This window comes from Rhinopithecus bieti, unplaced genomic scaffold (assembly GCF_001698545.2).
Source record: "Rhinopithecus bieti isolate Rb0 unplaced genomic scaffold, ASM169854v2 scaffold_56174, whole genome shotgun sequence".
In the NCBI taxonomy this organism is placed as follows: Eukaryota; Metazoa; Chordata; class Mammalia; order Primates; family Cercopithecidae; genus Rhinopithecus; species Rhinopithecus bieti.
The window spans coordinates 3,509,641-3,565,651 of NW_016824749.1; the positions used below are offsets into that span (position 1 = coordinate 3,509,641).

The 56,011-nt window shown below is 42.2% G+C and overlaps 1 protein-coding gene and 1 pseudogene across 3 annotated transcripts in view; one reads left to right on the plus strand and one right to left on the minus strand.

The window, feature by feature from the left end:
* Nucleotides 1-6,752: 6,752 nt before the first annotated feature.
* LOC108522394 (ADP/ATP translocase 2 pseudogene) lies at nt 6,753-22,741 on the plus strand (annotated as a pseudogene).
* A 27,372-nt stretch (nt 22,742-50,113) lies between these two features.
* F11 (coagulation factor XI) overlaps nt 50,114-56,011 on the minus strand; it is a 26,509-nt gene continuing 20,611 nt past the window's right edge. For 2 of the 3 annotated variants that reach the window (XM_017862651.1, XM_017862649.1), the window contains exons 11-15: nt 54,790-54,958; nt 53,066-53,241; nt 52,368-52,463; nt 51,053-51,192; nt 50,114-50,475 (exon numbers count right to left, since the gene is read on the minus strand). In XM_017862651.1, coding sequence (XP_017718140.1) covers nt 50,314-50,475; nt 51,053-51,192; nt 52,368-52,463; nt 53,066-53,241; nt 54,790-54,958 — 743 coding nt within the window. In that variant the 3' untranslated portion in view covers nt 50,114-50,313. The remainder of the gene's footprint in view (nt 50,476-51,052; nt 51,193-52,367; nt 52,464-53,065; nt 53,242-54,789; nt 54,959-56,011) is intronic. The other variant, XM_017862652.1, reaches the window with a different exon arrangement.

Sequence of the window (56,011 nt, forward strand, 5' to 3'; positions counted from 1 at the left end):
GATCCGCCCGTCTCGGCCTCCCAAAGTGCTGGGATTACAGGTGTGAGCCACCGCGCCCGGCCTCATGTAATTTTAATATACAGCCAGGTTTAGAGTGGAGAAAAATATGAAGAAAAGAGAATCAAGCTCTGAACACAGGAACATGTCAGTACTTACAGGTCTGGAAGAAAAGAAAGAAAGGAAATGAAGAAGAGAATGAGCCAGTGAGGTAGGGGGAAAACCAGGGGCATATGTGTTCTAAGAAGCCAAGTGAAGATAGTATTTCTAGGAATAGACATTGATTATATTTTCAACTACTACATAAAATAAAGCCAGACAAAAGCGGAACTGACATGGTGGTGAGTTCCCGGTGTTTCCTTTTGCCCCATGTATTTCAGCTGTGGTACTGAAGAAGCTGGAAAACTGGACATGTGTAGGGGAAAATCTCAGACAAAATGCTCTCTCCAGCTAAAGAAAAGGAACAAACCAACAAGACAATGTTTTGAAATGATACATGCGTACCTCAGAGATGTTATGAGTTCAGTTCTAGGCAACCACACGAAAGCAAGTATCACAATAAAGACAGTCACATATGTTTCTTTGTTTCTAGTGTATTTAAAAGTTATGTTTACATGATACCATAGTCTATTAAGTGTGCAATAGCATTATGTCTAAAAACACTATGAACAGGCCATCATTTTAAAAACATTTTATTGCTAAAAAATGTCAATGATCATCGGAGTCTTCAGTGAGTCGTAATCTTTTTGCTGGTGGAGGGTCTTGCCTCGATGTTGATGGCCACTGGCTGATCAGTGTGGTGGTTGCTGAAGATTGGGGTGGCTGTGGCAATTTTCAAAAATAAAACAGCAGTGAAGTTTGCTACACTGATTAGCTCTTCTTTACATGAAAGATTTCTCTGTAGCATGTGTTGCTATTCATAGTATTTTACCCAGAGTAAAGGTTCTCTCAAAATTGAGTCAATCCTCTCAAACTCTGCTTCTGCTTTATCAACTAAACTTGTGCAATGTTCTAAATTTTTGTTGTCATTTCAACAATGTTCACAGCATCTTCACCAGGAGTAAATTCCATCTCAAGAAATGACTTTCTTTGTTCATGCATCAGAAGCAACTTCTCATTTGTTCACATTTTATCATGAGATTGCAGCAATTCAGTCAGAACTTCAGACTCCACTTCTAATTCTAGTTCCCTTGCTATTTCCATCACACCTGCAGAGACTTCCTGCACTGAAATCTTAAACCCCTCAAAGTCATTCATGAAGATTGGAATCAGCTTCTTTCAAATTTTCATTAGTGTTTATATTCTGACCTCCTTCCAAGAATCGTAAGTGCTTTTAATGGCATTAAAAGGAATGGTGAATCCTTCCCAGAAACTGTTAAATTTAATTTTCCCTGCTCTATCGGAAGAATCACTATCTATGATAGCTACAGCCTAAAAAGATAGATTTCTTTTTTTTTTTTTTTTTTTTTTTTTTTTTTGAGATGGAGGCTCGCTCTGTCGCCCAGGCTGGAGTGCAGTGGCCGGATCTCGGCTCACTGCAAGCTCCACCTCCCGGGTTCCCGCCATTCTCCTGCCTCAGCCTCCCAAGTAGCTGGGACTACAGGCGCCCGCCACCTCGCCCGGCTAGTTTTTTTTGTATTTTTTTAGTAGAGACGGGGTTTCACCATGTTAGCCAGGATGGTTTCGATCTCCTGACCTCGTGATCCGCCCATCTCGGCCTCCCAAAGTGCTGGGATTACAGGCTTGAGCCACCGCGCCCGGCCAAAAGATAGATTTCTTAAATAATAAGACTTGAAAATTGAAATTACTCCTTCATCCATGGGATGCATCATGGATGTTGTGTTAGCAGTAAAACAACATTAATCTTTTTGTATGTCTCCACCAGAGTTTTTGAGTGACCATTGCATTGTCAAACAGCACAAATATTATGAAAATAATCTTGGTTTTTTCGAAGCAGTAGTTCTCAATAGGGGGCTTAAAATATTCAGTAAACCATGCTGTAAAAAAATGTGCTGTCATGCAGGCTGTAATCCATATCTAGAGCACAAGCAGAGTCGAGTCAGCATAATTCTTAAGGATTTTTGGAAAGGTTAAATGAGCACTGGCTTCAACTTAAAGTCACCAGCTGCATTCACCCCTGACAAGAGTTGCATGTCCTTTGAAGTTCGTATCTTTGAAGTCAGGCATTGACTTCTCCTGTCCAGCTATGAAAGTCCTGATGGCATCTTCTTCCAGTAGAAGTCTGTTTTGTCTACCCTAAATATACATTGTTTAGTGTAGCCACCTTAATCAATTATCTTAACTAGACCTTCTGGATAACTTGCTGCAGCTTCACCATCAGCACTTGCTGCTTTACCTTGCACTTTTATGTTATGGAGATCACTTCTTTCCTTAAACCTCAGGATCCAACCTCTGCTAACTTCAGATTTTTCTTCTGCAGCTTCCTCAGCTCTGTCAGCCTTCATAAAAGCAAAGAGAGTTAGAGCCTTTCTCTGGATTAGGCTTTGGCTTAACGGAATGTTGTGGCTGGTTTGGTCTTTTTTCCTATCTGTTTTATCATTCATATGTTCACTGGAATAGCATTTTCAACTTCTGTCAATAACTTTTCCTTTGCATTCACAACTTGGCTATTCAGTGCAAGAGACCTAGCTTTAAGCTAATGTCAGCTTTCGACATGCTATTCTCAGAAAGCTTATTTCTTGCTTTTGATTTGAAGTAAGAGATGTGTGACTCTTTCTTTCACTTGAACATTTAGAGGTCATTGCTAGATTATTAATTGGCCTGGATTCAATATTATTGAATGTCAGGAAATAGGAAGGGCTGAGAAGAGGGAGAGAGATGGGAGAAGGGCTGGTCGGTGGAGATGTCCAAAGATGCACAACATTTATCTATTAATTTTGCTGTCTTATATGGGCGTGGTTCATGTTGCTCCAAAACAATTACAATAGTATCATCAAAAATCACTGATAACAGATCACCATAACAGTTACAATATTAATCAAAGAGTTTGAAATGCTGCAAGAATTACCCAAACGTAACAAGGACACAAAGGGAGCACATGCTGTCGGAAAACAGTGCTGATGGACTTGCCCAACCTAGGACTGCCACAAACCTTCAATTTGTTAAAAAAAAAAAAAAAAAAGCAGTATCTCCAAAGTGCAATAAGACAACGCCCTATGATAAAATGAGGTGAGCCTCTAAAGCCTCAACTCAAAGCAGACGTCACAGAAAAAAAAAAAAATGGCCTTCTCCCCACCTAAGCCAGCAAAGCCTGCATAGGGGCACCTAGATTTCCACCTTTGTGAAACTGCACCAAGGTACAACACCATGCCAGGGTGGTATCAGAGAAGGCCAAGTAGGGAGCTATAAGATTTTCATAATAACTAGTCAGTAACAGGAGTGTTACCTCATTCCACCCTTCCTCCCAGTGTTAATGGAGCCCATGCAAGCAAACTGACTTCCACCCATACTTGGCAATCATGAGATTCCTCACTCCCCTAAGAACCGCCACACTTGGGTGGTATCAGAGGAGGCCTAGTGAAAAGTCAGGACTTTACCCATCATCCCGGTGTAATGAGATCACTGTGATGTCAGTGGGGATCATGCATAGAGCTAGAACTTCTAGCCCCACTCAGAATTACAAGAAACCCCCTCTCAGATGCCAGTGAAGACCAAGTGAGGAACCTGGGACTTTTGCCTCTATTTGGCAGTAACTAGACAGCACCCTCCACATTTTTCCTGCCAGAATAGTGTCAGGAAAAGCCAGTTAAGATAGAAGGCTTAAACAAAATCTAGAAGCTCATAGCATAATACAAAAATGTCCATGTTTTAATTGAAAGTAACTCATCATATGAAGGACTAGGGGGATCTCAAACTGAATGAAAAAAGAGACCCTACAGATGTCAACACCAAAGTGACAGAGATGTTAAAATTATCTGACAAAAATTTTAATACAGCATGATAAAAATGCTTCAACAAGCAATCGCAAACATGCTGGAAATAAATAGAGGTATTTAGCAAAATTATAAAATCTTAGCAAATAAGTTGAAGACATAAAGAAGCATCATATGAAAATATTAGAACTGAAAAATACAATAACCAAAATATGAAGCTCAGTGGATGAGCCCAGTAGCAGAATGGAGGGAACAGAGAAAATAATCAGTAAACTAGTAAATAAGATGATAGAAATTAATCTGAAAAACAGAGAGAAAGTGACTGAAAAGAAAATGCAAACAGCCTCAGAGAGAGGCCTGTAACAAAAGAAATAACATAATTGGTATTTGAGTCATAGAAGAGAGGAGAAATAGAGAAGAGCTGAAAAATATTTGAAGAAATAGTGGCTAAAAACTTTCTAAATTTTGGAAAAGACATAAATCTATCAGTTCAAGAAAATGAACAAACCCTAAATAAATCCACACCTAAGTCAAACTGTAATTAAAATTTAAAAATATGAAGAAAAGGAGACATCTAAAAGACAGTCAGAGAAAAACAACACTTTACTTACAGGGAAATTATCACATTAAAAAGATTTCTTATCAGAAACCATAGAAGGCAGAAAGAAGTGGCATAATATTTTTCAACTGCTGGAAGAAGAGAATTGTTAACCCAGAATCTTATAACTGATCAAAATATCCTTCAGCAATAAACTGAAATCAGGACATTCTCAGGTTAATGAAAATAAAGAGAATTTGTTGCTAGGAGATCAACTTTTAAAGACTAGCTAAAGGAACTTCTCTTAGACAAAAGGAAAAGCCAAAAAACCCAAACCAAAACAACGACAAAAAAAGACCATGGAACATCAGAAAGGAAAAAAGAACACTGGAAGCAAATATATGGGGAAATACAACAGGCTTTCCTTCTAATCTTGAGTTGCCTAAATTATGTTTGACAGTTGAAACAAAAATTATAGAACTGGCTGGGCATGGTGGCTCATGCCTGTAATCGCAGCACTTGGGGAGGCCAAGGCAGGCAGGTCACCTGAGGTCGGGAGTTTGAGACGACCAGCCTGGCCAACATGGCATAACCCTGTCTCTACCAAAAATACAAAAATTAGCTGGGTATGGTGGCACATGCCTGTAACCCTAGCTACTCAGGAGGCTGAAGTAGGACAATCACTTGAACCCAGTAGGGGGAGGTTGCAGTTAGCCAAGATTGCACCACTGCACTCCAGCCTGGGAGACAGAGCAAGATTCCATCTCAACAACAACAAAAAAGTGTAGAACTACTTTGATATGGCTCTAAATATATGTAGAGAAAATGTTTAAAACTATATTAAAAAACTGTGGGAGGCCGGACACAGTGGCTCACGCCTGTAAGTCCAACACTTTGGGAGGCCAAGGCGGGTGGATCATGAGGTCAAGAGTTCAACACAAGCCTAACAAATATGGGTAAAACCCCATCTCTACTAAAAATACAAAAATTAGCCAGGAATAGTGGTGTGTGCCTGTAGTCCCAGATACTGAGGAGGCTGAGGCAGGAGAATCACTTAAATCCAGGAGGTGGAGGTTGCAGTGAGCTGAGATTGCACCACTGCATACTAGCCTGAGTGACAGAGCAAGACTCCATCTCAAAAAATAAGTATAAGTAATAAACAAAAATAAAAAATTGGGGGAATACAGGCACATAAAGGAAGATAAGGTTTTTATACTTCACTCAAATTGATAAAATGATCACATCACTAGATTCTAATGTTACGTATATATTGTAATACCTAAAACAATCACTAATTAGGCTATACAAAGAGAAACACTAAAAAACATCATAGATAAATCAAAATGGAATTCTAAAAATGTTCAAAAACTCACAAAAAATCATGGAAAAGGAAACAGAGCACAAACCAAAAAAACAGAACAAGGGGAATACAAAATATAAACTGGCAGTTCTAAACCCTAACATATCAATAAGGACATTAAATATAAATGATCTAAATACAACAATTAAAATATAGAGATCGGTAAAGTAGATTAAGAAACATGGCTCAAATACATGCGTTCTCCAAGAAACTCATTTCAAATATGGTACAAGCAGGTCAAAAATAAAAGGATGGAGAAAGATGTATCAAACAAGCATTAATCAAAGGGAAAAAGGATTGGCTATACTAATATTAGATGAAGCAAACCTCAGAGCAAAGAAAATTACCAGAGACAAAGAAGGACATTTTATAATGATAAATTATAAATGTTTTTCAGCAAGAAGATATAGCAATACTAACTGTGAATGCACCAAACAATAAAGCTGCAAAATGTGTGATGCAAAAACTGACAGAACTGAAAGGAGAAATAGAAGTATCCACAATTATAGTTAGAGACTTCAATTCCCTTCTCTCAACAGTTGGGAGAACAACTAGACAGGAAATCAGTGGGAATATGGAAGAATTTAACAATATCACCAACCAACAGGGTCTAATTTACACGTATAGAACACTGCACCCAATGACAGCAGTATACACATTCTTCCCAAGAGACCATGGAGCATACACAAGAGATCGCACCACTACACTCCAGCCTGGGCAACAGAGCGAGGCTCTGTTTCAAAAATAAAAGAAAAAGAAAAAAATATATATGAAACAAATTATAGACTATGATCAAAGAGGATTTATTCCAGGGATGCAAGGCTGGTTCAATATTCAAAAGTCAATCAGTAATTATCCACCATATTAACATAAACTAAACAAGAAAAATGACATTATATCAAATCAAGGCAGAATAAACAGTTTATAATATTTTTGTATTTATTCATAATGAAAATTTCTGCCCATGCAGCCGCAGAGTCAAAGCTGGTTCCCTCCCAGTCCCGTCTCCCAGCAGCCTGCCTCCTCTTCATTTCAACATGACAGTTGCCACTGCGTCCTTGCCAAGGAATTCCTGGCAGGTGGAGTGTCTGTGGCCATCTCCTAGACAGTGGTAGCACCCACGGAGGGATTAAGCTGTTGCTGCAGGTGCAAAGTGCCAGCAAGCAGATCACTGCAGATAAGCAATACAAAGGCATTGTAGACTGCATGCTCCATATTCCCAAGGAGCAGGAGTCCTGTCCTTCCAGCACGTAACCTGGCCAATGTCATCAGATACTTCCCTACCCACACTCTCAACTTCGCCTTCAAAGATAAATACAAGCAGATCTTCCTGGGGGGTGTGGACAAGAGGATCCAGTTTTGGCTCAAATTTGCAGGGAATCTGGCATCAGGCAGTGCCCCTGGGGCCACATCCTTGTGTTTTGTGTATCCCCTTGATTTTACCTGTCCCCATCTAGCAGCTGACGTGGGTAAAGCTGGCGCTGAAAGGGAATTCCGAGGCCTTGGTGACTGCCTGGTTAAGATCTACAAATCTGATGGGATTAAAGGCCTGTAACAAGGCTCTAACATGTCTGTGCAGGGTATTATCATCTACCGAGATGCCTATTGGTGTCTATGACACTGCAAGGAGAATGTTTCCAGATTCCAGGAACACTCACATGGTCATCAGCTGGATGATCGCACAGTCCGTCACTGCCGTTGCTGGGTTGACTTCCTATCCATTTGACACTGTTCGCCACAGCATGATGATACAGTCAGGGTACAACTGACATCATGTACACAGGCGCGCTTCACTGCTGGAGGAAGATTGCTCATGGTGAAGGAGGCAGAGCTTTTTTCAAGGGTGCATGGTCCAATGTTCTCAGAGGCATGGGCAGTGCTTTTGTGCTTGTCTTGTATGATGAAATCAGAAGTACACACAAGTTATTTCCTAGGGTGCTTCCCCCGTCAACAGGCATGTTGTATTATATAACATATCTTGAGCATTCTTGACAGACTCCTGACTGTCAATTTATCAGTGGCAACTGTTTGCTGGTTGAAAATGGGAAGCAATAATATTCATCTGACCAGTTTTCTCTTAAAGCCATTTCCATGATAATGATGATAGGACTCAATTATATTTTTTATTTCAGTCGCTCCTGATAAATAAATTTGGAGAAAGAAAAATATCTAAAATTAAAAAAGATAAAATTTTCAGAACATAGAAATACAGAACTTCCTCAGCTTGATTAAAGGACATCTACAAAATACCTACAGCAAATATTGTAGTCAACGTTGAAAGGCTGAATTTTCCCCCTAAGATGAGAAACAAAACAAGCATACCTACTCTCATCACTTTTATTCAACACAGTACGAGAAGTTCTGGTCAGCAGAATAAGACATAAAGTAGAAAAGAAGACATACAGATTGAAAAGGAAGCGATAAACCTGCCCTTATTTACAGGTGACGTGACTTTCTACACAGAAAATCTCAAGCAATTTAAAAACAAAGACAAAACACGTAACCAAAAAAACTTCATAGTTTTTCATATATGTGTGTTGCAAATATTTTCTTCCATGCCATAATTTTTTTCTCTTCTCAGGATCTTTTGCAAAGCAAAAGTTTTAGTTTTGATGAATTCCAATTTTTCCATTTTCCTTGTATGTACTGTGCTTTTGATACCAAGTCTAAGAACTCTCTAGGCTTAGCCCTAAATTCTGAAGATTTCCTTCATTTTCTTTTTCTAAAAATTTACATATCTACCTTTTACACTTAAGTTCATGATTCATTTTGGGTTAATGTTCTACAAGATGTGAGATTTGGATGAAGAAGTGAATTCAGCAAGTTAAATATAGAATAAATTGTATTTCCATACACTGACAATGAATACATGGACACCAAAAATTAAGACAGAAAGCACCATTTACAATCATTCAACAAATGAAATACTTAGATGTAAATCTACAAAACATTTATATGTGCTGACAGCTACAGAATGCTGATGAAGACATCAAGATCTAGATAAATGGAAAGACATTCTGCGTTCATGGATTGAAAGACTCAAAGGAGTAAAGATACTTATTCTCCCCAAATTGATGCGCAGTTTTGTTAAGATTCCTATCAAAAGCCAGAACAATTTTTATTCATGCAGGCAAGATCGCTGTAAAATTTCTATGAAAAAGCAGAAAACAGAAATAACAAAAACAGTTTCTAAAATGAAGAATAAAGTGAGAAGAATCAGTCTACCCAATTTCAAGACTTTATATAACTATAGTAATCAAGGCTGTGGTATTGGCAAAGGGATAGGAGTGTAAATAAACAGAACAGTATAGTAAACTAAAAAAAAAAAATCCCCACAAATATGCCCAATTGAATTTTGGAGCAATTGGATCTCCGTAGGCAAAAACAATGTACCTTGATCTATTCTCACATCTTATACAAAATTAATGAATCATAGACTTGAATGTAAAATGTAGATGTGCAAATTTTTAGAAAAAAAAATAAGGAAATCTTCAAGATCTAGGACTAAGCAAAGAATTAGACAATACCAAAAGCACAGGATATGAAAGGAAAAATTGAAAATCGAACTTCATCAAAACTAAAACTTTTGCTTGCTTTACCTATGATCCTGAAAAGACAGGGAAAAAGCAAATTGGAGAGTGGGAGAAAATATTTGCAAAACACATATACAGCAAAGAAATAATATGTAAAACATAAAAGGAACTCTGAAAACCCCACAGTAAAAACCAAAAATCCAATTAAAAAGTTGGCAAAAGACGTAAACAGACATGTTACTGATGGCAAATAAGCATATGAAAGATCCTTAATAAGTTAGTCATTAGAGAAGTGTAAAGTAAAATCACTTGGCATCACTATATACCTGTTAAAATGGCTACAAAATAAAAGGACCCCAAAAGCTGGCACAGATGCAGAGACAGTTGACCACTCATGCAGTGCTGGTGGGAATGTGAGCTGCTACAGCCACTCAGAAAACAGTTTGAAACAGTTTCTTAAACACACACACACACTATCATATGACCTAGCAATTATTCTTTTGGGCATTGATCCCAGAGAGATGAAGAATGTTGTTTACACAACAACCTATACATGGATGTTTATAGCAACTTGATTCATAAGAGACAAAAACTGGAAATGGTTAAACTGTGGTACACCCATATCATAGAGCACTACCCAGCAATAAAAAGGAATGAACCACCAACACATTAAAGAACTGGCTGAATCTTCAGGGAACCATGAGTGAGGGAGGGGGATGCCAATCCCAAAAGGTTCCTGTGCTAGATGATTCCATTTACACAACATTCTTGCAATGACAAAATGATAGACATGGAGACAAGATTAGTGGTTGTCAGGGTTCGGGAGGGGTAGGGGCAGGTGGGCAGTGGGTTAGGCTATAACCGGGCCACATGAGAGATGCTTGTGGTCTTGGGGATGTTCTATATCTCCACTGCATCCATGTTAATATCCTGGTTGTGTTATTCTACTGTAGTTTTGCACAGTGTTACCATTGTGGTAAACTTACTAGAGTACCTGGGATCTCCCGTATTGTTTCTTAAAACTACATGTGAACTTACCATGATCTCAAAACAAAAAGTTTAATTAAACAACAGTAAAGTTGGGCAAAGCATTTTTCTCTTCACCATCTTCAAACTCTTCAATTTATTCAAAGACTTTTTCAAAGTCAGATCAAATACACATGGTAAATAGACAAGGAGGAATGAGATTCTGGACACTATGGACTTCACTGGAAAATATTTTAAAAATTATTGACCAGGCGGGCACAGTGGCTCACGCCAGAATCCCAGCACTTTGGGAGGCCGAGACAGGCAGATCACGAGGTCAGGAGATCGAGACCATCCTGGCTAACATGGTGAAACCCTGTCTCTTCTAAAATACAAAAAATTAGCCGGGCGAGGTGGCGGCGCCTGTAGTCCCAGCTACTCGGGAGGCTGAGGCAGGAGAATGGCGGGAACCCGGGAGGCGGAGCTTGAGCTTGCAGTGAGCCGAGATCGCGCCCCTGCGCTCCAGCCTGGGCGACAGAGCAAGCCTCCGTCTCAAAAAAAAAAAAAATTGACCAGCATTTTATTTCTTGCTCGTGACTAATTTATGTTTTATTTTTTAAAAGACAGGTTGTTGTTCTGTCACCTAGGCTAGAGAGCAGTGATATGATCACAGCTTATGGCAGCCTCCATATCCTGGACTCAAGCAGTCTTTCCTCAGCCTCCTAAAGCGCTAGGATTAAAGGCCTGAGCCACCATGCCAGGCTACTTTTTACATTTTTTGTAGAGACAGGGTCTCGCTATGTTGTCCAGGCTGGTCTTAAACTCCTGGGCCAAGTGATCCTCCTGCCTCAGCCTCCTGCATTTGACTTATTTGTCTTTGCAAATTGTAACTACCTCCACTTGACTGACTTTTAGGAGTGATGTGCTGAGCTAAGCACCTCATAATTTATCTCAGTCAGTCCTATGCTATGTCTGAGATAAGTAATTGTGCCTAATTTGCAAAGAAGAAGTGATTCTCTCAAAGGAAAGTGATTGTTAACCAAAAACTGCAGAGTGATGAGTCCAGAATGCAAACTCATGCTTTTCTTATTGCAATTCCACTACATCATGCTGTTCCCTCTGCATGACATGTGCATGTTGTGCTCCTCCTGAAAATCTCCTATGTGGCTCAAATATAATTTCCCCTGTTCATTCTTTCCTGGCTGAGGCGGAAGTAATTACTCTTGGTTACTGTCCTGATTCTTTGTATGTACATATTTTAAAGCACTTGTTACACTCCTGCAACTGTATATCTAATTCTTTGTTTTGGTTTGGTTTGGTTTGGTTTCTGTTTTTGTTTTTGGAGACAGTCCTGCTCTGTCGCCCAGGCTAGAGGGCAGTGGCGCAATCTTGGCTCACTGAAACCTCCACCCCCCAGGTTTAAGCAATTCTCCTGCCTCAGCCTCCCCAGTATCTCGGATTACAGGTGCCCACACCACACCTGGTTAATTTTTGTATTTTAGTAGAGACGAGGTTTCACCATGTTGGTCAGGCTGGTCTCAAACTCCTGACCTTACGACCCACCTGCCTCAGCCTCCCAAAGTGTTGGGATTACAGGTGTGAGTCACCACGTCCGGCCTGTGTATCTAATTCTTATAGGAGAATCAGAGTTCCTGTAGGGCTGGTGCCTAGTCCCTTTCTTTTTGTTGTGTTACTAAACATAACAGTGTAGCACACATTTTGTAAGCTCACCAGAAATGTTAACTATTTGAAAAAGAGTAAATGGTGAAAACCTTTTCACAAACTAGATAGAATGGAATCCAGACTCTACGTGCATGAAGTATAAAAACACAAGCCTGAGTGTTAATTAGGCCGCATTGTTCAAGCAGAGCTCAACTCTCTAATGAGGCTGATAAATAATTTTTAGCTCTGTTTGTGACATTTAGGATGAGATGCAATTAAACGTCTACTTGTCAAGTCTATGTATTTCTTATGAGTGATAATCCCCCAAATAATCTTTGGATATTCCCACTTATTTGATGGACTCTGAGTGTGTGTTTGTGTGAATGTACATGTGTGTTAATGTAAACCAAGCTACAAATTAGTAGATAGAACCATGTTGTTTTTTATTTGAAACATCATAAATAACCAAGCTTACCCAGAAAGGGGATAAGTTGTATCCTTTACTTCCAGCCCCATCTGAAGAGTTCGGTACAGCAAACATGTACCAGGCTAGCTGGTTGACACAGTGATGCACAAGGCAGTTCTCACATTCAAGAGTGGTGAGTGACAGGAGCCCTGGGAAAAATGCTTGAGAGTCATGCCCAAATATTCAAGTCCACATAAATAAGGGTGAGCAGATGGCTCGGAAAGATGGGAGCATGATCACAAACCGCAGCTTGGCCAGTCCCAGCTGGGCACACCTGCTGCATGCAGGCCTCACTGGAATTCAATAATGACAAGCAAGGCAAGGCTTCCAGTGAACGCAAGTAAGCATATACATAAATAGGAATCGTGTGACGGTATATGGTGCCTACACGTGGTAAGCGTTCCGTAGCATTGCTGCTGCACTGAGATATTTTCATTGTGCCACTCTGAGTGGTAGTTGTGTAAAAAAGTTGGGGGGCAGTGGCATTGCCAGGGCTGGCTTACTCACTGATGCAATTAAACATCTACTTGTCAAGTCTATGTATTTCCTATGAGTGATACTCCCCCAAATAATCTTTGGATAGTTCCACTTATCTGATGGACTCTGAGTGTGTGTGTGTGAATGTATGTGTGTGTTAATGTAAACCAAGCTACAAATTAGTAGATAGAACCATGTTATTTTTCACTTGAAACATCATAAATAATCAAGCAACAGTATAAATCAAGAAAGATCTTTCTTTAAGATAGGCAGTGATTATCTCTAAATAAAAAGGAATGCTTCTCAGCTACCCTTCATCACACTCAGCGTGATGCAAAATTTGTTGTTGTTGTTGTTGTTGTTGTTGGGAGTGGGGCGCCATGCATACTGCCAAGCGGCTACCTAAGAGTCAGTCTGGAGATGTTTAGTTTTGGCAGAAGGTCAGGCTGGATATTCTACAGCGTCCTTTCACTGAAAAGCATCTGCGTCCTCCGTACAACATGTTTAGTTTTCTTTTGTGCATTTCTGAGCTCGCTGGAAATCAGAGAAATATCAAAGGGGCCAATTACAAAATAAAGAAAATAAATTTTTATTATAATAACTTGAATTAAAATCAGGGCCCTAAGTACTTAGTATTAGTCACATAAAGTATTATTCACTAGGTATTATTCACATAAAAATATCTATCAATCACTAGGTATTAGTCACAGAAAATATCATTCATTAGGTATTATTCACAGAAAAGCTTGGTTTCCCTGAGGGCCAGATGCCAGCAGCAATCCAGAGGCAGCAGGGCTGTGGGCAGGGGAGTGGTACCCCACAAAGGTGCTGCAGTGGCTCCAGGTCAGACGTGCTCCCTGGCTCCCAGCAGAAGAAAATTCAATTCCTCTCTGCAGAAAAATATTTTTAACCTCTTCGTCTCTTCAGATATTCTATTAAGGCAAGTATTTTTGCCATTAAAATGATTGAATCTATAGTCAAAATTGTTCGTACAGAGACATCAGCAGGCCCGTGTGGCTTTACAAGTAAAACATATTTAAAAAGCAAGACACCCGGAAATACAATTAGTGAGAGATGTTTGAAACCACTATGGAGAACACAAAAAAAACTATATTGAAAGATAATAATAAATACAAAAGAAATGAAGAGATTCTATAATACGTTCATGGATAGAATCAATATTACCAAGTTTGCGACAGTACAGTCAATAGTATAACCTACACTCAATCCAATTCCAGTCAAAGACCCATAGGTTCTTTTCTTTTCTTCTGCTGCTTTTGACAAACCTGACAAAAATATGATTCTAAAGTTAACATGGAATAGCAAACATATAATAGACAGGACTCTGTTGAGAATTTGTGAGAGCAGTTCTTACCGGATATCAACACAGCCTGTAAAGCGATGTTAGTTAAGGCACGGGCAGCAGGATCCACAAACTGAACAGAGGAACGACCTCACAAGCCAAGAAATAGACCCTCAAAGATCTAGAAAACTGAAATAAGAAAGCCGTGGTGACATTGCCTGGAACTGAGGAAAAGATCAGATTTTCAAAAGATCACGTGGGGACAGTTGGTTATCCATGTGAAGAAAAGCTGGATCCCTACTATTACCGTATACTGACGTAAATTCCTGCCGGGTTAAAGACTTAAATGGGAAACAAAACCCTTTACATGTTTTAGAAAAACAATTTTATAAACTTAATAGTGAAGAAGGATTTTTAATATGACCTATAAAAGGCTGTTCACTATATGAAATATTTGAGCATGTGAAAATGCTTTAGGCTGGGTGCGGTGGCTCACGCCTGTAATCCCAGCACTCTGGGAGGCCAAGATTAGTGGATCACCTGAGGTCAGGAGTTCAAGACCAGCCTGGGCAACATGGCAAAACCGTGTCTCTACTAAAGGTATAAAAATTAGCTGGGCGTTGTAGCAGTTGCCTATAATCCCAGCTACTCGGGAGGCTGAGGCAGGAGAATCGCTTGAACCGGGTAGGCGGAGGTTGCAGTGAACTGAGATCGCGCCACTGTGCTCCAGCCTGGGCGACAACAGCAGGACTCTGTCTCAAAAAAAAGAGAAAAAAATACTTTAGAAAGAAGATGAAAAGGAAAGCCATAAGCTGGGAGAGGATACATGCATACATTACATTTGACCGAAAAAATCCAAATCCCTACCTAGCAAAGGAAACAAACGACAATGGACAAAAGACAAGAATAATTGTTTCAGAGAAGAAAGCCCAGATTACAAATCATCACAAAAAGTAATTTACCCTCATTAGCTTCTCAGGAAATAAGTCCTGAGATCCCAATGACGTATTTTATCAACCGTAGACTGGAAAAAATTAAGATCTGATGACTCAAATTGTCACAACAGCTTTGGAAACCAGTATGGCAGCATTTCATGAGTTTGAATACTTGTCTCATCCTTAACCCACCAATTTCATACCCAGTTGTAAATACTTGCATGTGTGCACAGGAGACAAACACGAAAATTCCATTTATCGTTGTTCGCAACAGACAAAAGTTGTCAACAACCCAAATGTTCACCCAAATGACAGTCCTAAAATCCCAGCACATTAGAGAACATACTATTTGATTATCCTTATAATGCTGTGTTTCTTTTCAAAACCAATACGGAATACTGAATTAATCCATCAGTCTATGCTTGAATACCTGAGGGACATGCAACTATTTTACAAGAGAGCCCAAATGCAAAAAAAATGCATAAATATTTTGTGGTATTTCACATGATGGAATATGATTTAGCAGAACATGGAGAAAATGTTACATGAAATAAAACATCTTAAATCAAATATTGAATGAAAAGAGCAATTTGCTGAAGACAGTATACAGCCTGGAAAAATATTTAATGTAACTTAAAAACAAACAAAGCTAAACAATATAATGTTGGAGATACAGACAATGTTGTGCTAACTTAAAAAAAGAAACAGTTTTTAAAAGAGGTAATGATAAGCATTTCCTTTGGGGGAGAGATAAAATAAAGTATGAAGAAGACACACAGGTAGCTTCAAGGTATTTTGAGAGGGTGAGTTCACAGGTGTTTATTTTATTATTATGTTTCATAATAGGTAGCATATAGCTTACTTATGTTCTTTTGCCTATATCAAATATTACAAAATATTTTTAAAGAACTATTGTTAAGACATTATTTCTTTAGCCAAGCAAATGACTTTGAATCAAGCGTATGAAGTAGCTTCTGTAACACCTTATTTCCAAATAGTAACAGCAAGTGAGGCCGTACCAGATTAAGAAGCCAGAAGACTTATGTCAAAACCCACTTCACGCACCGATTGGCTCTATGAATGTAGGGTGAGTCATGAAACTTCTCTGAATCCCAGTTTGCCATCTATAAAACGAAGCTTAAAATAAAATCCTGTCCTGTCAACTTCATAAGCCTATTACAAAGAGGTAATATAATAGTGATTTGAAAATTGTTTAGCATGAAGGTGCTGTTATGATGTTAGTCAGTAAATGTCATCGCCCACGTGTTGTAAAATTTTGATTGGCAGCACTATGGACATAGAACAGCAAATGGGAGCAACTTCTACAAAGAGTGGCAGCTGGAAACATTTTCTCCCAAAAAGGTGATGACCGTGGAGCTTTGAGGAGGCACTCCAGAAAGAAACACCAAATTGTCTTGGTCTCAATGCCAATGTGGGGTCTTTAGGATTTTGAAGCTGTTACTGTGACTAATAGTAATAATGGCAGCGTATGTAATCAAATGAGTCCTGAAGTGAGGTTTAGAGCAACAGCTTAAACTCAACTTTATCACTGATTAGCTTTGCGATCCTGGAAACTCAATCTCTTAGCAGGTCTTACTCTGCATCTGTGAAGTGTGGCTGATTTTATGAGTACTGTTTTCTCCAATGCTGATACTATATAATTCCAAGGCTCTGTAGAAATTTGTTTGACAATGAGCTGAAATGGGCAGTAAAAAAAGGTGATCTTCACAAACAATGTCTTGAATGTTTGGTTTGTACAATCTCCTGCGTGGTTTTACATGTCACCTTCTTTCAGACAATCCTAAAATTCCAGCATGTTAGAGAATATACTATTTGATCATCCTTATCATGCTGTGTTTCTTTTCAAAATCGATACGGAATACTGAATTAATCCATCAGTCCATGCTTGAATACTTGAGCGACAGAAGCTATTTTACAAGAGAGCCCAGTCCCATTTTGAGTAGTTCTCATTAGTAGAAATTATCTTGCAAGAACTCTATCTAATGTTATAATCATCTGGAGGCACTTGGCCATCTGCTCCCCATAGACTTTTATCTGCCCTTTCAAACCAGCCCTATGGCCAGACACTGTTCCTGCTATTTTCCACACCTCATTTGTTCCAGGTCACTCAGGCAGTCTGGACCTAGAGTTTAGGCTCACCCATCATGCTCTATGTAGTAGGACTCACTTCCAAACTGGTCTACACTTTTAAAATGTAGTAGACTTGATTTCATAGAGCAGTTTTAAATTTGCAGAAAAATTCAGCAGAAAAAACAGCGGGTTCTTATGTATTCTTCTCCTCCCCTTCTAGGTTCTCCTACTAACATCTTGCATTAGTGGAGGACATTTGTTAAAACTGATGAACATACTGTTACATGATTCTTAGCTAAAATCTACAGTTTACATTAGGACTAACTCTTGGTTACATGTACACGTTATGGGTTTTGACAAATGTATAATGACACACAAACCGTCATTATAGAATCATACCAAATAACTTCCCAGCCCTGAAAACCCCATGTTCCACCCATCCATCCTTTCCTTCCTCCTCAAAAATCCTAGACAATCACTGATTTTTTTTTTTTTTTTTTTTACTGTTTCCATACTTTTGGTTTTTCCAGAATGTCATAGTTGGAATTATACAGCATGTAGCCTTTTCAGATGGGCTTCTTTCTCTTTTTGTGTTTTTTGAGATGGAGTCGCGCTCTGTCACCAGGCTGGAGTGCAATGGCGCGATCTCAGGTCACTGCAACCTCTGCCTCCCGAGTTCAAGTGATTCTCCTGCCTCAGCCTCCCGGGTAGCTGGGATTACAGGCGGCCGCCACCACGCCGGGCTAATTTCTGTATTTTTAGTAGAAACGGGCTTTCACTATGTTAGCCAGGGTGGTCTCAATCTCCTGACCTCGTGATCTACCCGCCTCTGCCTTCCAAAGTGCTGGGATGACAGGCATGAGCCACCGCGCCCGGCCCAGATTGGCTTCTTTCTCCTAGCAATATGCCTTTAAGATTTCCCCATGTCTTTTAATGGTTTGATAGTTCGTTCCTTTTTATTGGTAAATAATATTCCATTACAAACTTGTCCTACAGCTTATTTATTCTCCTATTTGATAACATGTGAGGCATTTTCTAGTTTGGGCAATTATGATTAGAGCATATACAATCTATATTTAGGCTTTTATATATGCATAGGTTTTCAACCCATTTGGATAAATACCAAGACGTGCATTTTCCATGTTACATGATGAGAGTTTTCTTCGTTTTGTACCAAGACGTGCATTTTCCATGTTACATGATGAGAGTTTGTTTCGTTTTGTACCAAGACGTGCATTTTCCATGTTACATGATGAGAGTTTGTTTTGTTTTGTACCAAGACGTGCATTTTCCATGTTACATGATGAGAGTTTGCTTCGTTTTGTAAGGACTAAACAATGAATGAGCGCTCCTGCTGCTCCACATCCTCTCTGGCATTTGGTGGTGTCAGTGTTTTGGATTTTAGCCATTCTGATATGTATGTAGTGGTGTCCGCATTTGTTGCTTTAGTTTGTTGCTTTAGTTTGCATTTCTCTAATAACATACGATGTTGAGCATCTTTTTATATGCTTATTTTCTATCTGTTTATCTTTGATGAGGTATCTGTTCAGATCTTTGGCTCATTTTGTAATTGGGTTGTTTGTTTTCTTATTGTTAAGTTTTAAAAGTTCTTTGTCTGTAATCCCAGCACTTTGGGAGGCCAAGGTGGGAGGATCACAAGGTCAGGGGGTTGAGACCATCCTGGCCAGCACGGTGAAACCTTGTCTCTACTAAAAATACAAAAAATTATCCAGGTGTGGTGGCACATGCCTGTAGTCCCAGCTACTCGGGAGGCTGAGGCAGGAGAATCACTTGAACCAGGGAGGCAGAGGTTGTAGTAAGCCGAGATCTCACCACTGCACTCCAACCTGGGTGGCAGAGTCTCGCTCTAAAAAAAAAAAAATAAAGAGTTCTTTGTGTATTTTGGATTCAAATCCTTTATCAAGTGTGGGTTTTTGCAATGATTTCTATTAGTCTGTGGCTTGTCTGTTCATTCTCTTAACAGAGTTTTTTGCAGAGCTGAAGTTTTTAATTTTAATGAAGTCTGACATAATTTTTTTCTTTCACGGGCCATACTTTTGGTGCTGTATCTGAAAAGTCATCGTCATACCCAAGACCACCTAGATTTTCTCCTATTATCTTCTAGGAGTTTCATAGTTTTACATTTTACACTTAGACTTTCGATTCATCTTTAGTTAATTATTTGTGAAATACATAAGAAAACTCTAATTCATTCGTATGCACGCAGATATCCGGTTGTTCCAGAGCCATTTTCTGAAAAGACTATCCATTCTCCACTGAAAGGGCTTTGCTCCCTTTTCAAAGATTGCTTGATCGGTCTGTGTGGGTGTGGGCTCTCCACCCTGCTCCACTGGTCGATTTGTCTGTTCTTTCACCAGTACCACATTGTCTTGATTACCACAGCTTTACGGTGAGTCTCATTCACACTGATGATCTGGCAGTCAGTGCTCTTGGGACTGAAATTTCAGGCCAGGATGGCATCCCATATTCTCTACGTTTCCACTAGATTCCGACTGTGCAAATAATTGCTGGAAAGTAAAATGCTTCAAAATGTGAAAATAATGATGTAATTCAGAAAAGTGGTTAATTCTACCATTTTATTTAAGAATGCTAATTTCATTGAGAATCAATTCTATAATTTTACTTTTACCCAAATAGCCCTGAAATATATATCTGCATATATATAGAAAATATATATGCATCTATTATATATTATATGTATATAATGATTTTTATATAAATACATAATAATGTATTATGTATTATATACCAATAAAACTAATATGTATTTTATAATATAATATATAAAATATATATTTATATAATATATTATCATAATAATATATCTAATATAATGTATATTAATATATTTTCATATAATTTACAATATAATTAGGTATTATAATTTATTCATAATATACATATAAATATATAATTACATATTATGTATAAAATAGATGCATATATATTATATATGTGTAATTGATGCTTCTATTTTTTATGTATAATTGATGCATCTATATTAATAGATTCATATATATAAAACAGATGCATCTATCACATAGATGCATGTACATATGCAAATATATGCACCTATTTATTTTGGAAACAGCATCTCACTCTGTTGCCAAGCTGGAGTGCACTGGTGTGATGATAGCTCGCTGTGACCTTGACCTCCTAGGCTCAAGCAGTTCTCTTGCCTCGGCTTCCTGAGTAGCTGAAACTACAGGTGAGCGACACCATACTCAGTTAATTTTTTACTTTTTGTAGAGACAGGGTCTCACTATGTTGCCCAGGCTGGCCTTTAACTGGGCTCCGGCAATGCTCCTGCCTCAGCCTCCTGAAGTGCTGGGATTACAGGCAGGAGCCACCATACCCAGCCTTACATTTGTTTTACTAGAATACTTATGACTTAGTGAAATGTGACCTCCATGACTGTTCCAGTAGCTGTTGAATGTGAGCCCACTCCACTCAACACAAGGATTCAGTTTATAATAAACTCCATCCCTACCAATAAATCCCTTCACAGGTGTTGATGGTGTTACAGCTTGAATTTCTGCTACCTCAAAAAATTGGGTAAATTGGAAAGCTAAATATCACTAATTTTGTTACAGTGTATGAGCTGAAATAACACCTCCTTTTTTTTTTTTCAATGCTGAAGAAAAGTAAGAATGATTTCTAAAGTGCCCAGAAACACCTGAGCCTCGGTCCAGGTCCTCAATAACCCCGGTGAGAGAATCCATTTCCACCCCTTCCCTGCAGTAGGCACAACACAAAACCCGACTCCTTCCCTCTGCAGGAAATGAGAGATCATAGGAACACATTTTAAAACTGTGCTGGTGCCTGTTCTGTGGAGGATCTTCGACGTCCAGACTGAAGTAAACGACAGAAGCTTTTCCAGAGAAATCTGAATTATTTCAAAATCATGTAAGATAAACTGTGAGCATGGCGGGGAGGGAGCATGTCACAGTGTGCCTGTCACCTAAACTGGAGGTAACAGGCTAATGGAGAGCCCAAGCGCCAGGAAGGCCAGGTGATGCCATGTGAACCACCAACCCTCAAGTCTCTGTGGCTTAAAACCGCACAAGTTGACTTCTCATTTGTGCAAAATCCTCTGTGTGTCTGGACACCTTTGTAGTTGACTGGCCCCGGGTAATCCCGAGTGAGATTTCTCCACATGAATCCAAGTGATTGTCACAACAGGAGGCAACATTTCCTGACTTTTTTTTTTTTTTTTTTTTTTGAGATGGAGTTTCACTCTTGTCCCCCAGGCTGGAGTGCAATGGTATGATCTCAGGTCACCGCAACCTCCGCCTTCCAGGTTCAAGCTATTCTCCCGCCTCAGCCTCCAAAGTAGCTGGGATGACAGGCATGCGCCACCACGCCGGCTCATTTTGGATTTTTAGTAGAGACGGGGTTTCTCCATGTTGGTCAGGCTGGTCTGGAACTCCCGACTTCTACTGATTCGCCCGCCTCGGCCTCCCAAAGTGCTGGGATGACAGGCGTGAGTTACCGCGCCTGGCCTATTTCTACACATTTTATACCAACAACTAAATAAATGTTCCTGCCTTTTAAGCTACGTTATTTTTCACCACCATTCATTCGTCAGAAATTGCAGCATAGCTCTGCCTAATTGCAGCAGAATTGGGGGGCGGGAGAAGCCCAGATGGAGAGGAGGCTGAAATACGGATGAGCCTTAGAAGTCTCCGTCACCGTACATTAGCTCCAGCCTAGTCTTCATTTCCCCACTTCTGATTTTTGCCAAGCAAAGCTCCCCTGTCAGCTCTCAATTCAATCTTACATAGTTACAATTCATAGTACCAACAGTATGTGAAAAAATTCTGTTCAGTATACTCTCAAACTTGACTCTTCATCCGCAAGATAAAATTAAAATTCAGCTGAGTGATTGGAGATCCTTCTGGCAGCAGGCACGTGACAGGGGAGTGGAGAGTATTGCTGATGGGGTCAGAGCAAGCCTGCCAGCCAGCCGTGCTGCTTACTGAGGGAGTGTCCACAGACAAGCCACCTAACCCGTCAGAGTCTCGGCTTCTTCTTCCATAAAATAGGGAAAATACCATCAGCTCTTGCAGGTTATTGGGAATATTAAATGAGATCATCTTTATACAAATTAGTATAGCACCAGGCTCACAATAAAGGCATGATAGACATTGCTATTATATCATCACAATCCAGTTCTAAAGCAATCCTATGACAAGTTTGGGTGATGGCACTTTGCAAATAGGGTGGTCCTAGGTTATTGTCTTAGCACCATATAAAATTGAAAAGAAGAAGGAAGAGGAAGAGGAAGAAGAAGAAGAGGAAGAAGAGGAAGAAGAAGAAGAAGAAGAAGAAGAAGAAGAAGAAGAAGAAGAAGAAGAAGAAGAGGAGGAAGGAAGGGGGAGGAGGAGGAGAAGAGAAAGGAAGGAAAGAAGGGAGGAGGGAGGGAGGGAAGGAAGGAAGGAAGGAAGGAAGGAAGGAAGGAAGGAAGGAGGCTTTTATTCACATTTAAAGAAACGGTAACACAGAAAACATTTGTTTTAGCAATCTGAAGGTTAAAGTTCTACTTTATTTATTCTAGTACTGATAGAGTTAGGAGAACATAAAGGCAGGCCGAGAGAGGTGCTGGGCTCCCACACGTGAGCACCTTCCACAGTGGAGCAATCCCCCCTCTGGAGCAGATCACGCATGTGGAGTGGGGATTGGGCACAATCGGAGGCTGTGGTTGCCACAGCCCAGTTCAATGTGTCCTTTGATGCAACAACTAAGGTAAGGATAATGTTTCACTAACAAAAGTGCCAGAATCCTCCTTTTTGACCACCTACAGCCATTATTTGAATCTTTCAATGGTCCAAATTTCACGTTATTAAAAATGAGTGAATGTGTTTCCACTGTTACAGAGCTAGCCTGAGGCAAACTGCAAAGTTTGCCCTGTCTCCTTTCCAGCCACATTTTCCAGTGTCCTTTCCTTCGTCTTTCCTCCTTGCCACAGGTCCTCATGCTGTCCTCTGGCTTCTCAGAGCCATGCTAGCCAAACCTGTCCCCACAGGGTAATAACTGGGGCATGGCTTTGAACCTAGACATAGAATTTATGTCTTTTACAAAGATGAACTGAAAGTGAAACATAGGCCTAATTTTAAAATGCCAAAGCTGTAAATCTTCCAGAAGAAAACATAAAAGAGTTTATATGACCTTGATTCTGATGATGAGTTTTTGGATACAACACCAAAAATACAACCATGAAACCAAAAAAACCAGTCAGTTAGACTTCATTAAAATTAAAAACTTCTACTTTGCACAAGACACTGTTAAGAGATGCTGGCGAGGTTGCAGAGAAAATGGAATGCTTATATACAGCTGGCGGGAATGTAAATTAGTTCAGCCACTGTGGAAAGAAGTTTGGCAATTTCTCAAAAAATTTCAAACAGAACTACCATTCGACTGAGCAATCCCATTACTGAGTATATACCCAAAAGAACATACATCGTTCTACCATAAAGACACATGCATGCATACGTTCACTGCAGCACTATTCACAATAGCAAAGACATGGCATCAACCTAGATGCCCATCAATGGTAGACCGGATACGAAAATATGGCACACATACACCATGGAATAGTACTCAGCCATAAAAAGAATAAAATCATGTCCTTTGCAGCAACATGGATGAAGCTGGAGGCCGTTATCCTGAGCAAACTAATGCAGGAACAGAAAACCAAATACCGCATGTTCTCACTTATAAGTGGGAGCTAAACAATGAGTACACAGGGACACAAAGAAGGGAACAGTCCAGGGTCTACTTGAGAGTGGGGGACGGGAGGAGGCAGAGGATCAAAAATCTACCTACGGCACACCATGCTTATTACCTGGGTGACCAAATAATCTGTACACTCAAGCCCTGCAACACGCCATTTGCCTGTATGACAAACCTGCACATGTATCCCTGAAACTAAAATATAAGTTAAAAAATAAAATCAAATTAGAATTAGAAGCAAACAGACACTGTTGAGGGATGAAAAGACAAGCCAAAGACTGGAAGAAAATTTTGCAGAACACATATCTGACAAAGGTCTTGAATCCAAAATATACAAAGAATGTATAGAACTAAACAATAAGAAGATAACCCCATTAAAAAAGAAAAGAATGAACAAAGATCTGAACAGACACTTCACCCGCAAATAAGCACAAGAAAAGATGCTCAACATCCTATGTTCTTACGGAAACACACATTTAAAAAGAATGAGATACCACTATATACCTATTAATATGGCTATTTTTTATTTTTATTTTTTTAGATGGAGTTTCGCTCTGTCGCCCAGGCTGGTGTGCAGGGGCATGATCTCGGCTCACTGCAACTTCCACCTCCTGGGTTCCAGCAATTCTCCTGCCTCAGTCTCCCGAGTAGCTGGGATTACAGGTACCTGCCACTATGCCTGGCTAATGTTTTGTATTTTTAGTAGAGACGGGGTTTTGCCATGTTGGGCAGGCTGGTCTCAAATTTCTGACCTCAGATGATCCACCCGCCTCAGGCTCCCAAAGTGCTGGGATTACAGGGGTGGGCCACCGCGCCCAGCCTAAAATGGCTAAAATTTTTTAAAATGACAATACCAATTGCTGGTGAGGATGCAAAGCGACAGGAACTCCCTTTCATTACTGATAAAAATGCAAAATGATACAGCCACTCTGGAAGACAATTTGGCAGGTTTTTTTCACAAAGCTGAACATAGTCTTATCACACAATCCAGCAACTGTGCTCCTAGGTATTTTCCCAACTGCTTTAAAAACTGGGGTCTACACAAAAATGTTCATGCAAAAGTTTATAGGGGTTTACTCAAAATCATCAAATAACTGGAAGCAACCAATATTTCATTCAGTAGACGAGTGGATACAAAACTGTGGTACATCATGTGGTGGAATATTACCCAGTGATAAAAAGGATGAGCTAGTAAGCCGTACAAAAGACACAGATGAATCTTAAACAAATATTGTTAAGTGAAAGCAGTCTGTCTGTAAAGGCTATATCTGTATGGTTCCAAATGTATGACATTCTGGAAAAGGTAAAACTACAGAGAGATCTGTAGATGCCAGGCATTTGGAGTGTGTATAATATTAAGCAAGAGAAGCACAGGGGATATTCTGGTGGCGAAGCTATTCTATATGATACCATAATGGTGAATGCCTGACACTGCATTTGTCAAACCCCATTGAAATTTAGATCACAACAAGTGAGACTTACTGTGTGTGCACATTTTTAAAAATATTTAGGAGGTCAGGAAACACCAGGATGAAATAAAGAATATTACGAATGTCCAAAACAACCTCCCTGAAATGGGCGAAATAACTCTGGAAACCAGTGGGGTCTGTAAAGACTGGAAAGCATCTAGATGTGTGTGAGCTCTGGTCTCTAGTTTGGCAAAATGTTTCCCATCAGGTGCAGGTTAATAATTCTGAAACATTATCTGTGCATACTAGTATCAAACAATTAAATAAACAACAGTGGATGCTGAGAGCCACTTTTCTTGCTATTGGAGTTGAGGGTACAGGTAAACCAAGGAAGGGGGCTAAAACCATCCTGTGCTAATAGAATACAACTAAGATATTATCACTGTGAACTCACATTTACCCTACTACAGATACACATGTTAGAACTATTTATACAGATATGTGTATATATATTAGCATCACATATATACATATGTAGGTGCTGACACATATACAACACATATGTATATACATTTCCTTTGCGTTTTGAATTTCCTTTCTCGGTCAGCTGAGAGGGCTTGGAAGCAACAACTCCCCAGCATCAATAAGCACGTCTAGTGTCCAGATCTTGATTTTGAATACTGTTGTCCAAAAAAAGGGAACCAGGGCTCCTAAGAGAAAAGACTGATTCTAGGACTGGGATAGGAAATGTATAAATGAGTCTGGAGCATTTTGTAGTGACAGAAAATAAGAATATGCTAAAAAATAATAAGGTAGCATTGGATTATAACCCAAAGCATAATCCAAAGTATCTCTAAATTCATTTTGATATAAATGAATAATTCAGTAAATAAATGAATGGCGAACAGTAGGCAAATCTCTACACAAAAGAACTCCAAAAAATTTATGTAAATACCCTTAAAGAAGTTGAGCATAACTCCCAACTTCTTACATGCGAGCTGGGCTTGGCATAGCTGCTTCCTTCCAAAGTGCACAGTATGAAAATGGGGAAAAAGAATAACTTTATAGTGGAAAGGCTTGGCATGCTCTGTCTTAGCCAGCTGATCTCCATCAATAGATATAAGTTGAGAGCATGTACCCTTGATCTAATGAGGTGGGAATGGCATTCCAAAAGCCCAGTCATAAGAAAAACATCAGACATACCTAAGCTGAGAGATATTCTACAAAATATCTGACCGGTACTTCTCAAAACTGTCAAGGTCATCAAACACAAGGCAAGTTGCAGAAAGTATCACAGGCAAAAGGAGCCTAAGGAGGCATAATGACCACTTATAATGTTGTATTCCTGATGAGATCCTGGGACAGTAAAAGGACATTAGGAAAAAAATAAGGAAATGTGAGTAAAGTGTGGGCTTTAGTTAATAATCATGTACCAATATTGGTTCATTCATTGTGACAAATGCACATAATGTAAAATGTTACTCATAAGGGAAATTGAGTTGGAGATACATGGGTACTCTTGCACTGTCTTTGTAATTTCTCTGTAAATCTAAAGGGTTTTTTTGTTTGTTTGCCTGGTTTTTTTTTTTTTTTGGAGATGAAGTCTTGCTCTTGTCACCCAGGCTGGAGTGCAATGGTGCGATCTCGGCTCACTGCAACCTCCGCCTCCCAGGTTCAAGCGATTCTCCTGCCTCAGTCTTCCGAGTAGCTGGGATTACAGGTGCCCACCACCACACCTGGCTAATTTTTCTATTTTTAGTAGAGACGGAGTTTCACCATGTTGACCAGGCTGGTCTCGAACTCCTGACCTCAGGTGATCCACCCACCACAGCCTCCCTAAGTGCTGAGATTACAAACATGAGCCACCGTGCCTGGCCTAAAAGTTTTCTTTTTTTTTTAAGCTCATTTAAAAATGTATTATCTTGGCACTGTTTTGTATGCCTTAGAGTAAGTACAAATTTTGTCCAAAGAGACATGGCAGCCCCTCTCCTGAACCACAAAAAGCTTCAACTGGTTTTCTTCCTTCATGGATATTTGTTCATTAGTAATCCATCAGAAGAACAAAAAGAGCAGCTGATTTTTCTCTAATATGATACTTTGTACACCTAAAATATGCCAAGCACTCCTCAAAATGCACTTTCTATGACTCACTTAATCCTCACAGTGACTTAGGAAACTACTGTCATCACCATCCCCGTTTTATGGGAACTGCGTCATGGAATGGTTCGGTAAGTTGCCCAAGATGACCCAGTCAGTATATGGTAGATGGAAGATTCCAATTCAGAGCGTCCAGCTCCTGGCCCCACGCCTTCACTCCTCCCACACCAACTGATTCTACAGCAAGTGGACTGGCAGGAAGCAGTTCCAGGACTGTCTCGTGTGCTTTGTTCCTTTTCTCCACCATGAGAAGGTCGCCTCTGCCACTCCTGTCTTGCAGAATGTCTTCCCGACATTCACCTGCTCCCCTGGCTTCTCAGAGTGTGGCTCCTGAGCCAGCAGCATCAGAGGCGCCTGGTCACCTGCTCCCCCGCCCCCACCCCCCGCCGGCTTCTTAGAGTGTGGCTCCTGAGCCAGCAGCAGCAGAGGCACCTGGTCACCTGCTCCCCGGGCTTCTCAGAGTGTGGCTCCTGAGCCAGCAGCAGCAGAGGCGCCTGGGAAGTTGTTAGAGACGCCAGTTCTCCATCCCAAATCTACCCAGTCAGAAACTCCAGGGATGGAGCCCAGTAATAACAAACCCTCCAGGTGATTCCGATGGAAAAGAACGTCTGACAACCATCGGCACGCCCAGGGACAACTCGCTTCATCGTTCTGAGCCCGGGTTTCTGTTAGGAGAGCGTGTGGAACCAGTGATCTCAACATTTCTTCCATTGCGAGCAGCTGGTTCTATGGCCAGAGTCTGACACCCACAAGGGCATGTGAAGCCGAAAATGGTGGCTGCCGTGTTGCACTGCCCAGATCCCCGCTCAGAACTGAGGCCAGAGTCTCTCCTCTCTCCTGCAGTGGTGACTGACAATGGCTTACAGCTGGGTTTCTCTTCAGGCATTGTCCTCAGCAGATAGGATCAAGCCCAGTTCATGCCTCCTTCCCTTGCTGGGGTGGGCAATAGCATAGGCCTCCTGTTTCAGTTTGGGACAACTCGGTTGGATCCCTCTAGTTCCAGAGCACCCTGTGGGGTTGACTGGGGCTCTGTCCCAAGTCCCTCTCTTGCAGCACAACGTCTTTGCAGGCGTTGGTCCCCACTGTATGTCCCCAAATCTCCTGCATGCAAGTCTCCATCTTACAGTGCGCCTGGGCAACCTGGCCTGGGGATAAAGTTTAAAACGATATTTAGCATAACTGATACAGTGGGCTGGGATGAGGTCGGGGACAGGATTTGACTAACTTTAAACTGGAATCCATGAAACATAAGCTTTGTCCAAATGATCTTCTATAGTAATAAACAATAACTCAGATTTGGCTACAGCAGATTTAAATGTTTTAACTTATGTTTTGGATATTTGCGCAGAATGTAGTTAAACTGTGTAATGAAGTTTTTCTTTTTTCCTCTCGTCTCCCCTCTTTCTCTGAACCCTCTCTCTCTTCCCTACCCTCAACAGGCTGACCTTGTTGGAGCAAGGTACCCTGATCCCTGTCACATTTCACCCAGAATTGAAGCTGTGGTTTATGTTGGGCTGTGACTGCCACTGGCCTCTTTTTTCCTTCCCCCCAGCATTGCACACTGACCTATTGGGATGGGCTCCTCTGGCCCCAGCTAGACACTGTCCAGGCCAGTCTCGGGGCTGGACCACTGCAGGGCTGCAGGGCTGAAGGCTTGGGTATAGCACTGAAGCCACAAGTATCTCGTTCTTAGCCAAACCCTGCCATAGCTGACTCAGGGAACTTTCTGGATTTATTTTCCTACAAGTAGTGAATTTCATTGGCTTGAAATTTATTTCCTAAGTGCCCAGGGGCTCCTCAGAGGGCCTCTGTTTCCAGGTACATGTATGAAGCTGGATCTTCCTTCCAGCCCTCCCCAGCAGCTTGTCTTCCTCTCTTTTCTATGGCAGGTTTCCATGTCAAGTTTGTCCAAAATAAGTTTTGGCAGACAAGAAATCCACCTGAGAGCACAGCTGTGGTTCCTTGGAGTTTTGTGCATTTGAGAGATGATACATGGATGTTTGTATTAGCCTCTCTAGAAACCACTTCCATTTTAATCAGAACCTTGGCTTTCTATAACCTCTTTCCTCACCCCACCCCTGGCCCTGGAGGTATTTTGAGATGAAGTCTTTCCCCATCTGGTGAATTTCACTCCACAGCTCTCTGCTCTGCCTTGAGCAGTATCAGTGCCAGAGTGCCAGTCTAGCCTGGCAGGCACAGGCGATTCGAGCACTAGCAAAGCAGGAACACTTCGCTTCTTAAAGAATTTTATATTTGATAATTTAAAATGCATTGAAGAAGAAAAGCTAAAACACAGGAAAACTAAAACTTTATTGGATTTTGTTATACTTTATAGGCTGTTGTTAAACGTGTGTGTGTGTGTGTGTGTGTGTGTATAAAATTTTAAAAATCTATTTAATTCCATACAGCATAGGAGCAGGCAGTGGCCAAAGGATTGGCACCATGAGGGTTTTGGTGCCTCTGAAAGTTTGAATGCAGCCCTAGCTACCATCAATGCACTTATCACACGCTACCTCCATGTCAAAAATAATTTTAACTTTCAGGGCCTAGCTTATTACCTCACAAGCATCCACAGTCACGAAGTTTAGTGTACACAGATAGGATGGTATAATATGCCCAAGTTTCTAGAGCTATGCTGCGCAATATGATAGCTGCTAGACACGGGAGGCCCATTTAAATTTAAATTTCATTAAAGCAAATTCAGTTCGTTGGTTGCAGTAGTAACTTTACAAGGGTTCAACTGCCACATGAGGCTAGTGACACTGGACAGCACAATTAAATAATATTTCCATAACTGCAGAAAGTTCTACTAGACAATGCCACTCTAGAAATAATTAAAGCAATATTGTCTGAGGTAAGATAAAATGTGGAGAGTTGGTGCTAATGTCTAGTCTGTGGAGAGCCAAAAGAATTTCTAGAAGCCTCTAGATCAAAGGCCATGTACATTTGCCCAAGAGGCAGTTTCATCTTACGGAATCGCCTGGCTGTTACTTCGCTTTCTACAGGCTGGCTGAGGGTACGTCCAATTTTATAGCCCCACTATTCTCTGGAACATGTACACATCTGCCTCAATACATAACAAATAGAATCCACAGAAATTCAACGTATGTTATTTTCCCCTGGCTCTCGGAGCTATGGACTCTGCAAAATAGCCAAGATCTTATTGTTTTGGTTGCATTAATATCTGCTGCTCCAGATTGTTGAATACTTTCTTGTATGCAATAATCAGCAAACCTTTATTCAGCGTTTTTAGGGAGCCAAACACTGTGTTAAGTGCAGGGAGTAGGTAGAACAATGAGCTCAGGGTTAGTGAGGACACACACAAGCCTTTGGCCATAATGCAGTGTGGCAAGTTCCACAGAGGGGCACGGACCAGGCAACAATGCAGCATGGAAGAGGGAGTCATCCAGAGAAAGCTTGTGACGTCTTCATGGAGGAGATGACTGATGACTCAGTTAAAAAATACAAGCAGGTGGAGATGGTTGTAAAGGTGTAGGCAGAAGCAGTGACAAATGCTGTGCCCCAGAGATTAAGCAGTGTGACACTTTCAGGGACAGAAGGAGATTTGGCTTGGCTGGGTGGGGCTAAGAAGCAAGTGAGGTGGGGAGTGAGTGAGTGAATGAATGAATGAAAGAATGCTGTCTGTCTATTCCAGTAACATCCCACAACCCGGCTGGAGGCCCTTGAGAAGCCCAGCGACCCTTCTGTGGACAGCGTTGGGAACAATGTGATTCTGCTTGCATTACAATTGTTTGTGAGTTTCTTTCTGTTCTCATTGTTCTCATTCCACTTTCTCAATAGAAAACACTACTTATCAGAAACAGGAATGCTTTTTCCTTATTGTTTTCCTCTCAGAACCTAGCTCTGTACCCTACACATAATAGGTATCAAATATGTGTAAAAATAAACTGAAAATGAAAGGGCTAGCAAATAGGATAATTCAATAAACATTGAAATGCGTTGTTTTCACTTCTGCATTTGACCAATTATTGGGAGAAGAACATGGCTGAGACCCACAAGGACCCCATGCGTCAGGCAGAGAGATCTGTGTCACTGCAGACCCTGCAGAACCACCGGCAACCCTGGAGCACCAAAGCATTGCGTAGCGCAGGGCTGGGGCGGGGCACGCAGTGTTAAATGGGAATGCTGCAGAAAATTCCGTGAAGAAAAACAAATGGAAAGGTATTAGCCCTGCAACAACAAAAACTCCTCCTCTGCATCGCTGACGAACCTCACGCGAGTTGTACAACCTTTTTTTTAATAGAAAAGAAGCTGGCTTTATTCTAACATGAGCAGTATTGAGACTCTTCTCTAATGTTCTGTTTCTGATGGACCAAAAGTGATGTGCTGGGGAGAGGATCCCTGCCGCCCGTGGTCTCGCAGGTGAGATCTGGGCAGGATGTGGAGGTGGTGGCAGTTTTCCAGGCTGGCCACATGGGAGGCTGGAGGCAAGGGGAGCGCGGAGCAGCTGAAATCGCATTACCAGGCTCTTGACAGGAGAGAGTGAATGCCCCACATTCTCTAGGTTCTGAATAAGAATTTGAATTATTTAGCTCAATATCATCTTCTATTTTGCAGCGAAATCTAGTCAAAGCTAGTTTTATATTGGATTTCTTTCTTCTTTGTTGGAATGAAAATTCACAGTGTCATTTCATTCTGGTCAGGTCACTGGCTCTGCCAAAAACCAGAGTCTCACTCTGGAAATCAGCCTTTCCTTCCTTCTCCTTGGAGTGAGAATCGTGACCTTATCCCTCCCCACCTCTTCAGACATGTCTTATGTGTTCGTGATGGGAAAGAGCTGAATGGGGCTCCAATGAGACCCAAAATGAGAAGGGAAAGCAGACTAGCGGGTTTCACTTAATCTCTAGAACCAAAACAGAAATAATTTATGATACAATGAATTACTGATAGGCAGACTGTCAGAAAAAGGACCTTGATACACACACACCCACTCACCCACACACGCACACACACGTCTATATATATTATATATATACAAACACACGCATCTATGTGTGTGCTAGACACTCTCCTAGGCATATTTCATCAGTTGCATTATTTATTTTAAAAATGGCCTTGAGGCATGTAGATTGGAATGACAGTCAGAATAGCACAGTGCTGGGATCAGTGCACTTTTCTGGAAAAGCACCAAGTAGCAAATATTTTAGGCTTTGTGAGCCACAGGATCTTGCCTTCAATTACTCAACTGTGCTGTTATAGAGCAAAAGCAACCATACATGATGTGTCAATGAATGGCTATGGCTGTGTTCCAATAAAACTTTATTTGCAAAGACAGACAGCAGGCCAGATTTGGTTCAGAAGCCATTATTAGCTGATTCCTCAGGTAGTGGGGAAAAGTGTAGATTCAGGAGCAGATGCTATGGATTTGATTTTCTAGCCTACTCACTACCTCTTACTCCCTTCTCCTCTAATTCTTAACCTCTATGTGCCTCAGTCTTCTCATCTGTAAAATAAGAATAAGAATAGCCAAAATTGTATGGAAAAAAGAATTGAGTTGGAAAACTCACACTGCCTAATTTCAAAAGTGTAAGTGCCTGTATACTGTTAGTATCATGAAGGTACTTTGTATTCTATTTCTAACTAGAGATGGGCAGACTGAGATTCAGCAATGTGAATACAAATGTGGTGAAATCTCTTCTACTGTGGCTCTGGAATCTGAATTATGCCACAGAACATAACTCCATAAAGGCGTTCAAGTGCGATGAGAGGGAAATTCCAAACCCTCTGCAAAGCCCTGGGCAACACTGTGGCAGGGCTCTCCTGTCATACCCACAGGAACGGGGCCCTGGGCAACACTGTGGCAGGGCTCCCCTGTCATACCCACAGGAACGGGGCCCTGGGCAACACTGTGGCAGGGCTCCCCTGTCTTACTCACCGAAACTGGTCTTTGCATAGTCAAAAAAGTTCATTAAAAGGGAAACAAGATTACAGTAGACATAAAGGAAAGAGTAAATAGAAAATCAATAAAACGTGAATTCTTTGAAAAGATTAATAAAATCAACAAACCTTTAGTGACACTCACCAGGAAAAAGAGAGAGAGAACAATCAAATTAATAAAATCCAGAATGGAAGAGAGGACATCACCTATGACCTTATGGAAATAAAAAAGATTATAGTGGAATACCATGAACAATCATAAAAGATTATAGTGAAATACTATGAACAATTATGCATGCCACAAATTACTCAGATAAAATGGACAAATTCCCAGAAAAACCCAAACTACTGACACTGACTCAAGAAGACATGGATAAGCTTGAACTGTTAATTTTAAGACTTTAACAGAGAAAATCCCAGGCCCAGAGGGGTTCACGGTGAATTCTACAAAACATTCAAAGAATTAATACTGATTCTTCACAAACTCTTCCAAAACATACAACAGAAGAGCACACTTCCCCACTCATGCTGTAAAGCCGGTATCACCTTAACACGAAAACCAAAGACATCATAAGAAAAAAAATCACACAGTGATAACCCTTATAGACTAAAAAAATCCTCGACAAATTATTAGCAATCTTAATTCCATCCCATATTAAAAGATCGGATACTATGACCAAGTGGAATTTATTACAGTAACGTAAGGTCGGTTCAACATCCAAGAGCCTATCAGTGTAATGCATCATATTCACAGAACAAGGCACAAGTTATGGCAATCATCTCAATAGATGGAAGAAAGTAATTTACTAAATCTAAAACCTTTTCGTGACAAAAATGCTTAACGAACTATACATAGGAGGAAACTTCCTCAACTTGATTAAAATTTTAGCAAACTGGACATAGGAAACTTTCACAGCTTGGCTAGAAGCGTCTATGAAAAATCCACAACTAACATCATATTTACTGGAGCGAGACTAATGCTTTCTCCCTAATATCAAGAGCGAGACAATAATGCCTACTCTAGCCACTTCTATTCAACATCTTGCTCGATGTTGTAGCCAGGGCAATTATAAAGGAAAAAAAGGGAACAGTTAAAACGATCTCCATTTTCAGATGACATGATCACATATAGAAACAAATCCTAAGGAATCCACAGAGAAACCACTACAGCTAACAAACCACTTCAGCATGAGGCAGCATATAAGGTCAATATACAAAAAGTAATTTTATTTATATACACTAGCAATAAATAATACAAAAATCAAAATTAAGGAAAAAATGCATTTTAATAGCATAAAATAAAATGTCTAGGAATGCATTTAACAAAAGAAGTACAAAATTTATATGCTAAGATATGAAACAAATTAAAAATCTAAATAAATGGAAAGATATTCTACATTCATAGATCAGGAGACTTAATATTGTTAAGATGGCTACACTCCACAAATTAATCTTTATCAAAATCTCAGCTGTCTTTTATTGCAAAAATAGACTAGCTGATCCAAAAATTCATGTAGAAATTCAAGGGACTCAAAATAGCCAAAATAATATTTAGAAAAAGAAGAATTAATTTGGAGGACTCATGTTGCCCAATTTCAAAATTTAGTGCAAATTCCAGCAGTCAATACTGTGTGGAGCGGCATGATGACAGACATATAGATCAATGAAATAACATTGAGAGTCCAGATACAAACCCTCACATTTATGGTCAATTGACTTTTGACAAGGGCTCCAGTGCTGGGACAACTGGAATTCACATGGAAAAGATGGATTTGGACTCAAATGTATCGCATCACACACAAAAATGGACTCAAAGTGGATCATGCACCTAAATGTAACTGCTAAATCTATAAAACTCCTCGATGAAATCACAGGAATAAATCTTTGTGCCCTTGGATTAGGCAATGGTTCCTTAGACACAACTTCAAGATTATAATCAACAAAAGAAAAAAAATAGATATACTGGATATCATCAAAAATAAACACTTCTGTATTTCACAAAACACCATCAAGAAAGTGAAAAGATAACCCACAGTATGGTGTAAAATATTTGCAAATCATGTATCTGACAAGGACTTGTATCCAGAATATGTCAAGAACTCACAACTTCGTAATAAAAAGCAAATACCCCAATTAAAAATGGAGAAAATAAGTAAATAAATATTTCTCCAAAGAAAATATACTAATGGCTGATAAACACATAAAGATGTTCTCAACATCATTAATCGTTGGGGAAATGCAAATCAAAACCACAATAAGATACCACTTCACACCCACTACGGTGACCTTAGAATCAAACAGACAGAGAATAATCATTGTGAGCCAGGATGTGGTGACACTGGAGCCTTCGGACATTGCTGGTGGGAATGTAAAATGGTGTAGCTGCTTTCAAAAACATCATTCTTCAAAATAGGAAGCACAGTGTTCCCATACGACCCAGAAATTCTGCTCCTGGGTACACGCTCAACAGAAAGATAAACACGTGTCCACACAAAAACTCATACATGAATATTTACAGCAACAGTATTCGTGATGGCCAAAAAGTGAGAAAACCCACATTCCCATCTGATGAATGGATACATAGGATGTGTTTCATTACACAAGGGCAATTCCTTTTTATTATATGGCAATATAAAGGAATGAAGCGCAGGCTTCACACCATGGTTGCTCCTTGAAAACAAGGTGAAAGGGAAAGAAACGGGTCACAAAAGACCCCATGTTGTGTGACTGCATTTACGTAAGATGTTCAGAAAAGGCAAATCTACAGAGACCAACAGTAGAGCAGTGAATGTCTGGGGCTGGGATGGATGGGTAAACGACTGTTAATAGGTACGAGGTTTCTTTTGGGGAGTGATGAAGACGTTAGAAAATTAGGTTAATGATCACACTACTCTGGGAATATACTAAAAATCACCGAATCATAATTTTATTAATAATTAATTAATTAATTTATTTATTTATTTTGAGACAGAGTCTCGCTCTGTCACCCAGGCTGGAGTGCAGTGGTGCCTTCTCAGCTCACTGCAACCTCCTCCACCTCCCAGGTTCACGCCATTCTCCTGCCTCAGCCTCCCAAGTAGCTGGGACTACAGGCGTCCGCCACCACGCCAGGCTAATTGTTTGTATTTTTAGTTTCACCATGTTAGCCAGGGGGATGGTCTCCATCTCCTGACCTCGTGACCCACCCGCCTCGGCCTCCCACAGTGCTGGGATTATAGGCGAGAGCCACCGCGCCCGGCCTGAATCATAATTTTAAATGGAAGTTTGGGTATACATGACTATATATCCATAAATCTGTTTGTTAAACAGTGCATGCTATGAACATGACTTATCATTGGTGATGTTAGCTCATCAATAGCCTGTTTCTCCTCTGTAAATCACCTTCTCCCTCCTATCCATGCTCTACTCTTTGGAAGCAGTTCCCTAAGCGAGGGTAGAAGGTTAAACTCCACGTCCTTGAGAAAGCAGTAATGGTGTAACTTATTTGGAATCCTGTATGGGAGATTTCTCTCTTCTCTGTCACTGTTTTATTCACTCAGTCATTTTGTATCCGTATGAACTCATGGGATATTGATTTTTTACTTTCAGATGTAATCCAGTACGAGATTATTCATTCTGCCACTCAAGTTCTTCCAGCTTTGGTTCTTGGGAATTCTTTCAGGTCGGGCTTATGTAACTACACGTGAATTACTTCTTTACAATAACAGTTAAAGTGACCTGAACAGATTTGAAAACAAACAGCCAATTTCAAATGCTTCGATTCAGCTGAAGAGCAGAGACCTTTCATGTGTGCCCCAGAAAGTGGCCTTTGAGTGTTTTCTGAGTGGTGAGATCAGTGCATGGCAATAGTCAGCCATCTTGAGGTGACTTTGGGACTCCTGCACACCAATTAGTTCCTCAGAAACAATACCTGTGGCATAGACAATCCCTACAAACAAACAATGCCTGTGGCATAGATACCCCTATAAAGATGCTGATTCAACCTCCCCACTGGTCAGCAGTTTTGCAAGAGGGTCTGGTGTGCCAGTCTTATAAAAGCTGCTGTAAAAAGAACGCTTTCTGGGTCGGGCATGGTGGCTCTCGTCTGTAGTCCTAGCACTTTAGCACTTTGGGAGGCCAAGGTAGGTGGATCACGAGGTCAAGAGATTGAGACCATCCTGGTCAACATGGTGAAACCCTGTCTCTACTAAAAATACAAAAATTGGCTGGGCGAGGTGCCACGCACCTGTAGTCCCAGCTACTCGGGAGGCTGGTGCAAATCACTTGAACCCGGGAGGCAGAGGTTGCAGTGAGCTGAGGTTGCGCCATTGCACTGCAGCCTGGCAACAGAGCGAGACTCCATATAAGAAAGAAAGAAAGAAAAGAAAGAAAAGAAAGAAAGAAAGGAAGAAAGGAAGAAAGGAAGAAAGAAAGAAAAAGAAAGAAAGGAGGGAGGGAGGGAGGGAGGAAGGAAGGAAGGAAGGAAGGAAGGAAGGAAAGAAGGAAGGAAGGAAGGAAGCTTTCTGGAGGGCAGCTGTGGCATAAGTCCCTACTCAATGCTCCTTTCTGAGAGTCTGGATTTGTCAGCCTCTTTCCTCAGCCTCTCTGTGTCCCCGGGCTTTGGGGGTGGGCTTGCATGGGTCTGCCCACTAGACACAGGGTGTTTCCTTTTATGTGTGGGGAGTGCTGGCAGTGAATCTGAACATCAGTTGAGTCTCAACTCAATTTTGTTACTCACAGAACTAAGTCTAATGTGCAGATAAGAGATATCAATGCCCCAGGATGCAATTGTCTGATTTTTCCAGTCATTTTGTTAATGCCCAGGCAGAGACTTCTATGCCTTCAGACACGCCTGCCCACGCCCTATACTCCCCCTCGCTACAAGCCACGAGAATAGGCAGTTACAGGAATCAGTCGTAATGATTACTGTTGGATAAATTGGATAATGAGTAGGACAATGAATTTCACTGGTTTGTCTCTAAGAGTTTTGGGTAATTTTGATGTTTGACTCCTGCCCTGTGTAACAACTGGTATGCTTAGAGTGACTTTAAAAGGGAGCTCTTGAAGTGAAATTTATTCCAAAATAACACTTTTGTGTAAATGTTTGTTCTGTATTTTCTAATAGAGGCCACACTCTCTTCCTTCAATAAACAGTTTAATGTCTTATTTGTGAATAAAAATATGAGTTGTTAAGGACTCATTTTCCCGAAAAGTATGTGGCACCCAAAGAAATACCTGCCCAGGAGGCACCTCTTAGCAGAGGGGCGTCATCTGAGCTCACTTTCTGAAGGGGTCTCCTTTGTTTTCTTTATACATATATAGTCCATGGGAGGTGGTTTTAGCTTGATGGTGTAATGGCCACACCGGGGAGGCACTGGAAGCCCATTCCTACGATGCCCAGCGGGGCAGGGGTGGCCCAGGTCTCCACGCCCATGCGATGCCCAGCGGGGCTGGGGTGCCCAGGTCTCCACGCCCATGCGATGCCCAGCGGGGCTGGGGTGCCCAGGTCTCCAGGCCCATGCGATGCCCAGCGGGGCTGGGGTGCCCAGGTCTCCAGGCCTAGGTGGAGAAGCTGTAACTTCCCAGGGGCTCTGCACACCTGGGCCTCCCACGTGATCCAGTTACCTCCGGTTACCCCCAGTTAGTGGAGTTGAATCCTAACTTTGTTATACGGTGCTCAGGCTGAGACTGGACTCCAGTGTCTTTTGGAAACTTGGGGGCTCCAAGGTGAAGAGAGGGCAAAAGTGGGACTGAGAAGGGCGTGCGTTTCAGCTTCCAGCACTGCGCAGCCCTCCGGAGGCTGCGGTCGGAGGTTCCGCTGGGCGCACGGCGCTCTCTGGTGGCCACTGGGCGCCGCTGGGCTCCGATCCCCTGGCTTTCCGGTCGCCCGTTCCCGTCTCTCTCCAAGTCCCTAACCAGCTGGCTCGTTTATGAGACACTGTCCCCAGTCAGGGCTGATTCGTACCTCAGGCTTTCTCTCTGGGCACAGGAAGGGGACAGCCAAATGCTGACCGCAGTCTGTCCCTAGGAGGCTTCCTGTGTCACAGTCACAAAATGGTACAAGCTTCAGCCGCGCAGAACCTGTGGGTGCCCCTGGGCCCCGCGGACAGCGGGCTCAGGCTTGGCTGGCAGCGGACATCGGCCCGGGAGGCCTCCGTGGGGACCTGGGGTCTTGGAGTGAGCGTGTCCATCGCCACTTCCCGATGTGTGTGTTTCGTGTGTCTTTCATGTGTGTTTGATGTGCGCATTTCGTGTGTGTTTCGTGTGCGTTTCATGTGCATGTGTGTTTCATGTGTGTTGTGTGTGTTGTGTGCGTTTCATCTGTGTTTCATGTATGTTTTGTGTGTATTTTGTGTGTTGTGTGTTTTGTCTTTCGTGTGTGAATGTGTTATGTGTGTGTTTCATATTCATGTGTGTTTTGTGTGTTGTGTGCGGTTTCATGTGTATGCTTCATGTATGTTTTGCTTGTATTTTGTGTGTTGTGTGCGTGTTTTTTGTATGTGTTGTTTTGTGTGTTTCACGTGTGTGAATGTGTTATATGTGTGTGTGTTTCGTGCGCGAATGTGTTTTATGTGTGTGTTTCATGTGTGGATGTGTGTTTTATATATGCGTGTGTCGTGTGTGTGTTGTGATGTGTGGGGGAGTGGGTAGATTTATTTATTTTTGTTATCACTAAGCCTTCAGCATTCAAATGTTTATGTTTGTTTGTTTTAAAAGTCCAACACAGCCTTAACACATTGCGGATCAAGGTTGGGGATACTGTTCCCCAGTTCATCAGGGAAGAGGTGAAGGAGCTGAGTGAGCCGGGGTGGGGGTGCGGGGAGGGCAGCAACAGCGCAGAGGAAGCCGGCGAGGGGCAAAGCAGCCCTGAGCCCGGCCCCAGCAGAACGCAGTGCGCACGGGCACCGTGGACCCGGCCCTGGGGCTCAGGCTGGGTGGTCGGGGCAGGAGCAAGGGCCCAGAGCCGGCCTTGGAGCATCTGGTGGAAAGGCGAACGGGCTGTCCAGGGACCAGATATTTACAACTGTTATGTTGGAAAAGGAAAGCGTATTTGAATGGAAGCCGTTTATTTGATTTAATGTTCCCAGATATTATATATACATAGGATTTGTTTAAACATGCTATAAATTAAGTGCACTCTGCCCATCTGCTGTGATTGTAAAATGGATCAGAGAGGTATAAAAGTGCCATCTAGTGGGAAAACGGAGAACGGGGTTGAAGTATTTACCAGCAGGTTTGTCTGGTCTCTCTTTTCCACCTGCAAAACACATGGATTATGTTATAAAGGGAATAATAATAGTATCTTATTGCACAGTGCTGGTGAGAAGGAGAGCCCACTGCACGGTGCACAGCGCATCGCAGGATCCTGAGAGACGTGAATATGGCGATAGTCTTATCTGTATTCTATTTCCTATTCTTGTTAATCAAGATGACATTATTATTATTAACTATAGTAATCACTGCTGGTTGGACCCACTGAATTTTATGTCTATGTTATTCATTTAACAAGCGGTTCACTTAACTCTAGAATGTCCATTTAACTCTTTTTGGATAGAATTAAATGATAATGACATGAGTGACGTTCTTATGATCATGCCTCTGCGGGGTTGTTAACTAGGCTGCCCAAGAAACTCCTAATGATGTCCACATCCACTGTTCCTAGACACTGCTGGCAGCTGCTGGGCTTCAGAGGAAGCAGGAAGGAGAACCACAGGTCCTCACTCCGAGGATGGCAGCCTACCATTGCTGTCAGCAGTGAGCACAGACCAACAGCAATACAATGAAAAGGGCCTTTAAGTGATAAGTGTGGCATCTCAGGAACACGTTTCTTTCTCATAGGTAAGTAGCGGCAAAGAGAAACACAGGCCTGATAGAGGAACTGCTATTCCATGGACTCACTACCCAACTTCCCTTCTCATTTAAATTGTCCCCTGAAGAACTGAAAAGGCACAGAAGACCTACATTTCCTGGGCTCAGCGTCTGCCCTAACAGGACTTGTGAGCTGGGAGAGGTCACATCCCCACCTGGAGTTTCATTTCTATGGAATGATTGCTAAAGTCTCTTTCAGCTCTAACAGCTTATGGGTCCCCAGTAGGTCCCCAATAATCAACGTGTCAAATAACATCTTCCACAGGTCTCGTTACTTCCTGACCTTTAGCACTTTGGTCAATGCAAACAAATGAAGGAGTAGATTTGACTGGATACTAGAGCAGCTTTGAACTTATGTTATTCTGATCTCCAAGGGTAGCAGAAAGAACTCTTCACATGAGGGCTATGTATTTATTTATTTATTTATTTTGGTTGTTGTTGTTTTGAGATGGAGGTCTCAATATGTTGCCTAGTCTGGTCTCAAACTCCTGGCCCCAGCCATCCTCCTGCTTCAGCCTCTTGAGTAGCTGGGACTACAGTCATGCACCACTGCACCTGGCAACATGAGTTTTAATACCCCGAGAAGGATGAGGGAGAAGCCTGGAACCTCAGATACAAATGCATAATACTCAGAATTCAGCGAAATTAGAATGAGCAAACGGAGAATCTAAGCCTTTAATTTAGCTGTATACGGAAGCAACACTAGCAGCCGACCCTCCTGGCTAAAATGGTGAAACCCCTGTCTCTACTAAAAATTCAAAAAAAATAATTAGCTGGGCATGGTGGCGTGCACCTGTAATCCCAGCTACTCAAGAAGCTGGGGCAGGAGAATCGCTTAAGCCCGGGAGGTGGAAGTTGCAGTGAGCCTAGATTGTGCCACTGCAATCCAGCCTGGGCGATAGAGTGAGATTTTGTCTCAAAAAAAAAAAAAAAAAAAAATAGCTATGTACTATTTTTACAGACACCAGCACAGCCATAAACATGTTGATAAATCCACCTACTGATTGTCAGATACAATATTAAAGGCTGCCCATCACATCACAAACTGCTCATTTATAAAATGGAATCTGAATTAAAAAAACTAACTTTCAAATCTGAAAATAGACCTATCTTGATTTTCTTGCCAAATAACAAACACAATGAAATATCTATCTATATGTATATATATATTGCTGAAAAAATATTTTTAATGCCTTTATTTCTTCTATTTATTTATCCTATTTTTATTTTAGATTCTGGGCGCATGCATGCAGGTCACTGTATTGTGCAACGCTGAGATTTGACCTTCTACTGATCCCATTGCCCAGGCAGAGACCATAACACACAACAGGGAGTTTTTCAACCTTTGGCCCCTCCCTTCATCTCCCCTTTTAGAATCTCCAGTGCTGGGCTGGAAGCTGCTGGAGGTGACAGGACGTTCCCATCTTGATGTCCATGAGTACCCAATGTTCAGCTCCCACTTAGAAGTGAGAACATGCGGCATTTGGTTTCCTGTTTCTGCGAAAGTTTGTTTTATTTATTTGTTTGTTTGTTTGTTCGTTTGGTTTTGAGACAGAATCTTACTCTGTCCCAGGCTGGATGTATGGTGCAATCTCGCCTCACGCTACCTCTGCCTCCCGGGTTCAAGCGATTCTCCTGCCTGCAGCCTCCCAAGTAGCTGGGACTACAGCCCGCTGCACCACACCTGGCTAATTTTTATATTTTAGAGAGACGGGGTTTCACGTTTGGCCAGGATGGTCTCGATCTCCCTGACCTCATGATCCACCCGCCTCGGCCTCCCAAAGTCTGGGATTACAGGCGTGAGCCACCGCACCCAGCCCACAGTTTTATTTTTAATGAAGCAATTACTTGAGAAATACATTCAGATTCACCCAAATCAAATATTAATTTGCTCAAGTATATAAATATTTCTGAGACAGTCACTTTTTGTCTTGATTTTTTCTTTACTGTTTTCTCGCTCTAATAGTGAAGATAATTATTTCAAACGGTGGCAGCAGAAACTTATCAAAAAAAACCCCCAAACTCCAAAACCCATACTTCTGTGTCGTGTTTGATAGTGTTTTCCATGGGATGACAAAGGTTTTCTAGTCTGTATTGTTTGTAAAGGTGCCTTCCCAACCACGCTCTTGGGAGCCACTCTGACTGCCGTTTTGACAGTGTCTGGGCATTGAAGGAACCCACAGAATCACCACAGCACGTGAAAACTGCCACCTGTGCACAGCATCCTCCTTTGAAAGTTCCCTGTGGTTACAAAGCATGCGCATGTTTCCTGGGGAGTGCTGGGCGCAGTAGAAAAGCTGCACCCGTACATATAAGATAAATTTTGACCCCTCTCTGGGTAGATGAAGTAAGACAAACACAAACCCGAACAATTCTCTCCACCAGCGAGTCCACCATACGCTGTTACATTTGTAAAGACAATTGCCTGATACCCAAGGGCAAAAGAGAGGGAACTAGTTTGCTGAACACTCTGTGTGCCCATTACTGTGGGAGGCAGTTTGAATAGAGTCTCTTCTCTGAAAGTTAGAATTCAATGGAAAATGACAGTAAGCTATGTACTATGTGCCACATATAGCACACACTGTAAACAGCAGTTTGGGCTCTCAACCAATGTTACTAGTTTTCTTATGAGAAAGGGAGAAGAAACACAGGAGAGGCCCAAGTGGAGAAGGAGGCAGCCGAGGAACGAGGAAGAGGCGAGGCCTGGACGGGAGCTGGGCTCTGCCGACACCGTGGTTCCAGCGTTACAGCCTCCAGAACCAGGGGGAGAAATCTGGGCTATTCGGCCACCCTGGTGGGTTGTGGTAATTTGTTACAGAACCCACGGGAAAGTAACACAGCATCTAAAGGTGAGGAAACCCCGGGACCAGAGAGGCAGTGAAGCTGGAGTGCCCGAGCGCTTCAGGTATCAGAAATGGTCGTTTTCATTTTCATTCTCTCTCTCTTTCTGTCTCTCTCAAACACACACACACACGGACATTCCTCACTAAAGAATTGCTCTAAACAGTTATTTGTGATTTATGGGATTGCCTTGGAAAGGAAGAAATGTTCTCCTAAAAGAAGCTTGGCCTGCTGTGAATAATGAACACGCTGCCTACAACAAGCGGGAAGCAGGTGGGACAGTTGGGGTGGGGCCCACAGGGTGCGCCAGGAATCCATGATACTGTGGCCGCCACCTCTGCCTGGACAAAGGGAAGCCCTCCCAGGTGACAGGTGGCCTCACAGACGTCTTGTGGAAAGGATATTCAAAGAGAGGATTGCCCTGACCACACAGGGCCGGCGGAGCCTCCGTGCAGTCGGGAAATTCTCTACACGTGAGCTCTGGGACACTGCTGGCTGGAATGTTAAAAATCCTCTCACACCAGCCAAGGGAAAGACCCATTCTTTCTTTCCCTTTTTTCTTTTTTTTTTTTTTTTTTTTTTTTTTTCTTCCTTCCCNATGGAGCCTCGCTCTGTCACCCAGGCTGGAGTGCAGTGGTGCCATCTTAGCTCACTGCACCCTCTACCTCCTGGGTTCAAGCAGTTTTCCTGCCTCAGCCTCCCAAGTAGCTGGGATTACAGACGTTCGCTACCACGCCCAGCTGATTTTTTCTATTTTTAGTAGAGATGGGGTTTCACCATGTGGGCCAGGCTGGTCTCAAACTTCTGACCTCAAGTGATTCAACCGCCTCTGCCTCCCAAAGTGCTCGGATTTACAGGCATGAGCCACTGCACCCAGCCTATTTGTCCTTTTGTGTCTGGCTTATTTCAGTTAGCATAATGTTTTCAAGGTTCATCTGTAATGTAGCATGTATCCGAATCTCATTTCTTTTTATGGCTGAATACTATTCCTTTGTATTTTGTTTGTTCATCTGTTGATGGACATTTGGGTTGCTGCCTCCTTTTGGCTGTTGTGTTGCTGTGAATTTTGGTGTACAAGTATCCGAGTCCCTCCGTGTTTAACTTTCGGAGGAACTGCCAAACTGTTTTCTACCGTGGCTGTACCATTTTATATTCCCACCAGCCATTGATTTAGTTTGACTTCTGTTGTTTAAAGAAGTATATCTGAATTTTACACATACTCCAAAACTATAATTATTTGAAGTAATTGGTAGAAATTAATTTGAAATAATGAAATGTCTGATTACTGGACATCAAAAGCTGCTTTACATTAGGCCATGGTTCTCAGAATTCACAATCCTCCTTTCCATTTTTTCCTCCCTCCCTCCCTCTCCCTTCCATGATCACTCTTAGGTTCACAATAAGCATGTGTATCTTAGGGCATTTGAACTTCAAATACTACAGCACCTCGCACATAAGAACTCTGTAACAGTAGACTTCTATTTCCCTTTCCTGTCCTATGTGCTGTTTGTTTGTTTGTTTGTTTTAAGACAGAGTCTTGCTTTGTCACCTAGGCAGGAATGCAGTGGCGTAATCACAGGTCACTGCAGCCTCAACCTTCTGGGCTCAAGTGATCCTCCCACCTCTACCTCCCAAGTAGCTAGGACTACAGGTAGAGACCACCGTGCCCAGCTAATTTTTGTATTTTTTATAGAGACGGGGTCTTTCCACTTTGCCCCAGCTGGTTTTAAATTCCTGAGTTTATGTGATCTGCCCACCTCGGCCTCCAAAATGCTGGGGTTACAGGCATGAGCCATTGTGGCTGGCCTTTGTATTTTTGTCATACATTTTATTCCCCAGTATTATAGACTCCAAAATATGTTGTTGTTATTCTTGTTTTAAAAGTCAGTTATCTTCTTGGTTTTCTTTCAGAAAAATTAAACAGTGAGTTGTTTTTTTTTTTTTTTTTTTTTCCTTTTTTTTTTTTTCCCTTTTTTTTTTCTTTTTTTTTTTTTTTTTTTTTTTTTTGAGACAGAGTCTCACTCTGTCGGCCAGACTGGAGTGCAGTGGTGTGATCTCGGCTCAATGCAAGCTCCATCTCCCAGGTTCAAGCGATTCTCCTCTCTCAGCCTCCCGAGTAGCTGGGACTACAGGTGCCCGCCACCACGCCCAGCTAATTTTTTGTATTTTAGTAGAGACGACATTTCACTATGTTGGCCAGGATGGTCTTGATCTCCTGACCTCATGATCCGCCCTCCTCGGCTCCCAAAGTGCTGGGATTACAGGTGTGAGCCACCATGCCTGGCCTGGGAAAGACCCATCCTGAATAGGACAGGTGAATGGAGTGGAAAATCACCGAAAAAAGGCAGGATGAAGGGAGAAGTGGACCCGAACAGGCGAGATGGAGACGTGCCCCTTAGCAAAATGGGGAACATTTCCTCTAATGCTTTCATGAGACAGGCCAACAGGTAAGGCCATAAGTGGGTCATGCATAATGTAAAGGTATTATTTCTGAAGCCTTTCTTAAATATCTTAAACATATGATTCTCATTCCAAAGTTTAGTTTCCCTCTTTAGGGTGTAGAACAATAACCAGCCACTGGTGCCCCGGGTGCCGCAGGTGAGAACTGCAGCGTCCATCACGAGCAGGTGAGAACCGCAGCGTCCGTCACGAGCGTGGCCTCATTGCCGGCTGGCCAAGAGCACGGCTCACGTCAGGTGAGGCAGCTCTGGAGAGGGTCACAGACAGACTTTCTCTGAGGGTTTAGGATCAAAACTATTCAAGAACATTTCCAACTTTTAAAATTGGAAAAAACAAAACTATGTCCCCTGGAACACTACGGTAACACGCGCCTGATCAATGTCAGTTACATTTCCCTGACTCGCGTTGTGACCAATAACCCGAGCCCCGGCACACGGGACGCTTCACTGCAAGCCGTAGGAAACCCGTGGCTTAAACACGAAACGGGGCCGTGGCTGAGGAAGAGGGAAGCCCAGAGCTGGTGCAGACCTCAGCCCCCCTATCTGGGCATCAGTGACCTCGGGTGGCTTCTCACGATTAGTGCCACCACCCCCAGGGCCAACGCTTCCTCATTCACGTGGAAGGGAAAGAGAAAGCATTTGTTCCAACAGGACATCCAAATTCTCAACCTTTGCCCGGGATGCTGACTCGGAGCCAGTCACTGTGGTGGGGTGAAGGCGCGTGCCCATCGCTCTGGTGGGGTGAAGGCACGTGCCCGTCACTGTGGTGGGGTGAAGGCACGTGCCCGTCACTCTGGTGGGGTGAAGGCGTGTGCCCGCTGCGTTGGCCTGCACCAACAGGAACCGATTCCCAGGGTAACGAGGATGTGATTCCATCAGGGAATGCGTGGGAGTCAGGATCCACCCCTGGAGATGAGGCCACTCGCACCCCAAATTTATGTCCCTAACACACAGGGAGAAGGCCAGACAGCCAGTATGTCTGCCACACTGAGCCACTACCAAGGTTGACTAACATAATCTCGGAACGTTTGTTTTGTTCTTTTGGCAAGAACTCTTACCATGTTTACATGACTGCAAGGAGCATACTCTATTTTTGTCTACGTGATAAATACCAAATTAGTATTTAAGTAAAAAATGAAGTGGTGAACAATTTGGTGACTTTATACAGCAAATTAGCATAATGTCATTTATATTAATTTGTCATAGTAAGAGAACTGCAAAATAAACCACAGTGAGCTACCTTTTCCCGCCTATCAGATTGTCAAAAATTCCTAATTGTGGTGTTATGGTAGCCGGAATGTGGCCTTCTCTTCCATTGCTGGTGGGAGAGACAATGGCTACAAATTTTTGAAGAGAAATTTCTTCAGTAATTCTACATCTGGACTTTATCCTACGAATGTTCCTGCATATGTGTGAAAGAGGGAAAGACTGGAAACAGTCCAAGTGTCCTTCCACAGGGGACTCTGGTTAAACCAAGTGCGGAATCCCTGCAGTGAACACCAGCCTTCCACAGTGGACAGAGGCAGCCCCTCTGTACGCACCAGAAATACCCCAAGATAGAGGAAGCTCTCTCGGTACCCGCCAGAAATGTCCCCAGACAGAGGAAGCCCTCTGCATGGCAATCAGAAATGTGCCCAGGCAGAACGGAAGTCAGAAAGGTGCCATGCAGTGTGTAGAATGGGCACTCTCCTGGCACAGAAGAGGAGATCTTCTCATTGTATGTTTTATATCTTATAGTATTTTCATTAACAAATCATGGGCATATACCAGCTCTTCAAAAATTAAGACATTATACAAAGTGAAATGCTAAAAACAACAATATGTGTTTTTCTCAAATAATATGTTATCAGGAAAGACTTCACAGAAACATCTCTTCTTATCAGAAATTTCATCCAAACCCTCTTTTGTGTGAAGTGTCGCTTCCAGTCTACTAAGGTAATTAGCGGGTAACAAGATAATATCGTTTGCTACTCTTGAAGGCACTCTGATTTTCAATTCCAATTTCGTTTGAACCTGTCCGCATTTTGGATCCGGCCCTGTTATGCCCCACCGGCATTGTGCTCTTTTGGGCTTTTTGCTTGTTTTTGTTATTGTTTTGTCTTTCTCAGGACAAATTCCTTTGTATCCCCAGTCTTTGAACTTTGTGACAAATGTCCTTCTTCCTTTCTCATCTCATAGAATCTGGTGCAGCCGCTCATTTCAGCTTGAATTTACATATTTTGTGTGATTATTTTATTTTGTTGCTCATGTTAGCTAGAGTATAAGCTTCATGAAGCCAGGACATATCTGTTTGCTCACCACTGTATCCTCAAAGCTCAGCATGATGCTCTCGCATAATTGTGCTCAGTAAATATTTTCCAAGGCCAGGTGCAGTGACTCACGCCTGTAATCCCAGCACTTTGAGAGGCTGAGGTGGGTAGATCACAAGGTCAGGAGTTCAAGACGAGCCTGGACAACATAGTGAAACCACACCTCTACTAAAAATACAAAAATTAGCCAGGCATGGTGGCATGTGCCTGTAGTCTCAGCTACTTGGGAGACTGAGGCAAGACAATCGCTTGAACCCAGGAGGTGTAGCTTACAGTGAGCCGAGGTTACACCACTGCACTCCAGCCTGGGCAACAGAGTGAGACCTCGTCTCAAAAAAAAAAAAAAAATTCACACTTGATGAATTGTATAGTTGTTGGCACAGGTTGAAAGCTATGTGGTGACAGTTCAAATTCTAGGTTATTGGACTAGATCACAGCAATAATGAGATAAATATTTGCACCAAACAGAAAAGCCCAGTACTTAGAATACAGGAAGCTGCTTGCTGAAGACTTCACTGTAACCATCCATTTGTGCCCAAGTTGTTTTTTCTCTGTAGTACGGATGTAGTCAGTGGTGACTTTTGTCAAATAAATATGCGGTCTAGCTCTTTGGGGGCCACAGTCACAGTAGCAGCTTGTCTTACGGAGGCTTCAGCTTGCCTCCCTATCGCCATCAGCCTCCCCCTCCCAAGATATTTTAAATAAATATACGATCCATCACAAATCATTTTTCAGGAAAGTGTATCTTTAAAATTGGTCCTAAGGTACCACTCCTGGGTACATTGCTGCTTGTAATCCTCTTCCCTACAGAAATTCTGGTATCTTCACATTCACTCTTAGCTTGTGTCTACTCAAACTGATTTTTTTAAACATATGTTTTAAAATGGAAATGACACGAATTCCTGACTATTCTGAAAATCTGCCATTAAATGTAATCAAATTCTTTCTTTACAAAGAAATGTGTTCACACAGGCAGAGTGCAGATTCCTGCAAAATGGTGAAGACTGTCTTTGTTCTCCTTTCTTCCAGTTTTCATTTTTCATTGAACAAATCTATTTATGGTGGCTTCTTTTATCAGTTCTTCTACCTGATCCCTACTGCCACTACTTGGTTATTTTCTGGTATATCTGCCTATATAGTGATCGTCAGAAATATTGCCCTTATGGTAATTCTTGGACTCCTTAGAAGCGTGATCAGAAACAAAGAGACTGGGTGCTGAAACAAACTACAATGATCATAGAATGGGAGTTTTGGACATAACAGCTTGTGGCAGTTTGTTTTCTTCTGGCATTTTCCTACCAGCACCAAGCCCCGTCAGCGTGTTACTGTGGAGGAAGCATGCCAGCACAACGAACTCAACACCCTCTCCCAGCAAATCCTCCGTCCTTCAGGGACTCCTGTGGCCCCTGGGAACCCGTTCACGCTGCTTGAGTTTTCTCCAGAATCCAGTCCACGTACTCAACCACGTTGGTGTAAACGCCTGGCCGCTCCCTTTGAGCACAGCCTTCGCCCCAGCTCGTGATGCCCACCAGATGCCAGACCTCGTTGTGTTTGCAGGACAGAGGGCCTCCCGAGTCTCCCTAGAACGAGGGGAGACAAGAACAGGTGCACAGATCAACTCAGACGCTTCCCATCTTCAGCACATCTTGCTCAGGCTGATTTTGTGTAAATGCTGTCTTGGACTCTTAATATACTGCAGAGAACCTGGGTGCTTGCGTTCATCCAGTCTCCTCATTTTTGCCAAGTCAAGCAAATACACTGTGTTCCCTGCTCATTGGCAGAAGACTGCTTTTTAAAATGCATTAAGTGGCCGGGCACGGTGGCTCACACCTATAATCCCAGCACTTTGGGAGGCCAAAGCGGGCGGATCACGAGGTCAAGAGATCGAGACCATCCTGGCCAACATGGTGAAACCCCGTCTCTACTAAAAATACAAAATAAAGTAGCCAGGCGTGGTGGCGCATGCCTATAATCCCAGCTACTCAGGAGGCTGAGGCTAGAGAATCGCTTGAACCTGGAGGTGGAGGCTGCAGTGAGCAGAGATCACACCACTGCACTCTAGCCTGGGTGACAGCAAGACTCCTTTTCCAAAAAAAAAAAAAATGCATTAAGCATTCCAATTTGTATATATTCCATTGGCTAAGAACACTGCGTTACCTTGCAAGCATCCTTCCCTCCTTCCCTGTAGCCAGCGCAGATCATCTTATGGGTTATTTTATGTCCTCTGTATCTCTTCTGGCACTCTTCACTGGTCACTAAGGGTATCTTGGCTTTCTGGAGAGTATTCTGTATTTTGTCTGAAAAAAAATTTTTTGGTTTGTTTGTGGAATAACCATGTACAATACACATAAACGCATATGCATACACACACACACACACACACACACACACACACACTTTTTTTTAAATTGAGACAGAGTCTCTTTTTGTTGCCCAGGCTGGAGTGCAGTGGTACAATCTCAGCTCACTGCAACCTCCGCCTCCCAGGTTCAAGCAATTCTCCTGCCTCAGCCTCCCGAGTAGCTAGGATTACAGGCACCTGCCATTATGCCCTAATGTCTGTATTTTTAGTTGAGATGGGGTTTCACCGTGTTGGGCAGGCCGGTCTTGAACTCCTGACCTCAAGTGATCCACCCATCTTGGCTTCTCAAAGCGCTGGGATTACAGGCATGAGCCACCGCGCCCGGACGCATATATTTAAAATAAAAATCACGGCCGGGCGCAGTGGCTCACGCCTGTAATCCCAGCACTTTGGGAGGCTGAGGCAGGCAGATCACAGGGTCAGGAGATCGAGACCATCCTGGCTAACACGGTGAAACCCTGTCTCTACTAAAAATACAAAAAATTAGCTTGGGGTGGTGGTGGGCGCCTGTAATCCCAGCTACCTGAGAGACTGAGGCAGGAGAATTGCTTGAACCCGAGAGGCAGAGCTTGCAGTGAGCCAAGATCGCGCCACTGCACTCCAGCCTGGGCGACAGAGCGAGACTCCATCTCAACAACAACAACAACAATCATGCCTATATAAAAATCTAGAAGGAAAAAATGTTAGATTTACTTCACGGACCTTTTATAATTACAAGTATGAAGAAGACATTATTCCCACTATTGCATGTACCATTTTGTTAATGTTAATTAAGTTCAAAAACTAATTATGACACTAACTGGAATGACGTCCCAGAGAAAGTAATTGGATAGCAGGCTAGAACATTTACTGAAAAGTGCCAGGCTTCACATTAAACTTCATTAAATATAATTAGTCTTTAAAGAGATGTAGTCACATTTAAAATTTCCAATCAAACAGATGAGGCACCAGCCTCACTTGGGTGACTTTTGCCTCTCCGTCTGTATTAATCCGCTTCCTGCAACTGAGTAGTGTGACTCGACTTGTGCTTCAGCTACATGACTTGACAGGAAAGAAAAGTTTCCGTTCTTCATTTCTAGGCTGGAGCACATATGACAATATCATTTTTACCTCTTAATTTTCTGTACCCCCATCCAGTCACCCAGCAGTCAGTGTATATTACATTTCTATCTCCTTTTGAAGGCAGGCATATGGGTCGTTGAGAATCTAAATTTAAAAAATCATGGTTTAAATATGAGAAGCAAAATAGATCCTCTTTTTCAGAAGACACTCTTCTTCCACTGTACATTATCTGTGTTTTCTTTGTTTACTATATTCATTTTTGCCTTGTTGTCATATATTTTCCTCCCTCAGGTTCAGCATGATATCGCACAAGTGCCAGGATGAGGGGGCGAGAGAGAGACAAGCCCCACCCTGGCCACTAACTCCTCATCCAACTCAGTTTGTGATCCTGCACAAGTTGCTTAATTTTCCTAACCTTCAATCCTTCATCCCTAAATTATCTTTACGAAATTATCTTTAGACTAAATTATCTTTACTATTCCAATGTATTATGAAATTATGTCATTCTATGCACCTGAAGAAGCCTCAGGAAAACGTATCTCTTCACCCACATTCCCAAAATAAGTTTCAATCGCCAGGAAAGTGTGTCAGCCTTAACAGAATGAATGACTAGTGATCCAGGCTCTCTCCCTTTCGTGATGATAACGCACGGAGAGACTGGCAGGGTCAGGTCGTAAATCTAGTAGTGTTAAACATTTCATCCAGTTCACCATTGGAGATAACTTTCCAGATAAAATTCTCCATACCTGTGTAATTCACTGTGGTTTCCAGTTTCAACAAGGCAATATCATAGCCACTTTCTGCCATTTTATATTGATCATGGATTATTATTTCTTGAACCCCAAAGAAAGATGTATCCTCTTTGATTTCAGATTGATTTAAAATGCCAGTGTAGACACGCAAAATCTTAGGTGACTCTACCCTAAGAAGCAAACAACAGAGGAAAAGAAATTTCCTTTACTGAAAATAATTCCCAGACATTGTGAAGTGTGTGACTGTTTAACTATTACTAATATTTTCTGCCAATGATGGACATTTAGGTGGAAAAAAGTGATTTTTTCCTAAGATTTTTCAGGATAAAAAACATATTCACCCTATAAAGAAAATCCATTATACACAAAAAATGAATGAGCACTCCCTCCATGCTCCAACACACACGCACACAAGCACACACAGGCGCACACACACACAAGCACACACAGGCGCACACACACACAAGCACACACAGGCGCGCACACACACACAAGCACACACATGCACACACAAGCACACACACGCACACAAGCACACACGCACACACACACACAAGCACACACAGGCACACACAAGCACACACACAATCACAAGCACACACGCACACACAAAGATCACTGGACTTAGTCTCACCCTCGCCAGTGACTTGCTGTGACACTGAACCTCGCCAGTGACTAGCTGTGACACTGAGAAACTCAGGCAGCCTTTCTGTTACTCCGTTCCCATATGTGACAGGTAACAGGGACTCTTGATTTCACATGTGTTCTTGAGTTTAATATGAAAGTGCTGCAGACTGATTAAAAAAGTAAACTAAAACTAAAAAGCACACGATACTGTGTCTGGAAACAACTGGGAGGATACTAAAGTAGCAAACAGAAAGTCTGGCTGACTTAACTTCCCTGGAATATATATACCCCCAGCTGGAGCCTTTATGTTTGGCCAATGCTGAAAGTGGCCTAAGGAAGGAACCCAGTTTGAGGATGCACACTGAACTCTTTCTGTATTTTATTTATTTACTTAGAGACAGGGTCTCGCTCTGTTGCTCAAGCTGGAGCGCAGTGGCACTGTAGTAACTCACTGAACCCTTGAACTCTTGGGCTCAAGTGATCCTCCTACCTCAGCCTTCTGAGCAGCTGGTGCTACAGGTGCACAAACCCCCGGGCCTGACTAGTTTTTAAATAATTTTTAGAGACAGGGTCTCACTATGTTGCCCAGGCTGACCTCAGACTCCTGGCATCAAGTGATCCTCCCACCTCAGCCACCCAAAGTGCTGGGATTACAGGCATGAACCACCACACCTGGCCTCTTTCTGTATTTAAACACACACACACATGCACACATGCACACACGCACACACACATATTAGCAATTTGATTCAGAGAGTGGTGAATCCTCTGTGAGTTTAGTTCTGGCGCAGTGCACAGAGCGAGGCACAGAGGGAGGTATGCTCTTGCAGGGAATAACATGAAGGCCCCTGGGAATGTGGATGTGGTTAAACGGGAAGCAGAATTGCAGGCAGTCAAGCGGCCGTGTACCTGCACCTGCTCTGATGCTGGGAGACCATGAGGGACTCTTTCTGCCTTTTTTACCACTGAAGGAATTAATTAATTTTGCAAATAAGACAAGTTAATTGATTAAAGTATTTCCTAATATGCTAGTAATATTTTTTATAAATGTGTGAAGAAGATGAACTAATAAAAGCAGCCATGGTACTGACCCATAGAAACAGTGAGCGGCCGTTAATATCCACTGGTTTCCAATGATGGAGCCTCCACACAGGTGTCTCTGAGTGGGTGAGGTGGTGTGCAGAGTCACCTGCCACGGCCACTCGCCACGAACAGATGCAGTTCCTCCAACGATCCTGGGCTTGATTTTGGTGGTACACTCTGCAACAGAAGCATTGCGATGAGCAGCTTCCTACAACTTCCTTTCCATCAGTAATTATACTCTTTCAGGAACAAGAAGAAGAGAACCGTCCCTCAAGTCAGTGGTTCATCATGACCCTGAGTTACAGAGACTTCATAATCAAGTTGCCAAAGCAAAACATGCACATGAAAAATGGAATTAATTAATTCATCTCGTAATGACACACCCCAAAGGATGCCGCCCTCCTGTGTGGTCCTACAAGGCTGTCTTACCCTTCTTTAAATGATAACGCGAATGTTTCTTTTAAACCAGTTGTTGTCAAGTGCAGTCTCTAGACCAACATTGTCACCTGGGAACTTGTCAGAAATGCACATTCTTCAGCCCCACTTCAGATGCAGTGAATGAGAAACTCCAGCCTGGAAGCTCAGTCCTCTGTGTTTAAACCAGCCCTGCTGGCGTTTGAGAACTACTCTTAGAAAGAAAAGGCGAGTACCTTGCCCTCAGGCTGCAGCCATTGTCCAGTTCCTGCCCTGTTCCTGTGACTCTGCTGACCATGACTCCCAGTCACTCCTGCTCCATCCACGTCCAAAGTAAGACTGATCTGCGAACTTCCTCTGACCTTTGGCCTTGTGGACAATTTGGGATTCTCTGGGGTCCTTGGTACTTTTCAGGGACTTTGACTTAGGTTCATCCTGCGTTTCTTTACTCTTGTGGCTGCCTAGAAAGAACAGTTCCCTCTCTTTCTGCTTACTGGATGCGCAACACAAGAACCCATCCTCCAGGCTGGAACCTTGACCCAGTCTGCCATGGAACACAGATGGCATGGGAGTGGGGTGTTCATACTCTAGACACGCACACACACACGGAACACAGATGGTATGGGAATGGGGTGTTCATAGACAGCAGTATGCTAGACACACGCACACACGCGTGCACACACGCACACACACACGCACACACACGCATGCACATACACACGCACACACACGCACACACACACGGAACACAGATGGCATGGGAATGGGGTGTTCATAGACAGCAGTATGCTAGACACACACACGCACACATGCGTG